The sequence below is a fragment of the Zootoca vivipara genome, chromosome 10, assembly GCF_963506605.1.
Source record: "Zootoca vivipara chromosome 10, rZooViv1.1, whole genome shotgun sequence".
NCBI lineage: Eukaryota > Metazoa > Chordata > Lepidosauria > Squamata > Lacertidae > Zootoca > Zootoca vivipara.
This window is the reverse complement of record NC_083285.1, coordinates 33998556-34070644: the sequence shown is the minus strand read 5'-3', so window position 1 is coordinate 34070644 and position 72089 is coordinate 33998556. Positions and strand designations below refer to the sequence as shown.

Here is a 72089-nt window from a genome sequence, read left to right as displayed (position 1 = left end):
TGCCTTTGTAACATTTCCCTAAAGAAAGAATTAAAGAAGAGGGAGAGGTGACAATCCCCAAACTCTGGAGCTTCAAATGAACGACCTTGCAGCACTAAACATGTGCTTTACTTCTGCACTGAGATGACAAACACAAGTCAGATGAAATGGGCAGCCCATGGCCAACAGATGGCTTTAGGCAAGATTCATTCTGCTACCAAGTGCCTTTCAGAGCAATATGCAGCACAGCACTTCCAGAATTCTTCAGAACCTAGACATGTATTTTAGCCCAGGATCCCATGGAAAGGACACACCCATAACTAATGGACACATTCTTCTTAAAACACATTCAGATCTATCAGCAATTTTGAGATATTGAAAACTCTAGCTACAGGGGAATCCTCTTATATTACTATCAAAAGCATGTACCCTGATATTATGTGATTGATTAAGAGAATGGAAAAATATTTCTGTAAGATAGTGACAAGGACAAAACTGTGATTATTCTGACTGGCCAAAGAACTGATACTACAGAGGCGGCATGTGGATAAAACGGAATGTAATTTTTCAGTAATAGCTTCTCTATGAAGAAAAATGGTGCATGCCATTCCATTGACATCATGCTACCCTAATATCAGCAGGGCAGTCTTCAAAACATCATTCCAGCGGGTAAGGTTTACATGCTTCATTTTTATTCCACCCTTTGTCCAAGGTGTCCATGATGGTGAACACATCTCCACATATGCTGCCACAACCCCTTTACCCCCAGAACAACCTTGGGATGCAGGCTGAGATGTTGTGGCTGCTTCACGTACGGAATACCCTTCCCTCTGCCACACTGAAAGAAGTATCCATCATTTGCTTCAGATGTCTTATTAGGACTAGATATTTGCACAGACTTTCCCTGATCCATAAGACTGTATCCTGTGCCACTGTATCCTGTAATTCTGGGTGGCATTTTAGTATTTGGTGTTGTTGTTTTTTACAGTATTATCATAGTGTCTTGATGTTTATTTAGGACCCTACAGATTTCCTGTTTATTGGATAGTCATCTGGATTTGCTTGCACAAAGTTTATGCAGAGGTTGAAGTATATCTGGTCTTCAGTGATTTCTTGGCAGGGCAAACATTGGACATTCATCTTTCCAGTAGTGTAGAAAGGTGGGGGCGGTGGAAGCGGGCCGCCCCGGGCTCCACTCGCGCCCCTCCCGGCCCCTCGCCTCCACCCGCACGCGCCGTACGCGGTCCGTGCCGGCTGCCCCGCGAGCAGCAGCCCGTTACAGGCCACTGTGTGTGAGCAGTGGCCCATGGGGCTGCCGTGCGCCAGCAGCAGTGCGTACTGACTGCGCATGTGCAGCATCCCAGCATGTATGGAGTGTGCACGTGCCGGGATGCTACACATGCACAGTCAGTACGTGCTGCTGGTGGTGCATGGTGGCCCCACAGGCTGCTGTGTGCGAGCGGCAGCCGGGCTGGCGCTGCTGTTCCCGCGGCAACCTTACATTGTGTTGTGTTGTGTTGCGTTGCGTTGTGACGTCCCGCCCCCAGGGGGCGCCTCCGCCTTTGCTGCCCCGGGCAGCCAAGCGGCAAGGTTCACCACTGCATCTTTCATGAATCCTGATTTGCTTGCCATATGTTTATACATCTTCCCATTGGTAATTCCTTCATCCCACACTTTTCAGTGCAATTCTCCATCGCTTTCCAAACTGCAAAGAAGTCTATTCTTTTTTTAAAAAAAAAGATTATTTGCTGCATTCAGGCAACCAAGTGCTTTAATCCACCTTAATTGCTCAGACTGAATTTTCCCAGTACGCACTTGAGTCACTCCTGCAAAATAGAGACATCCTTACACTGATGTACACCACTTCAACAATTTAAAAATACCAAGCAGGTTAGGAATACTATAAATTGAATAAAATAAATGTCAGCTCACAAGCTTCAAGATTGAATATGCATGCCAACTGAGTCTTCCTGGTCCAATGCTCAACTCAGTGTACAATGCTTAGGAGGCACGCATCCCATGAGTGAAGAATACTGGTCATGTATTCTTTACGCAAAGTTACGCACTACATGGTGCAATACTAATATAAACATATATCAACACTCAGAGATTTTTCTCCTTCTACGCTGGAGTCTGTAAAGCTCCGGGAGTCCCACTGTTCCAGCAAACAATGAAATCATCACCTTAATGATGAACAGGGAGCAGGTTTTCTCCTTGTAAAGCTGGCTACATAGGAGATGGTGGTTTCAAGGCTTCAAATGGCTGGATAGAAGCCCTTGGTGACAAAGAACGCCATGATTAAGTATTTGCAAAACATAAAGCAGACGTATCAAGGAGAGTCATTAAAAGCAAAGACAATTAGTCAGACTAGAAAAACAATATGCAGAGATATATATGTCTAGCCTAGATACACACAGTAGCTACAGTCTGGAATCATTTACTCGTGGATTACTTTTTATCTATTAATAACATTTGAAAAATGACTCCCCGCCCTAAGCCTTGTTTCATGAGACAAGTATAATGTACAATGAGGAATGCAATCTTGACTATTCTTAATCGCCTTCCCGTGATCATAGTTCTTTAAAGCCTCTCTAAGCCTCTCTGTTTCAATGGGCGCTTTGCAGGACGGAGAGTTCCCATCGATCGAGTTTAAAAAAGGAAAATATAAAACGTAGCCCCTTTTTTTGATAGGAAAGTACCTGCAGATTGCTGGGCTTTTGCTTTTGGTCTTTATGCTCTGGGATAAAAGAGCCAGGTTGATCAATCACACTTCAGAAACTTCCTTCATATGCTTTTATAGAAGAAAACGATAGCCACAGTGAATCGATAACAGGTGTGGGAAACATGCAGCACAATGTCTATCTGGTCTGAGGCTTACTTTCTCTGAATGGAGTGGCTTCTGCCTGCCCTGATTACATCTTTTGCTGCCTCCGATAGTGCTGGGTCGGTTCAAGATGTTTTGCTGCCTGAAGCAGATAAGAATCCTCCTTCCCCACAATTCTACATGCAGAAATTGACTGGGCTGGGAGCACTGCTAAAGGTAAGGATGAAGTAGCTAACAGGCTATCCAGTTCCACAAGTCACATGCATTTAAAAAAAAAAAACCAAGACCAAAGGAGAATGCATAAATCAAAGGGCCCTCCCAATTTGTGCCCCAGACATTAACTTGGGTTTTATTGCGACTCTGCTTTGTGGTGTTCCATAAAAACAGCATCTGCTGAACTAGCACCAGCATGTGAGCCATAAGCCATCTCCGAGGGCAGCACACTTTCGGAAAGAAATGTGCTCGCTATCAGGCAGCCTGAACCATTGAACTTGCGTTACCACATTTTAGAAGGGCAGGGGAAAATATGTTCTCTGTAATCCAATCATTCCCCAGCCCCTCTTCTTTAAATCAAAAACAGGGACAATGCATTAGAAAGGGAAGTGAGAGGAAAATATGAGAGCAGAGACAGTAGCCAAAGCCAGGCTCCATAATATTTACATTAATTGGCCAATTATAGCCTACGAGGGCCCGATCCTACCAAGCACTCCTTTCACTGAATAAGCCTTTCTCACAAAATTATTGGCATGGACTTTGCTTGTAGCGAGGTAAGGATACTGGTAGGTGGCCTTTGGAAGATTACATGGCTGGAATATTTGTGTGCTAGGGACCTGGGTAGCTGAGAAGCAAGCTTATATAGGAGACACATTCAAGCCTTGCATAGGAAATAATGTCTAGCCCATGGCAAAGCAGTTGTGATCAGGGTCCAGGAAGGCAAGGGCTCAAATGAGCCCTAATATGATTCTTTCCTGTGCCCACAGCTTGTCCTGGGCACTCAGGGTGTATAGTATGCTTCATTTTTATACGCTGGATTTTTAGCAGGGATGCAGTCTTTAACTGGCTGGTTAGGTTGAACAATAGAGGATGGAAGCATGGAAGAAAGCCTGTGCTTTCTGCCATGCTTCCATCCAGAAGTAATGGGATTTACTTCTGAACAGACATCTACAGGATTGCACTGTACGTTTTTCAGTGATGCCTATATGCGTTTACTCAGAAGTAAGTTGGGCGGGGTATAAATAAAAAATTATTAAATTATTATTATTATTCCACTCAGCGGCGCTTCCAGGTAAGGGTGCATAGGATCCCAGACTTAATTTGACTACAACACTGCTCTGATTATTTGGGTAGAACATTTAATAAACAAGCAGCCTTTTCAAAGAGACATTTTTTTCTCTTCTGTCTTTCTTGTGTGGTTGCTGAGAGGTCTTTTTCAACACCTGTAATCAAATAAGTGCGTTTTTCCAGCTAGTAAAACAATTTTATCCAAACAATTTTATGCAAACATATTCAATTTTATGCAAACTTCCAAAAAAATTAATTGGGTTGCACCCCTGATTTTTAGATGAAGATTACAATTTGATGTTAAATTCATCTCGAATTTTGCATACTTTTACTTGAACTTAAGCCCTGGGTGTTTGTACTTGTTCTTGTTGTTGTTTAGTCGTTTAGTCGTGCCTGACTCTTCGTGACCCCATGGACCAGAGCACGCCAGGCACTCCTGTCTTCCACTGCCTCCCACATTTTGGTCAAACGCATGTTCGTAGCTTCGAGAACACTGTCCAACCATCTCATCCTCTGTCACCCCCTTCTCATTGTGCCCTCCATCTTTCCCAACATCAGGGTCTTTTCCAGGGAGTCTTCTCTTCTCATAAGGTGGCCAAAGTATTGGAGCCTCAGCTTCAGGATCTGTCCTTCCAGTGAGCACTCAGGGCTGATTTCCTTCAGAATGGATAGGTTTGATCTTCTTGCAGTCCATGGGACTCTCAAGAGTCTCCTCCAGCACCATAATTCAAAAGCATCAATTCTTCAGCGATCAGCCTTCTTTGTACTTAGACTTTAACAAAAATGCATGGTTCACGATCAAAATTTATATGGTTCTGTTGTATCTCAATACAATTGTCTTACTAGAGAGATTCTGCTTTTCTCGTCTAATGAGGTGCATTAGTCAAGAGCCAAAGGACCTCTGACCCTAAGATCAAGTGTCTACTCTGGAGGGAGAACACTTAGTATATGAGAGTATGGTTTGACAGCAGGCAGCTGGAAGGAATCACTGGAAATTCACAGAGAGTAATCCTTAAAAATCTGGCTGAGAGTATGTGGAAGTAACAACCCCGTCCTCTAGTGAAAAGTCTTACAGAGTTTGCTGGGGACAGAAAAGAGCTCTGGTTTCACTGCTAAGTCTACTTATGCTGTAAGTACTACGTCAACAGGGAGTGAGTAAAAGGCTTAATCGATGGTCAAGGGACACAATCCACCACCTGGAAATTCTTCTTCACATTCCCTGTTAAAATGAATGGAACAGTGCAAAAGAATTCCTGTGGGTAATAAACCCAGCAGAACTCTACAGAAAATGTCATGTTTTATGCCCTAATACCAGTCAGGGTCGTTGTCTTTGTCCATAGAGTTTTCTTGGCAGGGATACTGGAGTGGCTTGCCAATTCCTTCTCCAGGTGGATCACGTTTGGTCAAAACATAACTTCTCTAAGTTATTTAAGCCCCTTCGCCACGACAAGGCAGTGATTCATGAAGAGGAAGCACAAGACATCAAGAAGAGGTGGCAAGAATACACAGAGGAATTATACCAGAAAGATATGGAGGTCTCGTACACCTCAGGTAGTGTGGTTGCTGACCTTGAGCCAGACGTCTTGGAGAGTGAAGTCAAATGGGCCTTAGAAAGCATTGCTAATAACAAGGCCAGTGGAAGTGATGATATTCCAGCTGAACTATTTAAAATTTTAAAAGATGATGCTGTTAAGGTGCTACACCCAATATGCCAGCAAGTTTGGAAAACTCAGCAATGGCCAGAGGATTGGAGAAGATCAGTCTACATCCCAATTCCAAAGAAGGGCAGTGCCAAAGAATGCTCCAACAACCGCACAATTGCGCTCATTTCACACGCTAGCAAGGTTATGCTTAAAATTCTGCAAGGCAGGCTTAGGCAGTATGTGGACCGAGAACTCCCAGAAGTGCAAGCTGGATTTCGAAGGGGCAGAGGAACCAGAGACCAAATAGCAAACATGCACTGGATTATGGAGAAAGCTAGAGTTCCAGAAAAACGTCTACTTCTGCTTCATTGACTATGCAAAAGCCTTTGACTGTGTCAACCACAGCAAACTATGGCAAGTTCTTAAAGAAATGGGAGTGCCTGATCACCTCATCTGTCTCCTGAGAAATCTCTATGTGGGACAAGAAGCTACAGTTAGAACTGGATATGGAACAACTGATTGGTTCAAAATTGGGAAAGGAGTACGACAAGGTTGTATATTGTCTCCCTGCTTATTTAACTTATATGCAGAATTCATCATGCGAAAGGCTGGACTAGATGAATCCCAAGCCAGAATTAAGATTGCCGGAAGAAATATCAACAACCTCAGATATGCAGATGACACAACCTTGATGGCAGAAAGTGAGGAGGAATTAAAGAACCTTTTAATGAGGGTGAAAGAGGAGAGCGCAAAATATGGTCTGAAGCTCAACATCAAAAAAACCAAGATCATGGCCACTGGTCCCATCACCTCCTGGCAAATAGAAGGGGAAGAAATGGAGGCAGTGAGAGATTTTACTTTCTTGGGCTCCTTGATCACTGCAGATGGTGACAGCAGTCACAAAATTAAAAGACGCCTGCTTCTTGGGAGAAAAGCAATGACAAACCTAGACAGCATCTTAAAAAGCAGAGACATCACCTTGCCTACAAAGGTCCGTATAGTTAAAGCTATGGTTTTCCCAGTAGTGATGTATGGAAGTGAGAGCTGGACCATAAAGAAGGCTGATCGCCGAAGAATTGATGCTTTTGAATTATGGTGCTGGAGGAGACTCTTGAGAGTCCCATGGACTGCAAGAAGATCAAACCTATCCATTCTGAAGGAAATCTTCCCCGAGTGCTCACTGGAAGGACAGATCGTGAAGCTGAGGCTCCAATACTTTGGCCACCTCATGAGAAGAGAAGAATCCTTGGAAAAGACCTTGATGTTGGGAAAGATGGAGGGCACTAGGAGAAGGGGACGACAGAGGACGAGATGGTTGGACAGTGTTCTCGAAGCTATGAACATGAGTTTGACCAAACTGCGGGAGGCAGTGGAAGACAGGAGTGCCTGGCGTGCTATGGTCCATGGGGTCACGAAGAGTCGGACACGACTAAACGACTAAACAACAACAACCAGTCAGGCCAATACAATTTTATGCACGGAAAAGAACACACACCAAGACTTTGCTGGGGATGACAGTACTGTGATTGAGAGATGGATTGCAGGAAGAAACAGCTCTCAAATAAATTATAGTATTTTTTACAGCAACTCATGATAATAAAATGACACAGTGTATGTATAATAATAATAATTCTGTGTTTTTATTTGCAAGGTAACTTAGATTATCTGGAGAAATTGTACTTGTGGTCCCACACTCTACAGAACAGGGTAAAGGTAAAGGTAAAGGGACCCCTGACCATTCGGTCCAGTCGTGACCGACTCTGGGGTTGTGGCGCTCATCTCGTGTTATTGGCCAAGGGAGCCGGCGTACAGCGTCCAGGTCATGTGGCCAGCATGACAAAGCCGCTTCTGGCGAACCAGAGCAGCGCACAGAAACGCCATTTACCTTCCCACTGTAGCGGTACCTATTTATCTACTTGTACTTTGACGTGCTTTCAAACTGCTAGGTTGGCAGGAGCAGAGACTGGGAAACAGGAGCTCACCCCGTCGTGGGATTCAAACCGCCGACCTTCTGATCGGCAAGCCCTAGGCTCTGTGGTTTAACCCACAGCGCCACCTGCGTCACAGGGTAGTGTGACCCAGAACAGGGTAGTGACCCAGAAATGAGGCTTTTCTTCTATTTTTTTCTGCACCCTGGGATGTCCTTCCCTATGCCATACAGGAAGCACCATCCATCATCTTCTTCTGGTGTCTCATGAAGACATAGTTTTTTGTCCAGGCTTTCCCTGACCCATAAAGATTGGGCCCTTCTATAGTAGATTTCTGTTTTTATTACACTGTTTCACTGTTTTTATAGATGCATTTTTGTACATTGATTATCTGTTTTCAATATTAAATGATCTGGAAATGCTTTTAAATAAATAGGACAATGCACACAAATGCATTTCCTATTTATGTAATAGCAGAAATGAATCTATAATAATATACCCTGAAAATGGAATAGATGAACACTTATCTTATTGTACTTAACTTACTTCAGCGGCCAACAATTTATCGGCAAACGTCTGCAGTGCACTCTGCTCACCTTATATCTGAACACAGCAAAGTCAGAAGAAGAAGAATTAAATCAGAATCAAATAATATTATATCAATTGAAGAGAATTATCCAGAAATTATCACTAATAAATTTGAATTAGAGCACAGTCATCAGATCTGCGATTCAATCCAGAACGACCCTATTAAAGTTGGTGAGTCTATCACCCTGTTCATGTGTTTACTCACATGTAAGCAGCAGGAACACAGAGATCTGAGAAGGGAATCCCTCAAAACTATTTGACCTTTGGGAGGGGGTCAGGAGCTGGCTGGAAAGAAGAATGGCTATCGGGGTCTCCTAATTTGAAAACAGAGAGGCTGACATAGAAGGTGCACAAGGTGGATCTCTGAAAGCAGGAGACATAAAGATAGCAGAGAAAAACCTAAATGGACAATCTCTATCATCCAGCAAGAAGTCAGAGAAGGTAAAATGGGAATGGCTGTAACTGAGGGATGTAGAGAGCAAAACTGTTGAACACACCAAGCAATACTTCTCTTCAACATGATCCTTGTGAACTGGCAGGAAATGGCTACTTTCTCATGCACGAGAATTTCATCATCCCAGCTCTCTCATCCAATCCCCAAATTTCAAGTATTTTCAAAACACAATCGGGTTTTTGTCTGGAATGATAAATGGCCATCCAAAGCAAAGCAAACTTGTTTTGTGATAATCCTTAGAGATCAACGGCTGCCTTGTTGTCTAGCTTACATTGGCTGAAGAAACCGAAATGCAAACATTCACTCCCCCCATCATTTATAATTGCGGCAGTGAAACAGATCCTGCCTCCCTTCTGGAGGAATAAAATAAAGCTTTGCCTGGGACCCATATTTTATTTACAAATACAACAATCACATGATCTGCAACGAAATAAATCTTGCATGCAGTGCAATGATTCTGTTTATTATAAACTGGAGATTGCCTTTAAAATGCACTCCAGGGAAAAATTCCTGGACATCTGGCTAGATGAATGATTTTACCCATGAAATTTGGGCTTTTACTTTTGAAGAATGGGCATCAGGCAGCTCACATAGCCAACTCCTGGGGCAGTGATGGTGCAAATGAAATGTGGAGCTTCAAAGCAAATAATTGTAAACAAATGGCTTGCACTGACCATACAAGAGGCTATTGCAGATATTAATACTGTGCAGTTTGAAGTGACTGGGTGCATAAAAAACTAACTGCTTTTGGAAATAAAACATTGCCATGTGAGGTTTTAGGTTTTTATTTCACCTATTTTATTCTGCATTTGGGACAATGGGATCAGGTTGACTTTTAGACAGGTGGTGTTGGCTACTTGGGCTTGTGTTCCATAAGACAAATGTACCTTTACTGTTGTTGTTGATGATGACGACGATGATGATGATGATGATGATGATGATGATGATTACTTATACCCTGCCCATCTGATTGGGTTGCAACAACAGCTACAACAAGAATACCTGAAAGTGAACCTGAGATCATATGCAGACCTATCATATGCTTTCCTACAAAGCAATGAGTCTCCCTATGAGTTGACATCTATTGGCACCCAAATCCCTGGTACGTATTTTTCATTAACATCAAGTTTAGGACATTAGATGAGATTTGCTTATTTGAGTTATTGGGCTTTAGGAGTGGGGAGAAAATGAAGTCTGAATTGTACTATTCTAGCCATCTGATGGGAACATATTGGTTCCCAAGTTGCATCTGGAAACACTGCAAGGAAAAGATCTCCCCAAAAAGACACGTCCAGAGTTGGGGCTGCTACAGAGAAAGCCCTATTCCTGCATACCAGTCATTTTCTCTCTCTCTCTCTCTTGGAAGAATATCCTTCGATCGGAAGAAATTGACCCTTGGCTCCAACCCATTCAGAAACATTTATTAAATAATAATAATAATAATAATAATAATAATAATAATAATAATAATAATTCATGCCCCGCCCATCTGGCTGGGCTTCCCCAGCCACTCTGGGCAGCTTCCAACAAAAGAGTAAAAATACATTAAAATCCAGAAGAGGCTGCTCTTTGCTCAGACATTCAACCTGTGTTTTAAAATATTTTCCTTTCCTAAATTGTTTTGTATATTTCCTCTGCTAAATATAAATTTCTCTCTTGCTTTTATATGTTTTTCCTTTGGTTTAACTTATCGGGCTCTGGTGTCAGGGCAGCTGCCGTTTTCAAAGAGGAGCTCAGGCCACGTCTTGCTCACAGTTCATCCATCATGCTCAGCTGGAACATGATGAGGATTAAAAATGCAACATGATAGTGGACCGATCTTTCGCCTGCCCGGCCATAACTGTGCGGATGCTGGCACACAAATTGAGGCTGACGAGGAATGATATATTTCTGCAAAAACCCTCGAGAAATGTGTGAACTGGCTTTCCTGCTGATTTGGATTATGTCACAGGAGATGAAGTGCCAATTTTTGCATGTCCTGACAAAACCAGAAACCTGCGCACAAACCAGAGGACTCGTGGCTCTGTGGCTCCAACTTGTCATACCAACAAGGCCTGGTAGATTCCTTACACCAATGTTTTAAGAGTGGTATTTATAAGGCACTTTCTCAAATCACCCAAAGTCCTTTCTTTAGCATGAATACGCTCCTGTTGTGGGCTGCATCAATGGTTTTGAAACTGTTTCCTTGGGAATCTTGAAATAAGAAGGGAGCTTTTTATGTGTTCTTGCCTTTGTTTATATTTCCATTCTTATATGGCTCCTACAGTGGTGCACATGTTTAAGTGGGATCAGTACGACTTGTCATTAGATGAACATTTTAGGCATTTTGTATTATACATTGTTAAATCTTGTGGTTTAAATTGCTTTTAACTATGTTTTGTTTTGAGGATAACCAGAATGCAATGGGAATCTTGTATTTGATTTTTTTAAAATCAAATTTATTTTAAAGATTGTTTTATCATACATCATGAGCCATGATTCCACATCCCTTGTCTTCTCCACAACCATTATGCCAAATCATCCCCACTCCATCCTCAGCCCAAATCCATTTCTATGGTATCTGCTGAAGGCAAGACTGGGAAGCCTTCGCCCTCTGGATATTGTTGAGCTACTACCCCAGTCAGCTCCAACTAACATAGGCAATGGCCAGGGTGCTGGAAGTCGTAGTTCAGTGCACCTGGTGGACCAAAGGATCCCCACACCTGGTTTAGGAATTACCACTTAACCAGTTTTTCTGGAGAAAATTAGTAAAACCAGTTTAACTTATTTTAAGGTGGATTTTCCACCACTTTACAGCCATTGCCATGTCATCTTGCATACTGTAGTTGGAACTACATATCTACCATTTTTAGCCTGGTTTGAATGCATTTGCGCTTGGTTTGGTTTTGCCATTTTCAGCCTCTAGCTGTCCTGGCTGGAAGCATACAAATTTTGAGTACGAATTACTGTGTTCTATAAACTTTATAGAAGGGGGCAGCTGCCAAACCCAGTTTTCAAATATGTGCGAGGTTTTCTCCACTCCCACATGGTAAATCCTAACCTCTGGTTTCACTAATGGAAAACATGTCTATAAAGTAGAGATAGGGGGAAATCAACTCGAGAAAGGAGCTAACCTCTTTCTTTTTCTTTAATATCCAAGCCTAACAACAAGTCTCTCTTTGTGTCGGGCCTTTCGAAGTCCTTGTGTCTCCCTGCCTCTGTTAATGACTGCAGCACATTGTGAAGTGTCTAAGAGCTTCATATGAGACACAACCCAGAATCTACGTCCAGAAGGTAACCATTTGCACACATGCTTCCATTCTCAGAGTTCCTTGCTTTCGTGAGCCATATTGCACCCTTTCCAATCACATGTCAGAGATTTGATAAGGTGAGAAATCTTTCTCCTCTGCCTTCTGCAGCAGCAACAGCCAGGAGGAGATGAGGAACCGGGAAGGCAGAGTGCTTGATCATCCTGAGGAACGAGGCAGCCTATCCAAAGATTATCACGGCAATGTGGCGTTAGTTGTTACAGGAGTTAGAGCTCAGGATCAAAGGCTCAGAAGAAAGCAAAATTTGACCAGGGGAGAAAAAAATCAATCCATTGGGAGTGAGGGTCATTGAGCTCAGGATGAACAAAAGAATAAAGAGCCCATTAAAACATCTGCAAACTGCTCTGGAGGGGGGGAAGAAGAAAGGAGGGAAAGGAAGGAAGCCTCCTCCCCCACATGCTAAATGACTTGTATGCAGAAAGCTACATTTATATGTGTGCCATTCCTTCTTTGATTCTTGTCCACTGAAAGAGAGATAACCAGATTCCAGCCAAAATCCCCCCCCCCACGGTAACATTTTCAAAATGATGTGTTTCAAACTATACTTCCTGGATTTGATTGCAGGGGGTTGGAGGTGCCAAAGATCTAACACTCTGCACTCCAAATAATTTCACGCGTCAATATTCGCTGCTTATTTTTTACAGCTTTCTCAACCTTGCTTTACTGTTAGTCCAATGTCTTCCCTGTTCCATCCGACTTGCTCACACGCAAACAAAGTTTATGCACTTGGATACATATAGATATATATATTTGTCTTTATCTGGGGGTTTTATTGGACACATGTTTCATCCAGATGTGCCACCTATTTTTTTGTGCTTGGAACTGAGTCTACACTGGTCCTCTACACCACAGCAGTAGTTGAGAACTTCCAGCCTTCAGGCCTATATTGGCCTACTAAAGGGTCCAAGTTAGTTTTCAAGGCCATTTCTCCAAAACCACAGTCACCTGTCCATCAATTGGCATCATTGGACGATATCAGCTGACGGTCAGGACAGTGGGTTTCAGTCCTGCTGGTGTCTGCTTCCCCAAGGCATTCCATCTTGTTAGGAGAGAGCAGCATAGGCTGTGCAGTCCACACAGTCTAGCTTACCATCTCAGAGCCAGTGTGGTGTAGTGGTTAAGAGCAGTAGACTCGTAATCTGGGGAACCGGGTTCGCGTCTCCGCTCCTCCACATGCAGCTGCTGGGTGACCTTGGGCTAGTCACACTTCTCTGAAGTCTCTCAGCCTCACTCACCTCACAGAGTGTTTGTTGTGGGGGAGGAAGGGAAAGGAGAATGTTAGCCGCTTTGAGACTCCTTCGGGTAGTGATAAAGCAGGATATCAAATCAAAACTCTTCTTCTTCTTCTTCTTCTTCTTCTTCTTCTTCTTCTTCTTCTTCTTCTTCTTCTTCTTCTTCACCACTTTGATCAAGCCTTTATCTTAACCCATTAGTCCTTATTCTCCACTGAAACTAAAACTTATACAACTGCACCTGTGATAAGGGTTTTGAATGCAGACCTCACCTAGAGAGGGTGGGGGGATGTGGATTCCATCAGCGGCAGATTTAAATGCCAATTAACTTAGTTTGCACATTCTGAAACAATGCCTGAACCGAACACAGCATCCAGTTGAAATGTAGATTGTAGTCTCACTGATGCAAAGAGCTTCCTTGCTTCTGTTACCTGTAAAGTACCATTTGCACAGTTGCTGCTGGAAAAATCTATTCATCATTGCCATCCTAGTGGTTCCTTGTGCCATAGCATGCTTATTTTATGAAGGAACTCCTCTAGAATTGCAGAGTGCTCAACGGAGAACAAGAAAAACTTCCACAGAAACCATGTGCTCCTCTCGATAGAAGCGTAAAAGTGCAAACAGGTCCTTGAGAGATCACAAACCGGTAATTGGCAGTTTAGTTTTTCACTTACAAGATTTACTGAGGTGGGGGGGGGGATACATGCTGGTATGTTGATGCTGTGTGGCTTATGTTTTTAAAAATGGGGAAGCACCCAAGGTCTTTGTAGAGCTTGAACAATATTACACCATCTTCATTCATCCTTATTCTCCCACCCCTTTTCTCTCTCACAATCGTAGGGTTGTAGCTACACTTCAGCATTTGAAGCGCTGTGGTTTGTATCTTTCTAAAAGCTTTTTTGCAGACATCAAAGGTGGAGCGGCTCTGTGGTTGGTGTGGAGATAATAATCTGGTCATAAATACTGCCAAGACCAAGGAACTGGTGGTGGACTACAGGAAGAAAAATGCAAACATTCAGCCCCTGTATATTGGCAGGGAGGGTGGCTGTATTTAAGTTTTTGGGCAGGGCAGTCTCGAGCAGGTCGGGCGCCCTGGCACTGAGGCGCGGAGATCGCTCCGGCGCCCCCACCCTCGCAGCACGGCTTCCGTGCGGCTTCATCGCACAGCGCCCCGCCTGCTGGCCCAGCGCCCTGGTGCCCCGCGTCACCAGGACTATACCTAGAGCCGGCCCTGTTTTTGGGTGTTACCATCGAGCAGGGTATGACCTGGAGCACAAATACCACTGCTCTGCTGAAGAAGGTCCAGCAGAGACTATATTTCCTCAGACTTTTAAAAAAAGAACAAGCTGAGTGAGAGACTGCTGGTGTCCTTCTACCGAGGCTCCCTAGAGAGCATTCTTACATACTGCATCTGTGCTTGGTTTTCCAGCAGCACAGTCAGGGATAGGAAAGTGCTCCAGAAGGTGATAACCACAGCCCAAAAGATTATCGGTCATCCTCTCCCATCTCTGGAAGAACTATACAACTCCCGTTGCCTTAAAAAAGCAAATAATATTTTACAGGATTCATCTCATCCTGGATATAGTCTTTTTGCACCGTTGCCCTCGGGCAAGAGATACAGAACAATTAAATCAAGGACGAATGGATTAAAAAAACAGTTTCTATCCAAGAGCTATAACAATCTTAAATGCTGCAACTAAATAATATGATCCGGGGGAGTTGTGATGGGTGTGTATGTATGTGTGTGTGTGGCTGTAATTGTGCTTTTATTTTATTTTATTATGGGATGGCATTCAATTGCGTTGTACTATCTACAATGACAATAGTTTTTAAACCCTGCAAAGTTATTGATATACCAGCAGTCTGGTAGTACGTGCTGCACAGCCTCAGTTAGTTATATTGCATTCAGGCTTCCTACCATGCAATCAACTTCAAGTTTACATTTCTCCAGGGGTCAGGCACACTGCATTGTATACGTCTAACACCTACTCAGAATAAGCCCTTTAAAATTAATATCCCTGAGTTAGCTATGTGTGCTTATAAAGGAACACCAATGCACATGAGTCAGGGTAGCTTTTTCCTCCTACCTTATAAAGCAGAAACAATGCAACAATCAGTGCAGTTGCTTACTTTATTCACAGTTGCTCCAGTCCAGTGAGGGAGATCTGCCCAACGAAGCAGTCTTTCTACTGTTTGCACAGCTGCTGCAGATGCAGATACACATCTAGAGGCAAATCCCCATCCTTATCACAATACTCACCCAGGCCCCACTGGATTAATTACATAAGGGTAGAGATGAGCATCTTTCAAGAGAACGGATCACCTGTAGAGATTTGAAGCATCGCACAGGCACACGGACACAAGGTCTCCAAGCAACATGCAACATATTTAAGAGCATAATCAAAACATATTACGCAGCACCCACTTGCACAAGAGACAAGCAATTCCTAAAAGATACACAGAAACAACTCCCAGCCTTATTATTATTAACATAGAAAGAATGAAACGGTGGCAGGGCAAGGTTGGTGTGGTGCAAACATGCCAGCAGAGTCAATCTAGCTCTCATTGCAGTGCACTCGCACCATGCTGACTTTGCCACCACCTTGTTCCTCCTGCTCTGCATCCGTGTGTAGAGCAGCAACTCCCCCAAGGGGAGGTCAGGTGAGGGGTGCAGCCCCACCATGCCATCCACTACTCAGAGTGTGTTAACTCCCATAAGGCCAATTTGAAGCAGAGTTAAGCCCCAGGGTAAAGTTTACTTCTGGCATCTTTGTAATGTGGTTTGGCTTGTAGGTTTGGTTCATAATAGAGGGTTTACTGTGGTGGGCAGGGGTAATACAAGAATGGAACAAAAATCTATTCCAGCATTTTTGAAGTGGTATAACCACCAAAAACAATTGGAATTTACTAAATTGTTTTCTGGGTCAGTTGCTGGGTACTTAATGGAGTCCAGTTGGCTTATGTTTTTGATAGTTGCACTTTCCCATCCATTTGGGGTAAATTGGGACCCCAATAAATTTGCATATAAGTTGCAAACCTTTTTTCCCCACAAAGGGAGCACTACAGGACAAATGATCCCCTAATTCTTGAGGAATACATAGAATAGTAAATGGCTCAGGTTTGGCTAAAAAAAGAGAGTTCTACAAATATTTCAACAGCAGCTGGGGTCCAAAACAATCCCACTGGTTTAGGAGGGTGAAATTGCTTATCGTGGCTTGAGAGTGCATGATTCATAAGAGCAGGGAAGAGTCACCAGAGATCTTTCACTGCTCTTTTTCCCTTAGCTTGACTGCGCTTGACAATCTGACCCATTAATGAATTGAAACATAAATCTGCTAAAGAGCTATGAACAGTTTCCGTGTGGTCCTGTGTATCTGCTTGGGAAACTTTCTTTTGGTAGTGCTCCAGTCCCAACCGATGATATGGGGAGTAAATAGTGTCATCTTCTGGTCACAGAGCAGAGTTTAGATCCTATCTCTCCTACGCACTTTACAGATGGTCTACCGTATTAAAAAAAATTAAAAAAAATATAGTTGCTCATAACATACCAGTGGCAGAGAATGGAGGTCACCTCTTCTCTCATACCCTCTTTGATGAGTCCTTCTAAGATAACAAGCTGTGCATCTGAAACATTCCCATGGGATAACTGCAGGTCACATCCCTTTATCTATGTAGCAATGAACTCCTTATTAATCACAAAGTAGTCAAAAGTACCATGTTTCCCCTGCTAATACTGTAGTTTAATTGTAGTTTAGGGTCTATATATATATGATTTTCATCTACGGCTCCAGAGTAAGGCTTGTTTATTTATTTTGTTTTTTTGTTCAATTTCAGTAATATTCCTAAGCCACCATTCAGGGATTTGTCCTCCCATGGAGGATCACAACATATTAAAAACAAAAGATTAACATTATACAGAATAACAAGTCATAAAATGCATCCTATAATATGTTGAAGCAGGGGAGGTCAATGGGATACACTTCCAAATGTTGTTACAATTCCCTTCAGCCCTGACCCTCGGCCATGCTGGCTGGAGCTGATGGAAGATGAAGGCTAGCAACATCTGGATGACACCATGTTGACACCATGCACTAAAACACCCATAAAATATGTTATAATAGCAGCAGATGGACAATGTCAGCAGAAAGGCAGTATGAATACAAAAACAAGCAACAGGGCATAAAGCATTTTAAACAGCATCCGTTAAAGGCAGAACTTAAAACATCAAGTAAAAGCACTTTAGAACATCAACAACAAAAGTCTTCAGGGCCCATTTAAAAGTCATCAGTGTAGGACTCATCCATACCTATTTAGGGAGGTGAGTCCATATGGTGAGGCCTCCTTCAGCTTACCTGGACAGGGGTGGAGTGGAGTGGAAGCAAAATGGGGTTGTGCAAGTAAGCCAGTGAACTCAATCCAGCATTTACAAACCATTTAGGACTTTAAAGGCTTTGAATGTAACTACTAGTTTACAGAGAGGAGACCCATGACTCGTTCCCTGCCATACATCCATTGTATAGCCTTGGGCCATTTGTAAAGCAAACTTAACCCACTGTGGCTAAGGGGTTCCCTAATAAAGGTGATCAGTGAACAAGTAAATTAAAAGTGGTGAATCCAAAGGTCTCAACCCCAACTCAGAAGCTCACTGAAATGTCTCGCTGAAAGGCTCCCATCACACCTGTTTTCCAAGTAACTTGTGAACTGTGGTGGCTGGTATCCACTGGGGTTTGTTGGGTGGAAATTAGGGAGCCCAATCATAGGTGGAGCTAGAGCCAATGATAGGCAGAACCAGCTAATTATAGTTCCAACCTACCTCCTACAAGACAATTCTAGGACTAAGGTGGACAAAGGTGACAGGCAGTAACTCTCTTTGGAATGGCTGTACATAAGAAAGTGGGCAAATGAGGGCTGTCTCAGGGCAGAGTGATGTTCATGCCCCATTTGCCCTAATGGACCAGCCTCCACCATACCTGCCAAGTCCCCCGCTGAAAAATGTGGGATCAGCAGCGGTGCGGCACCAGACGTTGCATAGAAGCACCTTCCAGGGCCGCTCTTCCCATGTGTGGGCACCGGAAATCGGGCAGAGCGGCACCGGAAGTTGCTTCTACGCATGCTCGGCCACCACCAAGATGGCCGTCGCCATGCAGCCACCACCAAGATGGCTGTCGGGCATGCGTAGAAGCAACTTCCGGTGCCACTCTGCCCAATTTCCGGTGCACACACATGGGAAGAGTGGCACCCAAAATGGAGGCTGCCTGGCAGGTAGGAAATCCAGGGGATTTCCAGGATTTTCCTGCATTTGGGAGAACAGCGGGAAACGGATTATAATCTGGGGGTTTCCCGTGAAAAAGTGGGTACTTGGCAGCTAAGGCCTCCACTGCCTGTGGATTTTCTAGTACTAAGATGATGATGATGATGATGATGATGATGATGATGATCCCTAAACAGCACCCTGGGAAATATGTCCTAAGTAGGAGGAAGAACAAGCAAGTGGTAGGTCCTCTGCATGGGGAACACAGAGAAATGCTATTGGGTGACAGAGAAAAGGTGTAAAATAAAAAAATTCCTTCAGTAGCACCTTAAAGACCAACTAAGTTTTTATTTTGGTATGAGCTTTCGTGTGCATGCACACTTCTTCAGATACGTATCTGAAGAAGTGTGCATGCACACGAAAGCTCATACCAAAATAAAAACTTAGTTGGTCTTTAAGGTGCTACTGAAGGAATTTTTTTATTTTACTTCGATCCAGACCAACACGGCTACCTACCTGTAACCAGAGAAAAGGTGGAACTACTCAACACCTACTTTGCCTCTGTCTTCACCCAAAAGGAAAGTGATGCCCAGTCTGGTGATAACAGAATAAATAATGTAAGGAGGGAGCTGCAGAAGCCTATGACAGGGAAGCGGATAGTAAGGGAACACCTAGCTACTCCAGGGCCTGATGAGTTGTATCCAAGGGTACTAAAGGAGCTTGCAGATGTAATTTCAGAGCCTTTGTCTATTATCTTTGAGAATTCTTGGAGAACAGGTGAGGTCCCTACAGACTGGAGGCGAGCAAATGTTGTCCCCATCTTCAAAGGGCAGGGGAGAGGAAGACCCAGGTAACTACCAACCGGTGAGGTTGACCTCGATACCAAAGAAGGTCCTAGAACAGATAATTCAACAGTCGGTCTGTGAGCATTTAAAAAAGGATGCTGTGATTACTAAGACCCAGCATGGGTTTCTCAAAAATAAGTCATGCCAGACCAATCTAATTTCTTTTTTTGATAGAATTACAAACTTGGTGGATCAGAGAAATGTTGTGGACATAATGTATCTTGATTTCAATAAGGCTTTTGACAAAGTCCCCCATGATATTCACGTGAGGAAGCTGGTAAAATGTGGGTTGAACGTTAGGTGGATTTGTAGCTGGTTGACTGACTGAACCCAAAGAGTACTCATTAATGGTTCCTCGTTATCCTGGGAAAAAGTGATAAGTGGGGTGCCTCAGGGTTCTGTCCTGGGTCCATTGTTGTTCATTGTCTTTATAAATGACTTGGATGAAGGAATTGAGGAGATGCTCATCAAATTAGCACATTACACCAAATTGGGAGGGGTAGCTAATGCTGCAGAAGACAGGATCAGAATTTAAAATGACCTTAACAGATTGGAGAACTGGGCGCAAGCTAACAAAATGAACTTCAATAGGGACAAATGTAAGGTTCTGCATTTAGGCAGGAAGAATCAGTTGCATAAATATAGGATGGGGGACACCTGACTTGCTAGCAGTACATGTGAAAAGGATCTAGGGGTCTTGGTGGACCACAAGCTTAATATGAGTCAACAGTGTGATGCAGCAGCAAAAAAAGCTAATGCTATTCTAGACTGCATCTGAAGTATAGTGTCCAGATCAAGGGAAGTAATATTCGGCCTTGGTCAGGCCACACTTGTAATACTGTGTCCAGTTCTAGGCACCACAGTTTAAGAAGGATGTTGACAAGCTGGAACGTGTGCAGAGGAGGGCAACCAAGATGATCAAGAGTCTAGAAACTAAGCCTTAAGAGGAGCACTTGAAGGAGCTGAGTGTGTTTAGCCTGGAAAAGAGGAGACTGAGAGGAGATATGATAGCCATCTTCAAATATCTTAAGGGCTGTCACATGGAGGAGGGAGCATGCTTGTTTTCTCCTGCTCTGGAGGGTAGGTCTCAAACCAATGGCTTCAAGTTGCATTAAAGGAGATTCCGACTATACATGCAGAAAAACTTTCTGACAGTAAGAGCTGTTCAGCAGTGGAACAGGCTCCCACAAGAAGTGGTGGACTCTCCTTCCTTGGAGGTTTTTAAGCAGAAGTTGGACGGCCATCTGTCAAGGATGCTTTAGCTGAGATTCCTGAATTGCAGGGGCTGGATGACCCTCGGGGTCCCTTCCAACTCTGAGATTCTATGATTCTATGAAATGAAACGCCTACTTTCAAAGCTCCTTGTGGATTTTCATCCTGAGAGTCTCTCAGCAGCACATATTTTCACAGGCAACTTATTTTTGCTGTTACAGTTATTGTTAAGCTAGCCACGGGCCCAGCTAAAACCCTGCTAGCTCAGGATGCGGCTGAAAGTAGCCTCCTCCAGAGGCGTTGTTTATAAATTACTTTGGTCCACTTGACAAGGTCAAATCCATTCTCTTAATGATGAATCTCATCTGCTCTGGCGCAGAAAGAAATGTTTTCTTTCACTTCGACGTGTTGTAAGAGCTCATTCATCTCTGTATGTCCTATAAGAGAATCCCGCTACATCAGAGGGAAAAGGAGCAAGCAGAGTGCAACCGATGGCCAGAAAGATATATGGGATTCACTTTCCTGGGACAGACAGTCAAGTGGTAACAAGTGATAGAAAACAGCTCTATATTTCAGTGGGATGTGTGTTCACTCCCTGGGGATTTAAACCCCTCTGTGGGCCATCTGCATTGAATGGATCCGAACTACTTTGTAGCTGCAGATTTTTATTTCACTTTTATTTTTCTCTCTCCGTGATTTCTGTTTATTTGAGTGGAGGCGCAATTGCCACCCTTGAAAAGTTCTGCCTGTAAAAACTGTTGCCGAAAGAAATTGAAAAGGGGGAAAGCTAACGCACGAGCCGAGCCACTGTTGTTTTAAACATTTAGCAGTATAAATAGGAAGTGTCGATAAACGTGGGGATTTTAAGTAGCTCTCTGTCTATCTCTGCTCCATTGTTTGCCTAAAGTCCAGGGGAGAATTAAGTCAATTAATGGATTTAATGGTTCAGGTCAGCTTCTCGTCCAAGAACAGAGGGAATATGCTGGAAACGGCAAAGGAAACGGGAGTCAATATTATTTCCTAGAGCTGGCCCTCCTTAAAAGCTTAGGCAAATCCCTTGCCCAAGCCACACTGTAAATCCACGTTGGTGGATCTTACCAGCCACAACTGGGAACAAGAGTGGGACCTGCTGCAATTAATTAGCTTGGAGGAGGGGGAGAGCTAATTAAATAAGCTATTGGATTTATTGTCGAAACTGTATGAGCAGAAAGAAGGGGTATAAATGGTCTTAAATAAATAAATAGTGTGTTTCAGAAACAATGGAGAGAACAATATAGCACAACACCTCTTGTATGTGTGTATGTGTTTGCCAAACTAAAACAGTCTCATTTAGTAAATAAAAAAACCACATTATTTATGTAAAGCAACACAATATTCTGAAGCAGTTGATAGTTATGGAAAGGCTCTGCTCTACTTTTTTTGCACAATCTGAGCTTTGCTTGCTGCAGTCAGTGGGGCAGAAAGAGAGTGAGAGAAGATACTGTGTCCTCACCCTCAGGGTTTTCTGCAGGAATTGAAAGTAAGGGGCCTTTGAGCTGAGGGGATCATGCCCTTTGCCAAGGATAAAAGTGAGCTCAAGGGGTATAGCACCATGGCGGAAGGAACGAGAAATGCTTCACTTCGTGGCGTTGGAAGGGTTAACTTACATGTATTTTTAGCGTTTTATTTTTAACTAAAACAAGTTTTTTTGTTTCTAGTGTTTGGATGATTTGGTATTTTTAGTAACTATTTTAGATTGTGTGCTTTCGAGGTAGGAAAAAACACACAATCTCAATGTGCAGTGAATGTAGTCTGCAGTATTGTGTGTAACACAGCCTAGGTTACAGTCTGATGACTCTTGTTGAAGGAAGGACCTTTAAGAGCAAAGAAAATATGTTCCTAAGCCTGTATAATCAATAGTTTATATGCCAGTGTGTTGTTGGGGGTTGTGTGTGTGTGTGTGTGTGTGTGTGTGTGTGCTTGGTTTGGTCTTTGTAGATTTCTTACATTGGCCCAGATTGTTAAATCTGTTATAACAGGCTCCCCTGCAACTCCTCTCCTCTCCATAATGTTTATACTGTACTGTACCTCATAAAGTGCTGATTTCATTGGTTTATTTAAATTCTTATTAAAAACTAGTGGGGAAATATCTCATTTATTCATTGATACCCTGTTTAGATTGTGAATTGCTCCGTAAATGCCTTGAGTTTCTGAGTTGAAGATAACAGCCATTTCCCATTATATCCATAATTTAACAGGCAGTAATTGTAGCTGCTGGACCTCTGAGCAGGCAGATGCTAAAACATGAGCGTAATTGGTTACAGGACAAAACAATTCTTTCAATGAATTTTACAATGGCAACAACAAAAATAACATGGCTCGTAGAATTAGCCTATGTGTGTCGCTGCACTAGCTGACGGCCAGTCCTCCAATCGAGGAATCCTTGGGAGCGCAGTAATAATAATAATAATATCTTTATTACGGTCATAGACCAGCAAAAAAGAAAAAGAAAACCAATAATACATAAAATACGGTAGATAGTTCTTGAGTATCATCTTTGAACAATACTGTTTCATAATCCTATTTTAAATTAAAATTGGGTTAAAATTTAATGAGGGATAGTTCCCTTTAACTATTATCCACTGAGAATTAATAGGCGGCTTTATCATTGTTATCGATTGATGTCACGGCATGTCTTAGTCTTGACGCGTAGTAACAGAATTTAGCTACATTCTTAGCGCACTCTAGATTAAAATCCGCTAGTAGGTATCTAGTAGGCGTTTCTGTTGAGCGGCCTGGTAAGTTTTTTAACAAGGGATCAATTATCTCCTTCCTCATGTCTCAATACAATGTGCAATGGAGGAGGACATGACTTATAGATTCAATCTACTTGTTATCACAAGGACATAGTCTCTGTTCTACCGGAATCTGCAGATATCTACCAGTTAACAACACCGAGGGTAGAGCATTGAAACGAGCCCTAGTGAAGGCCCACCGATATCTCGGATTTTCTAACATTTTTAAATAATTAGCTAGATAATTTGATCGATGCTCGTACAGTTGTCTATGTATTAAGGAAAGTCGGGTTGAGTTGTTTTGTCGATCAATATCCGAGATTCTTTCCTTAATTAGCTTTTTCGCCCTTTCCCATCCCATGGATAGAGTGGACCCCACCGGCAGTCCATACGAGACTAATTTCTTTTGGATGCGCAGTAAAAATCTGAGCATGTTTCTCACAAGTTGTTTACTATTTGTATACTTTCTGATATGTCTCCTTTAGCACTGTGCAAAAATCTGTCCTCCAATTTCTATGAGGTTTTCTGACACTGAGAGAGGGATTCTCATTTCCCTGTCTCATTCTGATGGTACTTCAGCTTGTTTGATTTTAATAATTTTAGCAGGTGCAGGGTTTAGGGCAGGCATCCCCAAACTTCGGCTCTCCAGATGTTTTGGACTACAATCCCCATCTTCCCCAACCACTGGTTCTGTTAGCTAGGAATCATGGGAGTTGTAGGCCAAAACATCTGGAGGGCCGCAGTTTGGGGGTGCCTCATTTAGGGCTTACTTTCTCATTGTGATGTGGTTGAGGGTGGTGGGTGTGCCTTTCTTTCCTGGAAACATTTGCCCAGCATTCTGCAGCCTCCCCCAGCTGCCTGTGCTTTCTGATCTGGAAAAGAAACCCTTGGAGGAGCTTTCACTTATTGCTTTCTACTAGCCTTTGACTGAATCCTGGGCAGCTGGGAAGGCTGAAGACTGCAGACCACTATAGAGATGAAAGAAAGGACACACATACGAGCTCCTTTGCTGCATCGAAAAGAAGGTAAGTGCAGCAAAAGCCCTGCACCCCATTCATGAAAAGATCTACATGGGCTTCAAGTATGTTTCCGAGTACAATTCAAAGTGTTGCTGTTGACCTTTAAAGCCCTACAGAACTTCGGCCCTGAAGCATCTCCACCAGACATTAAGATCCAGCTCCGAAGGCCTTCTGACAGTTTCCTTACTGTGAGAAGTGAACTTACAGGGCACCAGGCAGAGGACCTTCTCAGTAGTTGTGCCCACCCTGTGGAATGTCCAGCAGATATCAAACGGATAAACAATTATATGGCTTTCCATAGACATCTGAAGGCAGCCCTGTATTGGAAAAGTTTTTAATATTTGAAGATTTGTTGTGTTCTTTTATATTCTGTTGGAACACACCCAAAGTGGCTGGAGCAACCCAGTCAAATGGATGGGGTACAATATTCATTCATTCATTCATTACCCGTGCTCATTGATCAGTCATCTATGGACTGGAGCAACTGAGTATTGCCCTGTGGAAAACGATACTTCCCCAAACAAAAATGTATTTTACATTTTGCTTTAAACATTTATATGGATTCATTTTAGAAGAGAGGGCCCAGTCATGAAATAATTCTTGATGAAACTTTCCAGCAATGTTTCACAGCCTTTTTCAGTAAGATAAGAAAGCACTTGCCTCACTCCCATAAATTTCCTTCTCACTTCAATATTTTCTGATAGCACAGAAAATAGTGAAAGTGTTATGGAGAGAATGTACATGTACTTACTCCCTTCTTTGTAGAGTATACTGTTTAACCTGTCCAGATAAGGAAAGGCTATCATGGTTCTGGGATGTGGGTAACAATTATGTGCTGAAGAATAATCTAAACATGGATGCATCTGTTGTAGACTAAAAGTAACATAAAATGAAAACCTGAATGCATTCCTAGGTAAAACGAGAGAAATTTTGGACCTGTGTTGAATGAGAGATTGAAGGCTTATACCAGGCATCCCCAAACTCGGCCCTCCAGATGTTTTAGGACTACAATTCCCATCATCCCTGACACTGGTCCTGTTAACTAGAGATGATGGGAGTTGTAGTCCCAAAACATCTGGAGGTTCCAAGTTTGGGGATGCCTGGCTTATACTGTATTGAATAAGGAACAGAACCTAGGTCAATTGAGATATTCGGAAGTAAGAACAACCCTGGCCTTACAGTGCAGTCCAATACAGCAGCAAACCCCACAGAGAGTTCATGGGACTTGTTCCCAGGGAGGGATAAATAAATCATTGGTTTCTCAGGACAGGACTGGAAGCAACGAGTTGAAGTCACTGAACTAGAGATTAAGCTTGAGCCATGAGTAAAACTTTGGTTAGGAATGAACTAAGGCAAGGTCAATCGATATTGCAGCAATCTGTTGCCCTGGGGTTGTCTTCCATGAATTAAACTGGGAGCAAAAGGGGCTCTGGGAGGGAGAGGTGTGGAGTGTATGTAACATCATTGCCCAGTGCACTGTGAACCTTAATATTTTCAGTGGAGAGAGAAGGGAAGTTATATCTCTTTCTGTACCTGATGGAAACAGATGTGCATTGTATGAGTGGGCTGTACTATATTCACAGTCATCTTCTAGCATATGGTAGACAAATGGTTAGGGCACTCTGCTTGGGGGAAGGGGGCGGTTTACTACAGCTGAGACCCTTTTCACATTTGCAATCTGTGTCCTGATAGGGAAGCAACCCGAAACACAACCACGGGGTGATGGCTTCACCTGGCAAATTGGGCAGGAGGCATACACCTGATTTCTCTGGAAATGTTCGGCCTTGAGAGAGGGGCGGCAGCAGTTTTCATTAAATTGCTGGAAGCAGACAGTGGTGTTTACATGCCACGCAAATTATGTCCATATGCCGCAAACCTACGTCAGTTGCATTTCAAGTGGCTACCATGCCACTTTGTGCAAGTCAGAATTGACCTCCTTTAAGACTGAAATAAGCTTCAGCATTAAGGACCCTAACTAAGTCGCATTTCACTGCATTGCCATAAGGATGAGTGAATCTATCTGTGTTGCTACCTACTTACGTGGCTACCTACCTGTATCTGTGTTGCTTTATCAATTTTCCAATCTTATATTCAGTTCACCTCTTTCCTCCAGGACTCGGAGATTATTATTATTAATTTTTTAAAAAACCTCACAAAAATGTCAGCATTTTATAGTATATTTCTCTGAAATGCAGCTTTGCCTAATCTGCACATTTTTGCAAGCAATTTCCCTGAATACAACGTGTGCTGTTTTCACTAATAGATAACCTTTTTACACACACGTACCAATATACGCATTTTTGTACTCACAGTTTTGGCTGGAGAACTGTATTGCAGAATTTGGGAGGTTCAAAATTTGGGAGGTGAGCTGCATTTGGTTTGTGCATTCTTTCACAATATATTGAAATAAAATCAAAGTAAATTTGATTTCCCCACCATTCTGTTGGCTATGTTCCCCACCTCCTCCACCCTCCACTGTTGGGGGCAGTTTGTGTTTGGGTACCAGTTTCTGGAAACCCCAGGAAGGAAGAGTGCTGTTGAGCTCAGGATCTCCTTGTGAGCTTCCTCTAGGCATCTGAATCACCACTGTGAGAACAAGATGTGGACTACATGAGCTACTGGCCTGATCCAGCAGGTTCTTCTCATGTTCTTACATGATCCCTAGCTGTGGATTACTTTGTCTGTCACTAGTGACCTGAACCAAAGCTGTGGTTCTAGTTTCATAGTGTCTTTAGACCAGGCATCCCCAAACTTCGGCCCTCCAGATGTTTTGGACTACAATTCCCATCTCCCCTGACCACTGGTCCTGTTAGCTAGGGATCATGGGAGTTGTAGGACAAAACATCTGGAGGGCCACAGTTTGGGGATGCCTGCTTTAGACCATTGAAACTAATAGAGCTAAGCAACAGAGGCAGCGCTTCACATGATAACTCTGCCACTTTGTCCTTACCCACAACCACTTCAAATTTGGTGATGACCTGTTCCTCCAGATCAGCGGCACAGCCATGGGCACCCGCATGGCCCCACAGTATGCCAACATCTTCATGGCAGATTTAGAACAACGTTTCCTTAACTCCTACCCACTCAAACCTCTCCTGTACCTGCGATACATTGATGATATTTTTATTATCTGGACACATGGACAACAGACCCTGGAAACCTTCCACCAGACATTCAATGACTTTCACCCCACCATCAACCTAACAATGAACCAATCTATGCAAGAAATACATTTTTTGGACACTACTATAAAAATACAGGATGGACATATAGACACCACCTTATACAGAAAACCAACTGACCGACAAACATATCTACATGCTTCTAGCTACCATCCCAAACATACCAAACAATCCATCGTATACAGCCAGGCCTTACGTTACAACCGCATCTGTTCCAACTCTACAGACAGAGAATCTCACCTAAGAGATCTACAGCAAACCTTTTTAGAACTAAAATATCCACCTGATGAAGTTAAACAACAGATCAACAGAGCCAGACAGATACCTAGAGAGAACCTGCTGCAAGACAGACCCAAAAAAGAAAATAACAGAACACCACTAGTCATCACATACAGCTCCCAAGCTAAAACAGTACAACGCATCATCAGAGATCTACAGCCTCTCCTGGACAATGACCGCTCCCTTTCTCAAGCTCTGGGAGGAAGACCTTTCATTGCCTACAGACAGCCACCCAATCTTAAACAACTCCTCACCCACAATAATACAACCACCAGACTTAACATGGACACTGGTACCAGAGCCTGCAATAAACCCAGATGCCAACTTTGCTGCCACATACACCCAGACAACACCATTACTGGCCCCAACAACATCCAACATACCATCTCAGGACTATTTAATTGCTCATCCTCTAACATTGTGTATGCCATCAAATGCCAACAGTGCCCTTCAGCTCTCTATATTGGACAAACAGGCCAAACCCTACGCCAAAGGATAAATGGACATAAATCTGACATCAGGAACCAGAAGACAGAAAAACCAGTAGGAGAACACTTCAATCTCCCAGGACATTCTATACAAGATCTCAAAGTAGCTGTCTTACTACAAAAGAATTTCAGAAATAGACTGGAAAGAGAAGTTGCTGAATTGCAACTTATCACCAAGCTCAAAACCATGGAGGGACCTGGTTTGAACAGAGATATCGGGTTCTTATCTCATTATACATGATAAGCGATCTTCAGCCATCTCAACCCTTGCTTTTTCATGCAAAACCATTTGCAGTCATTTGCGGTCATCAACAGCTATCAGTCAGTCAATCACCCATTTCCACCACCCTTCTGAGTGATCCCCCCTCCCCATCCCCACCCCTCCCCACCCCTTCTCTACATAAGTGCCTGGAAACTTCCATTTCACTGTATCTGAAGAAGTGTGCATGCACACGAAAGCTCATACCAAAATAAAAACTTAGTTGGTCTTTAAGGTGCTACTGAAGGAATTTTTTTATTTTACTTCGATCCAGACCAACACGGCTACCTACCTGTAACCATGATGAATGGGGAACCAGATAACCCAAGTCAGTTTGGAGCCATTAGCCCAGGGTAGCTCAGTTATCCTTCATCACACAGAGCACTGCTTCTAAAGACTCTCATTCATTGCAAGTCCAAAGCTGGGCGCAAAGGCATGACAAGTTTAATACGGTGTCTGTATCTCGTCACACCTCTCCTTCAAGAAGGCCATGAATACCTGTTTGTCTAAGTGCATCGAGGGATGCCTGCAGTGTGTAATGGGAATAATTTCCACTGTAAATGCAGGGAGGAAAAGTTTAATTTAAGCACAGCCTTTCCAATTATGTGTAAATGGCAGGAAATCTGCTTCCATGCCCTCTTCGCTCCAGCTGAAATGACTTTATAGCGTGTGTTCTCAACATAAAGCTTTATTGGGCTGCAAAGTGTCCACTGCTGCCGTCCGCTGGCGGGGATTGTGCTGTTCAATTCCAGCATAAAATGCCTCGGTGCTGATGATGAACAACGGCAAAAACAGCACGACGCAGAATTTCATGGGATGACCAGAGGAATTTCTGCTATTGCAATATATGCGAAAATGGAAGCGGAAGCCACATCAAAAGGACTTGAGATTGCCAAGTGAAGCCTGAGCTACTTCCCTACTGATGAATCCCTAATAAAAATTATCTGGAAATTGGCTTGGCGTGTACCACATGCTGCACCTTGAACATGAGTATGGGGAAACTTTTTTCCAAAAGATTAAAAACACATTTTTTCAATAAGAGAGCTTCACTGTCTTAAATTTAAAACTCTAGTCTTTTCCTTTCCTCTTCCATGTCTTATAAGGAAGTCTGGAAAACTGCTGTATTTACACATATGAATACCAGTACTTTATATTATCCTTGCATGTAGGTACAATAACCCTCTTTAATGTGCACATTGATGGCTTTACAGCAATTCTCTCTTAATCATGGTTTCAAAACAACATCTTCCTCATGACTCAGCCCACAAATTTTACAGTTAAAAAAAAAACACTAAAGCATTTTACAAGCTACTATTCTTCAGCCTCCTTTTCCTTTCTCTCCACCCCCTCCCATGTGCAAACATTCCCAGTTTTCCAAAGTAACTGTGGACATGTTTTTGGCAGAAGTGAGGTGCAATTAGTAAATGGTTTGCAAAGGCATATCAGTGCTGAGTTTACGGTTACAAGCAGAGACAAAGACTCTCGCCTTATAAGCGAATGATGCTTTATACAAATCCATTTGCAATAGTTTTGTCGTTGTTGTTTTCTTTAAGCCATTCTCACTTTCAGGGTTGTCTTAAAAAATGGAAAGAGCTCCAAATGGAAAGAGCTCCAAGCTCCAAGTTAGGGAGGCTGGTAAAGGATTGCTAAATCTGTAGCTCCCTGGGTGGATGGCAGACATTTATGGATTGCCAGACTTATAAAGCTAGAGAGTGACCATTTGAAATTCAGCAGGTGCCAGTGCGCAGGTGAGGGCCTCACACCAGATCAACTTGGAAATGATACAAGTTCTTACTGAAAACACAGAGAACTCATGTCTCTCTCTTTTTAGCCAATCTGAGGAGTCGGGGGGGGAATACCCCCCTGGCTCTGTCACATCCCTAAAGCTGTTGCTACTCAACCCAAGCTCTAAAGTATACTCTCTAAAAGAGCACATGGCAAAAGGAAAGGAAGGGTGGGTTTTTTCCGCCTCCATTGCTCTGATAAACTGGGCAACCTGGGCTGGTTCAATACATTTTAGCACCTGAGGCCATAGCTGTCAACTTTCGGATTTGAAAATAAGGGATCAGCAGCCTCACCTGTCTCGGGGACAGTCTATGGCAGGGGTCCCCAAACTAAGGCCTGGGGGCCGGATGTGGCCCAATCGCCTTCTAAATCCAGTCCGAGAATCAGCATGTTTTTACATGAGTAGAATGTGTCCTTTTATTTAAAATGCATCTCTGGGTTATTTGTGGGGCCTGCCTGGTGTTTTTACATGAGTAGAATGTGTCCTTCTATTTAAAATGCATCTCTGGGTTATTTGTGGGGCATAGGAATTCGTTCATATTTTTTTTCAAAATATAGTCCGGCCCCCCACAAGGTCTGAGGGACAGTGGACCGGCCCCCTGCTGAAAAAGTTTGCTGACCACTGGTCTATGGTATATCTAATAATCCAAGATAGCAGTGGGAAACGGCACTGGAATAAGGGAATTTCCAGCAAAAAAAAGGGCGGGTTGACAGCTATGCCTGAGGCAGACTCCAAAATGGTGCCTCCCTCCCAACCATGGAAGAAAGGCTGAGGGAAGACCTACCTCAGGAACAAGGGTAAGAAAGTTCGAAATCAGGATCAGCTGCCCTGTGGATCCAGCCACTTTGCCTCACGGGTGGGCCAGCCCTGTGGGTAACAGTATTCCAGGGACTGTGGGAGATGTACTTCTCCCGAGGTTTCATGGGTTGGCTGAATGCAGAGGAGTGGTGAGAGGCACTAGCTGGGGAGCCCCCAAAGGAAACCCCAGAGGAGGAAGGCATGGGGCCAGTGAATTGGTTGTGGGACTACAATGAGTGGTCAGAGGGAACAGACTGGGAGGAAGAGGTGTTGGAAGCTGAAGAGGTAACCGGGTTTAGTGAGCAGGGAGAAGCTGTGGCAGAGAGCAGTCAGAGTCAGGAATGGAGATTGGAGAGGAGGGGTGCCAAGAGAAAGAGATCAGGCAGGCTGCTGCGGTAGCCAAGGAGTCTTCCCCTCCTGTATGGCCAGCTCCTTACCCTCCTGGTCTCCCAGAACACGAAGGGGGATGAAGAGGGCAGAGCAAAGAGAGACAAGATGAAGGAGCCTCAGATTGCTGGGGAGGAGGAGACAAGGTGGGAAAGCAATGACCTTCAGTCCTTGCAACTGCCTCCATGGGGCAAGATCTACTGGTAAAAGTGGCCATGCTCACTCAGTCTGAGGTGGTTTTTGTTTCTTTGAATAAAGAATTAACCTCCCTGACAGCTCATGAGTTATTACTCACCTGACCCCGACCCCTGTCCTGACCGAAGGGTTTTTAACAAATCTGAACAGGAAAATGATTCTGGGATTTCAAAGCTCAGTTGAGGTGAGCTTTTACCATGCGCAGGGGGCAAACCACGTATACCATCTTGAAGTTATTGGAGAAAGGGCAGGATATAAATGCAATAAAAATAAAATAACAAATCTGTGGTACTTGTTTGTGGAGGTGCTGTGTCCTGGTAGATTCTGAATGCTTGGTGTTATTGTTTTCATTCAGGGCACTTCCAAGAGGGGGCCTAGTTTGCAAATGGATGGAATGCCTTTCATACTGAGGGCCCCCACCTCCAGCCGCCCAGAGTGGTGGGGGAAACCCCGCCAGATGGGTGGGGAATAAATAATAATAATAATAATAATTCTTTTTACTCTACAGTCATACCTCAGAAGTCGAACAGAATCCGTTCCGGAAGTATGTTCGACTTCCAAAACGTTCGACTTCCAAAGCACGGCTTCTGATTGGCTGCAGGAAGCTCTTGCAGCCAATCAGAAGCTGCAGAAGCCGCGCCGGACATTTGGCTTCCAAAAGAACATTTGAAAACCGGAACAATCACTTCCAGTTTTCAATCGTTCGAGAGCTGGAACGTTCGACCCCCAAGGAGTTCAGGAGCCGAGGTACAACTGTACATTTATGGTGATGGGTTCATGGTAGTTTTGGAGCAGTTACACCTGGTCCTGCCTTCAATTCTGTGGGTGCCTGAATAATAATAATAATAATAATAATAATAATAATAATAATAATAATAATAATAATAATTTATTTATACCCTGCCCATCTGGCCGGGTTTTGAGGTGGACATAATGTTTCGTTTCCAATAAGTGCATGTCTCATAACTTCCTGCTGAAATCCTGTAGCTTTTCATACCACAAATGTTCCAAGTTTGGGAAGGAGCATACCCCACTTTTGTTGTGCAAAAGTGCCCTTCCAAATGGCAATAATATGATGGCACTGGGGAAGCATCGCAAAACAACTAATAAAGTGCAAGAATGGATGGATGGCCCAGTATAAATCCACTACCAATTATCCCCTTGACATGTTGCAAAATATACCATATGAAACAAGAGAAAAAATATCAGTCTAAAGGGGTCCTAAACAGTAAGAGAAACACCCATTGGATCCAGGTGGTAGTTTTATTGTGCATATGAACTTCTCTCACTTCCTGTCTCAAGTTTGGGGTTGTGAGAAAAATGCCAGCAGCAGCAGGCCTGACTGAATTTTGTCCGACTCAGTCTCCGTCTCAAGCCTTCCTTTATTTCAATTAAGTTTGAGTTTGCCTTTATGAACTTCGGAGCGTGAGTGCTTCTTTCAAAGAGGCTAACATTTTGTCCATCCAAAGGAGCTTGGAATGTGGCAGGGGAAAGGGAGGAGAAGTAAATCAAAGCAGATAGCAATTTGCCAGATGTAAAGTATTTTTCTTCATTCCTCCTCCCCACCTCCCTTCATCACCAACGCACACATACTCTCTTTTTCTTTTTTCTTACTATCAGAAATTTCAGAATGTTTGCTGACATTTTAATTCTTCCTTCATCTTTCAGAGGCACTGACATGTCATCCAGAAACAGAAGTTTCTCTCTCTCTCTCTCTCTCTCTCTCTCTCTCTCTCTCTCTCTCTCTCTCTCTTGCTCTCCATCTCACTCTCCTGCTGAAAAAAATCAGTGGGAGTTTTCCTTTGAGTCCTTGCAGCGATCACTGAAACTCAAAACACACACACCAATGTGTACTGCTGTCAGTTTCAAATTGTAACTGAGTTTGAACCGCAGCAGATAGGCTTCAGACTTCCCCAAACATTTTCCAGCTCAGCTCAGGCTGAAATTGCCTGAATCATATGAAATTGCCTTTGCCTTGGGGCGCAGATTAAGGTTGCGCAATCCTTTTACCTACTTTTCTGAGACATAAACAGGATTGAATTTAGCGGGACATCATTCTGGATAGACACGTCTGGGTTGCACTCGAAGAAAGATGCCCAATAGTTAAGGACAACTTCATAGAGGTATCTTTTAATACTGGTGAAGGTACAAAACAAATAAGAAAGGTATCATTCCTTAATAAATTATGGGTTGAATTCTGAGATCCCATGGGATTCACAGAACACTCCTGCTCATGGATGAAAGGAAAGGTGATTTTTCTGGAGTCTCTCTATCCCTGGCACATGAGCGTACCCAGCGAGGGGCAGCAAAAAGAAATTACCGTATTTTACAGACCATAACCCGCACTTTTCCCCTCTGAAAACTGAAGGGGAAAAGTCGCTGCGGGTTTTGTAAATCGGGCTGTTTCCGCCCCCTCCGCGGCTGCAGCCAGCAATAGGAATGTGGGAGGGGGGAGGAGCAGCCTGAGCTGGGGGAGGGGTGGACAGGAGCACCATCCTTCCTTCCTTCCATCCTTCCTTCCCCCTCTTTCTTTCTTACTTTTTCTCTCTCCCTCCCTCCCTTCTCTCTCTCTCTCACCCCTTCCTTCCTTCCTTCCTTCTCTCTTCTCTCTCTCTCTCTCTCTCACCCACCCACCCACCCCTTCCTTCCTTCCTTCCTTCTCTCTCTTCCCTCCCTCCCTCCTTCCTTCCCTCTCTCTTCCCCCTCTCTTGCCCCCCCCCAGTTTTGATCCTGGGTACGCCCCTGCCCTGGCACCCCCTATATACCCCAAAAGTGGTCGGACTCGGACTCCCTACACAGCTTGCTAAAATGTTTCCCTTGCAGCACTGTCATAACAAATGCATTTTCCACCAAAGACTTCCTGCTATACTGTGAATAAGGAATTCTGCCTTGACACAGCATTGACACCAAGCAACGTAGAGCAGATGTCCTTCTTTAGTAGGTTTTATTCTTTTTTGCAGGTTTTACAATCATATTTCATCAACCACTCAGTACAACATATTGGGCTATTTTTTAAGAGGGCTTCTGGAGACTGGCCCATGGTGGTTCTATTTTGAGTCCTCCTACATGTTTATGCTTAAAAATGTGATTGTTAAATAGCATATCAGGCATCTGGCTTAAGCGGGCTCCTTTCTATCTCCTGATCGGTAGCAATTCTTCACACAGCAGCTTACGATTGGGTCCTTTAAATATGGGAAATAAGAAACGATGGTGAGCGGGTGTTTTTTTTTCTTCTTCCTTTTACCTGAACTCTGAAAAAGAAGGGCATTCTCTTACATTACATGGCCCAGGAGATGTTAGCGGTATGTTCTTTGGCTTTCATTCGTAGAACTGCAATACTGGAAGACCTCCGTTCAAATTCCGGCTTGGTTTCAAATGCATGTCCATTGGTGGTTCCAGAAAGTAAAGAGTCAGTGAAGAAATTGTTGAGGGGAACATGGCTGAATTGGCTCTGGTGGTTCGAAAAACCCGAGTACCCAGAATCTGTCCGAGGCGAATGAGAGTAAGGGGTCATACAAGAGGAGGTCTCCCGTGGAAGCATGCAGGAAGTCACCACCGAACCGCTCGCTGCATTTCCTGCCCACAAATTGTTCTGAATCTGGAACATATGAAACAAAGAAGATTAAATGTGCACAATCGCCGCCACCCCTCCTTAACATAGCTTTCTGCTTCGTTTGGTCCGTTTTCGGGCAATCAGGTGACACACGTAACTGTAGAACGTTTATTTCTGTGGAAATGACAAACCTGATGCTAACAGGGATCCAAAGGGTTTGCTTGTTTAGCTGCACATTGCATGGCCTCTACAAAAATGTTCAAAATCAAAATGGGATAGGTTCCCAGGGAAAGGGTTTTTGCGGTTTTAATCACAAGACTGTGTGACAACCAACTTTTCACCTGGCTCCAGTGAGAGCAATGTGTCCATGGAAGCTGATTCATGGGCATCAGGTTGTCTTCTAGGAATAAGCCCTGTGTGCTCAAAAGTCAGCTGAATTAGAGGGCCCCTGCATCCAACATCCCAAACTGTTCCTGCAGTTCCCTTGCAGTTCCAAATGTACAGGAAGTTGAAGTTCATTGTGCATCTTTCAGTGTGAAAGAGATGCATAATTCTGCCCTTTGCACCTAAAAAGAACTGGATCAAGAGCCATCTATCTGAGCATCTTGTTTTTCAAATAGTCTCCAACAGATCCCCTGGACTTTTGCATCGGGGCATCAGTCCCAGCACCTGATATTCAGAGGTCTGTGGAGGTACTATAGACAGCAACCAGTAAGAAGTACGCTCCATGAATTTCCTTAATTTTTAAAGCCGCCTAACCTAGTGGCCATCAACACATCTTGTGGTGGTGAGTTCCACAAGCTACTTATGCACAGTGCGAAGAAGTACCTCCTTCTGTCTGTCCTGAACCTGCTGCCAGTCAACTTCTTTGGGTGACTCCGAGTTCTAGAATTATGAGAGAGAGAAAGTTCCGTCTGTGCTCTCCTCCCCATTTGTCATTTTATAAACCTCTATCATGTCAAATTGCCAGCCATCTTTATTGACTAAATTGTGCATGACACAGTAAGCATGCAGAGATGTCACAAGAATTACTCGTGTATCCTTTCTACTGCTGCTGCTGCTGCTTTTTGACATGCAAAACAAAAATAAAACAATTTAGCAATGTTGCTCTCGAACATGATATTGATGCTTCTGATGGCTTTCCTCATCCAATTGAACTAGTGCTGTGATTCTGTTTAGCGTTAATGCTCTGCTTCCTGGAATACCAGTCACTCCTATGGGCACAGCTCCTGGGGAACCAATTCATCCCCTTCCCCTCCATACCAAAATTCCAGTTTCACATTTCCATCCTGTCTTGCACGTGTCCACGTTCCACTCCTATTACTATTCCTTAATGATGTTTCTATCTGACCTTTCCTCAAATGAACAAGAGATGCATGTGTCCCCACTACCCACCCTGCTTTATCTCACAACAACCTTATAAAGTAGGCTAGACTGAGATATAGTAACTGACCCAAGATGACCCCCATGGACTTCAGGGCTGGGTGAGGGTTCAAACTTGTTATTTTCTAAATAAAATTAGGCCGATGAGAACGTGTGTGCATGCATATGCACCAACATTCAAGCACTCCCCAAACTGAAAACACCATGAGCTGTAATTTTGTGGGATTTGCCAGGCCAATGTGGAGGACTTCTGTTTCATCACATGAAGAAAGCAAGTGTAAAGTGAAATACATTCTGAGAGTCCATGGGCATTTTATTTCATCAATCTGATTTGCTTTTAATAGAAAGTAAAAGGAAAAAAAATTAAGAGCCCTTCCTCATATATATACTGTGTGTGTGTGTGTGTGTGTGTGTGTGTGTGTTAAAAGGATATATGAAAGAGAAATAGTGTGTGCTTTACTGCTGCGTCAAATCCTCTCCAAGTTTAATTTTTGCTTTATGAGGAGCTAAATGCCTTCTACCATTTTTTCCCCGGGTGGATGTTTGCAACGGTTCTTACCCGTTATTTTCCTAGTGAGTGTGCCTATGAAAGGGGCCTCATTCCTTAGCTCAAAAAGTTAGGTATGTGTGCAGCTGCAACCTTATATTCTGAACTCTGCATGGAGGTGCAAGCTGTAAAAGTTCAAGAAGAGCTGCGAAGGGAAAGCTTATCACTCTGATCTGGCCTCAGACCCAGCCCTGGACCACAGAGTGAATGGGGACGGAGGGGGTGGGAGGAATGCCAAATCATTTTGTCTAAAAAAGCAAAACGACGCAGATTCATTACAGTTGTGGCAGGACAAATATGCCCTCAGGCCTTTGTTTTTGCAGATTGTCGGGGGGGGGGGGACAAAATTCCAAGCCAGGGTCACCTTAGAAGCACCAAATTCTATCGCCCTCCTAGACTCCCACACAAAGGAGGAGTGCCCCCCCCAACATATTTAGCTAAAGGTGAGGTGGCCTCTGCACACATACCACTGCCCATTCATAGGGGCTTTGGAGGCATTAGGGCAGTATGACCAGCTCCACCACACTGGGCGCTAAACCGAAGGGTCTCTCTAGGGCATTGCAACTATGACATAGTGAATTAAGCAGAACGGAAGGCAAGAGGCACACAGCACTACTGGAATTCGAAAGACCAAAGTCTGAATGTTCTGGCATAATTGGGAATTCCAAAGCACAGGTGTAGAGCTTTACGGATCCTGTTTCGGGAAGCTTTTGACGTTTGATATTTGCAGTCTCATATGAACAGCCCACAGGTCCATCTAGCATTATTTAACCTGGTTTTTTGTTTTTGTTTTATCCTGACCGGCAGTGGCTCTAAGGATTTCACATTGGGGTGGGGGTGGGGACAACGACAACATTCCCAGCCCTGCCTGGAGATGTCAGTCAGTGTAGACAACTCTGAACAAATTGGACCATTGGCCCAACGTGATGTAAAAGCAGCTCTCCTAGGTTCATTATGACGCGATTCCTCCAGCAATGTTGCATGCCAGGTTTTTGTCAAGCGGGATACTTGGAGTGCCAAGGAACAATGGGATGATGTTGGAAGCATACGAGGGGAGGATTAAAAGGAAAGAAAATGGATCAGTGGACCAAATTATTTTCATGCCAAAGTAAAAGGGGACTAAATCCTTAAAGAGCCAGAAGTTCCTGTAGCAACGCATGCTTTAAGTGCAGCCAGGCAAATGCTTTCCCATGTTTCATCATCTGCCTATCCCTTTAATTTGTCTTGAAATGCTAGAATTTAACCACAAAAGTCATGTCAAGCAAATAAAACTGAAAATTTATAAAGCTGGCAAGTAGGTTGTTTAGCTTTTCTTTACTTGAGGGAAACGGAATCATAAATTTGCTTGGTTTGTGAGCATGATGCAACTTTAAAAGTTGTCATCCTGTCTGTTTCACAGCACCACTTAAAAGCCTCATTCTCTGTTCCTCAAACTAGCAATTCTTTATTTTAAGTGGATGGGTAAAGATTTGCAGCAGGTTGACTGTTTAACAAGATATATGCTGTTAAGTTTCTCTAAATAAACTCCTAAGTGTAAAATATATATTGGAATTTTAAAAATAAATACAGCCCTGTTTTACAATACGTAGAAAACATCAGTGCCTCTCCTGGAATGTAGGGCAGAAAGGAGACAGTACTTGAATTTAAAGAAAATATTTTTCCTGTGATCTGTGTAGTATATAAAAGGCAATTCAAGGCGATTCTGAATAAGCCTATACATAGATCTCATCTCTGGTTTCTGTTAACATCACAAACATCTTGAGTTTTGCTCTTGTGGTTACTGTGAAATCACTAAAGAACCCTTCAATATTTTTTCCTTACTATAGTACATGTGTGTGAGTGGCAGTGGGGGTGGGTGGGGGTAGAAGCACTGTAAGATTCAATCAGATTAGCAAACACATTAATCAACTACAATTTTAGTTGATTAATAGACAGAGGTAACTTTAATCTGTGAGGGCACATATTAATTTTTGAAGCTGTTTTGACTCCTGTGTGTTACGATAACAGCAATGAAACAGAAAAATATTAAAGATGGTTTTGTTTTTTCTTTTGACAAGGTGGTCATTTTTCTTATTAGCTAGTAAATTATCACCTCCTTCAGTATCTCAGATGGCCACCTACGTTGTGGTAACTTGCACATTTATTTAGATGCATTTGATCAGAGCAATCTTATGCATGCCAACCCAGAAGCAAGTCCCATTGAATTCAACTGGGCTTTCTCCAGGTAAGTGGATATAAGGATTGCAGCCTTATTCGGTTAAATCAACTACAATTTCTTTAGCGCTAATTGATATATTTGCTAGTGGACAATATAAATAGGCAAACACTAGCAAACTTATACTAGTTAGGCTTCTGAATTTGGCCTGTCGGGTGCAGAGATCTGTTATCTCCAGCCCTTGGAATGAATTAGTTCAGTTGAACAAAGTTGACTTCCAACAGCTTGCAGCAAAAAGCACAAGTACAGGAACAAAGCAAATGAACAGGAACAAAGCTTTTAACAGCTGTCTGAAAGACAGAAATTAAACAGGATAAGTCTTTTCTAGTATGAAAATACAGTTATGGGGAAAGCGTCATCTGTTGCCATTCTGTCGGTCAGACTTCTTTTTTTGGTTTAGATTTGGTTTAGATTTACTTTTGAACCCTGAGCTTCAGCACAGTGCTTTGTAACATTCAGAATGTGTAGGGGGGGAATACTAATTTTTTATGAACTTCAAGAAGTTATAAATTTGGATAAACGTGAACTATTTGTTTTGTAAAAGGATGGGCTTTTTAAAAAACAAAGTTTCCAAGCCCTGGTTATCTCTGATCTAAGCACTAAGGATCTCTTCACTCCAGTCTTAGCACTAAGCACCACAGTACTAAGATCAGTTTATTTTCTCTCTTAGCGCTGTGGTACCTAGCAGGTAGCATTTTCCTTTGCAGGTAGAATTTTCTTTTGCAGGTAACATTTTCCTTATCTCTTACCTTACCACTGTAGGAACATAGGGGGGGGGGACTTCTGCCTATTCTTCAAAAGCCAGCAGGCACAAAAGGCCTTTCTCTGCTCTTTAAAAAGCTTATCTCCAGTCCAATTTAGCTGCTACTCTTTTAACATCAAAGAGGCTTATCTCCATTCTTAACGCTGCAGATTTAACAGTATTGTTCAGCTATGGCCCTTTAAAAATGTCGCTGATACAATAACCGCTTTTTGTTGCTACCACTGCAGACTCTCGACCGGGGCTATGTACACACTACACATTTAAAGCACATTTCCTTCCCCAAAGAAACCTTGAAACTGTAGTTTCCAAAGGGTGTGAGAAACATAGCTCTGTGGTGGGAAGACTACAGTTCCCAGGATTCGGGGAGGGTGGTGTTGTAAAAATTTTGCAGAGCTACACGGCCCTAGAATTAAGTGGATCCTCGACCCAGGAAGAGTCCAGGTATCCTGGCAAGCAGACAAGGTTTAAGCGTCTCCTGCCCACCAAATAACAGAGACCAAACCAGGACGTGCGAAGCAAGGCACTTTTATTTTTGCTGTTGCAACAGGGTCCTTCCTCTCACACAGGAGAACAAGGAAGGAACCCCAAACAAAGATGTCTTGTCCTTAAAAAGAGATTTGAAATTGGTTTCAGCCCACCCCCCAGAAGCATCATCCATATGTCACAGAAGGGGTGTAGCCCAAGACCCCTCTCCCTAGATTCATCATAGGTACATCATGAAAGGGGAGGTCTGGTGGCAGTAATCTGAGCATCCTGGACCCTGCCCCCTGCCCCCAAAACCTAATCAACAAAATTGAGAGATATTTACATTTCCCTGTTTCCCAGCCAAGTTAATCACACCCTTTTGTCTGGCAGTCAGGTATCAGGATGCCAGGGATTATCACTTTAATTCCTGAGACAATGAGAAGGTTCCCCCCACCCCCCTTCTTCCTTGCAGAGGAACACCTGGTCAGAGAGAGTCAAAATGGTGTCAGTCAGGCCTGTTTTCCTGTGCTGCTTCAGACATGTTTCTGTACATTCATGTACATGTTTTATGAACAATTATTATATATATATATATATGACCTCAAAATTCTTATAACAATATCCCCCATTTGGGGCTATAATTTTTCTTAAAAATTGTTGCCCCACAAAAGAATAACCAGATGTGTTGTTTTAGTACTTTGGGAGAAGCATTTCTCAAAAATGGTCTACGTATTTCATTTAACAGGATGGTCCACCAATATTGACTGGAAAGTGCAGTTTGTTTGTTTTTAATTAATTTATTACAGCCATGGCAGACTAAATTCTCTGCCCCCTTATCTATGGGTAATATGGTCATAGAGCCAGAATTCATAAAATCCTTTGCATTCTCATTGATTTTCAGCCTTACCAATTCCAGACAAAATTTTCTGGCCCTTTATTTACAGGGATGGTCAAGGCTCATTCTGCTTGATTATGAATTTGTATGTGCTTGAACTGTTGGCTGGAGTTTTGCAGTTAAAAAAAATAGCTGACAATATGGTGGAAAAAATAACACCAGACATTCATTTTCAATGCATGATATACCATCTCTACCTCTTTCTGAATGGCACCTCAAACTCTTCATGCCAAACTTTAAAAATCTATCTTTCCATCCTTCTCCACCAAAGAGTAATGCTTGACTGAATTCAGGTCATTTCACTAAGCCACCAGAGTTTAAACTCACTTTTCAGTGCTTGAGTAATCTAGTCCACCCCTTCTGAAATATGGGGATCTCAACACTATCACTGCCCTTAGGATACACATACATTTGAGTACAGACGCCTGACTGGGAAGGAAACACAGGCTATGCCCTATCACGGAAGCACACGTGTGTACTAAGGGAAAAATAAGGAAGGGGAAGATTAAAAGTACCAACGTTATATAGAAGTCTTTAGCAAACCTTAAGATTGGATAAACAGTTTAAGAGGGAATTTACTTCCTTACTAAAACCATTCTGTCCATTTGAATCAAGGTTAAAGTGACTCAGATAGACATTTGCTGGCTATGGAGCCTCTACTTTTAATAACATTTCCCTAGAAGGAACACCATATTCCATAGTCACATGGTGAAACATTACATACAGAGCACATGGCTCCCTTGTGACACAGACCTTAAATATTGTGAGTTCACAAACAGATTGGGAAATGTTGAAGACTTTCATATGTGCTTAAACTTTAAACCTTAATAGAGAAAGTGATAAAAACTTATATAATCACTCCATAAAAACAACAATTACACTCTTGTTCCAACTCTGAAAACCAATAATCTTTCCTTGCCAGAAAGCAGAGCTGGGCTGAATTTCAACCCATCACCACATCAGACACATTGCCTTTCACATAGCTCTAAAATGGGGGTTAGAAGGGACCCTGAGGTCATTTAGTCTAACCCTCTAAGATACAGGATTCACAAGATTTGAATGAAAATACCAACTTTATACAGAACCCTTTAGCAGATGAGTTTTTTCCTTAAGAGACTGATATTAGGAGCCCAACAATAACCCTTCTGTCCAACACAATTGAAGTTAAAACTAGACTCAGATAGACAATTCCTGGCTATGGAAGCTCTACCTTTGACACACAAATCACCTTTATTGGAATAGCTGTTCAATTTTCCTTTAGTCAATATTCATCTAGTCACTTGGAGAAAGACTCCCCTTTGGAGCCTCTCTCAATAACAAACATTTGCACACCTCATTCTCATATTTATAATGTTTAAGATTGATCGGTTCAACATTGTTTCTATACTAGAAATTTAAACAAGTTGGCAGTTTTAACTATGCACACTTAAGAAGGCAGTCTATGGATGTTGTAGCCAATTTAAACACACCCCATAACATTCTAAACCTTGAGTACATCTCTTATCCACTTATAGCTGGAGTTTATGAACATTTTCAAGTTTAAAATATTTTCAAAGCATTGAGCAAGCATTTTTAAACTTACAGCTCGTTATTTTCCTTCATCCTGCCCCCTCTTTTTACTTTTGGAGAGGAAACAATGGCCTTCTACAGCCTCTTTAAAACAAACCTTTACACACTACCTCCACTCTTTTAAATATTTGCCATGTTTTTGGGTTGATCAAGCCCTTACATAAGATTATTTAAGCAAGCTTGCCTTAATTTTTATATTATTTTAAACTATGCATGCTTTAAAAAAGGCAGTCTGTGGGTGTCATGGCCAAATTTTAAACACAAACCCCTAATTTCCTAAACCTGGATTATATCTCTCATTTACTTTAAGGGGAACAATGAACTATAGCAGACACAAGGATCAGACGCACATACACTTAACAGACATCACACATACCCAGTAACAGACAACATGTAACGTGTAAACATTCTGAAGGGGGTACTGGTCTTCCAGGGTCAATTTTAAAGTGGAGATTCTCTGTATGTTAAAGGAACCTCCTGGTAGCCATTTCCCCTCATCTGGGTGGTCCATAGTAAATCGGACCCAATGTTTTTTTCTTACAAAGTTTTTGCAATTGGTTCCCTTCAAGCTTGTCCGCCCCGGGGATTTCATGCCAATTTAAGAGAACGAATTGGAGTGGACTTTCATCCTCAAAGTCCTTACCGGAGCAAAGCCTCAGTTGTGCTTTGCCTCGGTTGGGAGTCTGGGAAAGGAATTCCTTAGAGTGGGTTGCACCCATTTTACTTCTGTCTTTTTATACTGCAGTTCTGGGTCCCCGACCCTGTTCCTGGACACTCTTAACTTCCCGAGTCTATGACTCACCCCCACGTCCTAGTGGTGTTCCTGCCTGCCGTTCGCGTGCACTAACTACTAGGCGGCCTGGTGCAGCTAAAACCCTATTGGAACCCTCCCACTGGTCATCAATTGCCTGAGGGTTCCACAGCAACTTCCCTGCCTCTTACACACTAGACTCAGATCCTACTGAACGCTTGCCTACGCAATGTCAGGTCGGAACTGAGGAATACAGAGTAGTAGGAGAGGAACGGGCGCACTTGCAATCTCTGGTCATGGGTCATACCTAACAAAGGTCGCCATGGCAGGGGGGCGTCTTCACCCGAAGATTAAGAGCAGAGGAATAGGAAACAGAGCTGGGATAGCCAGATTCCCAGATTGGTAGAAAAGCGACAGTTTGCTCAGACTTCTGCTCAGTTTGGCAGAAGGGAGCTGGGACAGTCTTTCTAAGCTCTGCGTTTAACGTAAAGACTGTTGCCCGGGACCTCAGTTCTACTCTGTAACTGTGCCTGGCAGCCTTGCTGCAACTAAGGTCCAAAGAGGAGAGTAGAAAAGGATAGTCCAAGTGGAGAAATAGATTTTTAGTTGCTGTGGTTCTTAGCTCACCCAAGGTGTCCCCTTTTAATACTCACGACCGATCCTTTCAGTCGAATCCCGTTGTCTCCAGCTTCCAACTGGTTCCTAAAAAAAACAGCCTTGTCCCTTTAAACGTTGCTTCGTCCTGGGGGTCCCGCTTGGACTCTCAATTACTACCAAGTGCCTCGGGTCCTGAGGTTGGTTTACCCCCCTGCAAAAGAGGCAAGGGCGCGCTGGGCTCCCCTTCCTCAGTGAACCCGGAGCTCAAGGCAAAACTGGGTCCCTTCGTGGTCGCCAAACTGTTGTAAAAATTTTGCAGAGCTACACGGCCCTAGAATTAAGTGGATCCTCGACCCAGGAAGAGTCCAGGTATCCTGGCAAGCAGACAAGGTTTAAGCGTCTCCTGCCCACCAAATAACAGAGACCAAACCAGGACGTGCGAAGCAAGGCACTTTTATTTTTGCTGTTGCAACAGGGTCCTTCCTCTCACACAGGAGAACAAGGAAGGAACCCCAAACAAAGATGTCTTGTCCTTAAAAAGAGATTTGAAATTGGTTTCAGCCCACCCCCCAGAAGCATCATCCATATGTCACAGAAGGGGTGTAGCCCAAGACCCCTCTCCCTAGATTCATCATAGGTACATCATGAAAGGGGAGGTCTGGTGGCAGTAATCTGAGCATCCTGGACCCTGCCCCCTGCCCCCAAAACCTAATCAACAAAATTGAGAGATATTTACATTTCCCTGTTTCCCAGCCAAGTTAATCACACCCTTTTGTCTGGCAGTCAGGTATCAGGATGCCAGGGATTATCACTTTAATTCCTGAGACAATGAGAAGGTTCCCCCCACCCCCCTTCTTCCTTGCAGAGGAACACCTGGTCAGAGAGAGTCAAAATGGTGTCAGTCAGGCCTGTTTTCCTGTGCTGCTTCAGACATGTTTCTGTACATTCATGTACATGTTTTATGAACAATTATTATATATATATATATATGACCTCAAAATTCTTATAACAGTGGGTTAATGTGCTTCAAACGTATGATGTGTATACAGTCCTGATCTGCCCTTGAACGGTGCAGTGTTCTCAGTTTCTCCTCTTTTAAATAGTTAGCATTCTCTGCCTTTTTCTTGAAGTGCCTTAAACATGGACGGATAGCTCTTTCAAAGCATTTGTGCAAAATGCAATGCAAAGCAGACACTTAACCCCCAATGGTATTCTGACTGCCAACTTCTCCTGCTTATTTCGCTTTTGCTGCAGCCTCCTGAAAATGTTGACAGTGATACGACTATGGCGATTTTGAAGATGTTGAAGATCTCTTCTCTCTGCAGAATTTAGCAATGCAGGATAACTGGAGTTGCAAGCAGGGCATCAATCCCAAGGGGAAACTGAAACAGGGTCCCATAACCAATTGAGAGATGATCAGAAAATCTATATAAATGAAGGAATATTTGAATATTCCAAAAAAAAAGGATGAAGAGATATTTCTGTATTCCGTGGCGGCAGCAAGAATTTTAATCGCTAAATTGTGGAAAACCCAGGGAGTCCCTACGATTAGAGATTGGCAAGAGAAATTAATTAGTTATATTGATCTGGCCAAATTGACAAATTCGATAAGGGGTGGTTCAAATAAAAAGTTTAATAACAATTGGGAAAAATTTGGAATATATCTGCAAGAACTTGGGTTTAAAACGAATATTTTGTAGAATTCCCAAGAGGAAAGCAAATGGATGCAGTGGGAAAGTTAAAAACTTTGAAGCCAGGGAGGAAGAGAAGGGGAAGTCAATCGGGATAAGATGATATGAATATGGATATTGAAATGAAGATGTAGAAGCTAGACCGAAAAATATGGCAGAAGATAGGATAAGTTTTATTTGAATGTTTATGATTATTTGTATTTTTTTTGGTTGTTGTGTATTTTTTGTTGGAATTTTAGTTGACTGTTTTGTTTTATAATTATTTTAAATTCAATAAAGGTTATTTTAATTAAAAAAATGAAGGAATATCCACTCCAATTCTTAACATGGTAGGTAAGCTTTGTTGTTCTTCTTGTTGTTCTGGGTTTTTCTTCACAAAGCCTAATTGCTAAATATAAATCAGATCCTAGTTCTCTCTGCGTCTCCCAGGCTGCTCCAACTGGAAGAGGGAGAGACCCCATCAAGAAAGGGGTTGGGGGGAGAGAAGGCAGGAGGAACATAGGGTGAGGCTGCAGTTACTCAGTGGTAAAGAGAAAACATTCTGCATATCTTATTTAAAGAATTCTCTAATGTGGATTCACTAATGGAACTTAGGATGGTTGCATGTTGCTGTACCTCAGTGTTTCCCATCTGTGAAATAGGAGCAACATGGTCAAAGTTGTTTAAATACAATGTATTTTTAATTGGTTTATTCAAATTTTTAAGTACCCTCCACCAAATAACCCAGGGCAGTTATTCTGTGCATCTGTGTGCTACATGTATTTGCTTTGCCAGACTGCTTTTGCCACCTAAGCCATCGGCTGCCACGCCTTTCTACTTCCTCCTTTCTGCTTGCCGAACATCAGAGTCTGGATTCTGTTGGCTCTGCCACTGTTTACAAGGCTGTGCCCCTGAACACCTGGGCTCCATCTCACTCATCCAAAGCAGCCTCTTAAGTTAGTGGTTAAATGTATGACCCCTCCCCATGTATTTATGTTATGCTGTATCTCCTGAAAGGTCCTTTCAGTACGACACAGGCTGAAGATTCTGCCATTCTTCTGACCAGGAATCAGGCCCAGCCAGGCTTGATGTTAAACACACACATTTAATTTACTGAAAAAATGCAAATAGCATCTGCTGTTGGAGGGGTAGGACTAATAATGAGCAGGATCACAGCAGGAATGGGGGGAATTAAACCCTTTCCTCCCCTGAGGCTGTTCTGAAGAAAATCCCTGCCGGGTGCATTAGAAGGGAAATCCCCCATAGGCAGCAATTGGGGGGGGGGTTGGTTGGATCTTAAGAGCTACAACAGGGGTGGGGAAACTTTTCTGGCTGATGGGCCAGATGTTCATCTCCCTACCACCACCTGTCAAATACCTGATGTCACTATGACATCAGATCGCACTGTGATTTGATGCCCAGGTTGTCAGGACTTCAAAACTCAGAACAGGGTTGTATGAAAGCCCTGTTGCAAAGAGCCCTATATTGCTCTTTGAACCTCTGAAACCCATCATGTAGGATGCCGGATGTATAGCAAGTGGCTGTGACTTGCCCAAAATGGCTTCATGGGCCAAATGGAGATGCCTGGGAGGTCATTTCTCTCACACAAACGGGAGGTTCCCAACCCCTGAGCTACAAGACAGACCAATGGCCTGACTGTATAAGGTGCTTCCTATGCTCAGTGTATAGACAAGTCTCCTAACAAAACTTGCAAGGGGGGGTTAATGATGCAAAGGCACATTATACTTGGAAGTTAAAATGACAATAGTAGCCTGTGTGTCTTGCAGAGTCAAGTGTTATGCAATATGAGTAGTCTCGGGGGACGAGTGCTGTGCAAAATATTCACTGTATGACCCTACCCAGACTAAAGGGCTGTGGTCAACATAAATCAGAATGGTTGGTTCCAAGAAGGATGGGGCGCCTCTGTGGTTATTTGTCAGCTTCGTGCAGAACAAAAACATATTTTAGTCAAATGCCATGTGGTGTGTAATATGCACCATATGGAGTATTTAATTTGAGCATGTAACTCTGATTATTGCTAATGGAAGTCCCCCATGTGCGCTCTGGTCATAAAGGGCCCCTATGTAAAATTAAGATGCAAGGTTTAACAAATAGCACATGCAGATTTATATAGTTCCTCACACCCTTGCTTTGTGAATCAGGAGCCCCCAAAGTTGCCCCACTGTTGGGAACTTTGCCATTGGCTGAATACGTCAAAGACAAGAAAATGCCTTCTGCCAAGCTCAATATTGTTGACACTGATGGGCAGCTACTCTCCAGGGCTTCAGTCCAAAGCCTTTTCCTGCCATACCTGGAGACACAAAAAACTGATCCTCAGCCCTTTTACAGTGGAACCTTGGTTTATGAACACCTCAGTTTACGAATTTTCAGTTTACAAACGCCGCAGACCCATCTGGAACAGATTAATTCACTTTTCCATTACTTTCAATGGGAAAGTTACAGGTAGGTAGCCGTGTTGGTCTGAGTCGAAGCAAAATAAAAAAATTCCTTCAGTAGCACCTTAAAGACCAACTAAGTTTTTATTTTGGTATGAGCTTTCATGTGCATGCACACTTCTTCAGATACACACTTCTTCAGATACACACCAACTAAGTTTTTATTTTGGTATGAGCTTTCGTGTGCATGCACACTTCTTGGTCTTTAAGGTACTACTGAAGGAATTTTTTTATTTCAATGGGAAAGTTCGCTTCAGTTTATAAACGCTTCAGTTTATGAACAGACTTCCGGAACCAATTACACCCATGCTTCGGGTTAAGTACGCTTCAGGTTGAGTACTCCGTGGACCGTCTGGAACAGATTAATCCACTTTCCATTACTTTCAATGGGAAAGTTCGCTTCAGTTTATGAACAGACTTCCGGAACCAGTTACACCCATGCTTCGGGTTAAGTACGCTTCAGGTTGAGTACTCCACGGACCCGTCTGGAACGGATTAATCCACTTTCCATTACTTTCAATGGGAAAGTTCACTTCAGTTTATGAACGCTTCAGTTTATGAACAGACTTCCGGAACCAATTGTGTTCATAAACCAAGGTACCACTGTACTTCAAGGCATGTGCTCTTTTGCTGAGCTGCAGCCTTTCCTCCAGTGCACATCAACTACCGGTAGGTGAGCATGTTTCCCAATCTCTGATGACACAAAGCCAGCTATTCCGTTTTGTTTGCCCTTTTCAGGGGAGATGCCATCTTCTTACTTTCGCCACTTTGAACAGGAGTAAGAGCAGCAGCTCAAATTCTACCTTCCTCCAGTCACTTGCTAATGCCCATTTCGTCACAACGCCTTTGCCTCTGGGGTATCTCTCAGTGAGGGAGACTTGGCCCAGGTTCCTCCAGCTGCTGACACCTACCTTTCTCAGTGCGTTTTTCTTTAAGATCTACTTATCATTGTTTTTTCCATCCAGTTTTTCCTCCAAAGAGCTCAAGGTAGTACAAGTAGTTCTCTCGCCACCCCATCACTACTTAGTTCAATACCCTTACCATGAAATCACATCATGCAGCTAAATGCTGGAGAGGTTCCAGCAATTCAACACCTTGTTCCTAATGGGACCCTTTGGACAAGTCAAAATGGAGTTCTTATCAGCATCCACTACGAAGAAAGTCATGCCCTGTGACATCCCTGTGTGTGACACAAGACCTATTCAGGCTTACTGGAAGGAATAGCAAACAGCTGGTGCAACTGGGCTGCAGGATCATGGATCTAGCCTGACATCCCAGGTTGCACATTCCTCCCAGTCTCTTTGGCAGTGGGGAACCTTTAGCATCCATGGAGGCTGCATGTATACTTGAGGACCTGGGAAGATCGGGATACCAGGAAATAGGGAAGGGCCATCACACGGTGGTAAGCATCTTCCTTGCAAGCAGAAGGTCCAGGTTCAATCCCAGGGGTCTCCAAGTAGGGTTGGAAGAAACACTTGCCTGAAATCATGGAGAGCCACTACCAGGCAGTGTAGGCAATATTAGGTAAAAGGTAAAGGACTTCTAGATGGTTAAATCCAGTCGAATTTGACTATGGGATGCAGCATTCACCTCCGCTTTCAAGGTGAGGGAGCTGCTATTTGTCTGCAGAAAGCTTTCCGGGTCATGTGGCAGCATAACCAAACTGCTTCTGGTGCACAGAACATCATGATGAGTGCCAGAGGGCACAGAAACACCATTTACATTCCCATCACAGCGATTCCCATTTATCTACTCATGCTGGTGTGCTTTCGAACTGCTAGGTTGGCAGGAGCTGGGACAAAGCAACAGGAGCTCACCCTATCGCATGGATTCGAACTGCTGACCTTCTGATCGGCAAGCTCAAGAGGCTCAGTGGTTTAGGCCACAGTGCCGCCTGCGTCCCTTCAGACAATATTGAGCTAGACTAATGGCATCAGGCTACCTTGAAGATCACGTTTAGGCCAGGGCACTGCAGGATCTAAATATTTTTTTTAGAAATAGCTAAATACAAAGGCATGTCATGATGAGGATCAGCAAACCACTGACTTTGCTGTGGTGATCTAAGTGAAATATGCTGCTGTTGGCTGTGCTACTCTGAAAAATCTGCCTAGATGGATCTAGAGCTCCCACTGCTGCAACCCCTTGCTAAACTCAGAGATTCTGGACTCAGCTTCTCCTCCCCCACTTTTGATTCTCTGTAACCACCCATGTTTCCTAGACTCAAGCAAAAATTCCTTGAGAACACCGGAAACTGCCTCTGACCACTGGTCCATCCAGCTCTGTACTGTCTACATTGCCTGGCAGTTGCTCTCCAGGGCTTCAGACAGGAGTCTCTCCCAGCCCTACCTGGAGATGCTGGAGATTGAAGCTGGCACCTTCTACATGCAAAGCAGATGCTCTACCATAGAGCTATGGCTCCCTTCCAGTTCCTTCAGCCATTCCTGAGAGGAACTCTGGATTCCACTCTCTCCTATGCCACAACATTTACCAGGTAGCCATTGGCATGCCTTTTTCTCCATCTGACTTATTGCTTGGCTACTTGGAGGAAGGATGGACACACAGGCATAAACAGATAAAATAACAGAAATTGTGCCTGAATGTCTTCACTTAAGAGCACATTCTCACAGGGCCCTTAATTATATGTTTTTAGTGTACTTAGATCTGGCTACAAATTGCTTTGCATTTGCTATTACTGTATCTACCGTTATTCACTCATGCTGGTTTTGGTGTTCTTTAATGCTGCACTCTGTGATATTTGTGCTGAGATTGTTTTTGCACATCTTTTTGGTTTTGTAAGCCACCCAAAGGAAATGAGATAACAATAACTGGAATTCAACTAAGATTTATTCCGAGTAGACTCACTGAAATGAATTAATATGAAGTTAGGCCCATTAATTTAGTAGATCTGCTGTGATCACAAGTGTTTAAATGCTTGACAGCAATCACAGCATCAACTCTGAATTCTGTGGCCCCATTCAATGTCTATTAGTGTGTGTGTGTGTGTGTGTGTCTTGAGATGGACACCAACAACACAGAGAGAGGGAAACACACAGAGACAGAGTGCAACTGAGAGACTGAGAGACTTTAAGCAGCTCATGTTTTGACATCTATAAGCTGGTTTTATTTTTTGTACAGCTCCTAAGAATGTTAAGCATGTTATTATATTTTTTAAAAAACTAGATGATCATACGTACTAGAGATCATGGGACATGTAATTTTTGAGTGTCCAAGTATTCAGTAGGAAGATAAAGTGTTATGGAAATGATTTGTCCCACAACTCCTTGCACCTGGGACACCTCTGAGCAGGTTGATGGCAATATCCCAGGTGCCCAGAATCTTGGGACCTAGTTTACAGGGCACCTGCTCTTCCTACTGAGTAGTCAACAGATGATGAATGAATGAATGAATGAATGAATGAATGAATGAATGAATGAATGAATGAACTGGATCCCAGTGACTGCCTAGACGCCTGGAGAAGAATGGGGAACCTGTGACCCTCCAGATATTGTGACATTCCCAAGTCCCAGCTCCTATCAGCCTCAGCCAGCAAGGGCTGATCAGCGATTATGGGAGTTGTAGTCCAACAACATCTCTGAAGGACCACAGGTTCTTTGTCCCTATTCTTGGACTTGGAGCCTGTTAAATAGCCCCACACCAGTCACTAAAATAATCACTTTGCATTTAAATACATGGAGAGCTATTCCGTGCAATGCCCAGTTGCAGAAATGTACTGTAACCTAAAGGTTACTTGGGTTCCTTAAAGGTGGCGCATTTAGAGTGGCTCACCCTGACAATCTGCTATGTTGGCTGCTGCTAGTTCAGGCTGTGATTTATATAACATATAAAATGGACGCATATGCATTCTCCCTCTGCCACATGTTCACTGATGGCAGAGGGAGTGATATTGCAGATGCGGTTTTCTATCCCAGTGTTCAGCATTAGTGTGCATACAGCAGGGATCCTGATTACGTACACACAGTTGTAGACATGTAGGACTCTTTCACACTAACACTGAGCATCCAGATATTAGGGACAGTGGAGCCAGTAGGAATTTTCCTACTCTCCCCCTGCATATCTAGTTACACATGTGGCAGGGGGAATATCCATCCACCTAGAAATTTCAGGAAATCAGGCTAACTGTGCAATTCTATACATGCCTACTCAGAAGTAAGGTATACATATGTTAGGGGCCATAGGATTGCAGGCTAAATTTCAAAGCTCACATTGAGATCACAAAGTTGGCACATGCCTCCCAGTTGCCACCAACTGTGCTGCCATTTACCCCACTGGTGTTCCCAGACTACGTCTACTTGGAAGTAAATCTCATGTATTTGAGACTTTAAAAAATATTAATAAAGGCGCAATTTTAGCTTTAAGATTACAGCAAAGTTAGATTCTGTTTTAGTGTGAACTAACTAACTTTTGGTTAGTTTTATGACATGTGAGAGGGCCTAAATCACCTTGAAGAATTGGCCAAATTAGCCAAAGAGAAAAATGGTCGATATGCCAGACAAATAGCAAGTGCCTGACATTTTACTAGCTATCCAACTTTGCGACTTTGGAAAGAGTTTATTGAATTTCCTCCAAACTGTCTTTTTAAAATAGGAATACATTCCCACAATATTCCAACAGCTAATTGTTTATCTTTGCGAACACTTCAGCTGCTCTGATTACAATGCCTTGTGACATTTACAAAGAGGGGGGAATAAAAAATGTGTGTTAAGGAAAATAAAATTATACAATTAACGGTCGGGCACAGAAAGGAATAAAAAGAAAACAGATGGTTGGCTGCAACTGCTGTTTTTATAGAATTCTTAGTCAAGCAGAGTATAAGTTGCCAAAAAAAGAAAAAACACAGCTAGGAATATTGTCTTATCATACTACAGGAGGTTAGATTTCTTCTAATAGTTAACAAATGCACTGAATCTAAAGAGCAAAACTGTACAATGGTTTGATCATAAGTGTAACACATTTACCATCTGGTTGCCTTTCAAGAATTTGTACTCATTTAGAAATTCTATTAAAACGCTTAATATATATTATAATCAAATCATACCTACAAATTAGGAAGCAATCATCCTAGCCACTGAAACTCCTTACAGCTAGAGAAACTCCAATGAACACATGGAGCTCAGCTCCTCTGACATGCAGGGGCTCTCCTGTTCATTTTAAGGCATGTTTCTTGGCCTCAGATCAGGAGGGAAGATTAGAGTTCCTCTCAAACTAAAAAGTACATCTTGAGCTTACTCTCTCTCCCCAGCGGATGTGACAGATTTCCATGCAAGAACCCCATGTTACACGCCAAAGTGTCCCGTGTGGCTCTGGCTTGGGTGTCAATGATGGCCAAAATGGGAGTGGATTTCAGAAGCGTCAACACAGAGAGCTTGTAGTTAAATACCTGCGGGTAGCTATCAGTCCTCGGTAGAACAGATATGTCATAGGTGGCAGCAAAATGACTTTTGGCTTGTTGGATTTGCCCGTACCGTTCTCTCTTTCTCCACTTTGCCCTTCGGTTTTGGAACCAGACCTACATCAGAGAAGACAACAAGGGTTAGACTACTCATGGGGAGGACCTGAGGCAAAGGGCAAGATAACATACACCTCCGCAACCGGACTGGCAACTGAATCTCACTTCAAGACTTACTTTTTAAGTTAGGAGAAAAGGTGAGTAAGAGGCAACATGATATAAGTTTTTTAAAATATGCATGGAATGGAGAATGTGGCTAGAAAAAAAGTTTTTTCCTTTCATAGAATCCTAGAATTGTAGAGTTAAAAGAGACCCAGAGGGACTTCTAGTAAGGAAAAAGGTAAAGGACCCCTGGACAGTTAAGTCCAGTTGAAGGTGACTATGGGGTTGTGGTGCTCATCTCACTTTCAGGCCAAGGGAGCCAGCATTTGTCCACAGGCAGCTCTCCAGGTCATGTGTCCAGCATGACTAAACTGCTCCTGGCGCAACAAAACATTGTGACGGAAACCAGAGCGCATGGAAACACTGTTTATCTTCCCGTTGCAGTGGTGTCTATTTATCTACTTGCTCTGGTGTGCTTTCAGACTGCTAGGTTGGCAAGAGCTGAGACAGATTAACCAGTGGCGGAGCTTCATACTCCAGCACCAGGGGGTGGAGAGCAGGTGGGGGCAGGGCTGGTGCACTGCCCACAGGGGCGTGGCACGCGTCCTGGGGGCAGGGCACGCCGCCTGCAGGGGTGTGACAAGCGTCCTGGGGGCGTGGTGTGCTGCCCACAGGGGGAGTGGCATGCATCCTGGGGACGGGGCACGGCACCTGCAGGATCACACCACTGGGGACAGTGCGCTCCCCCTGCACTCCTCTTTCTCCGCCAGTAAGAGTAACGGGAGTCGTGGGGATTTGAACCGCCGACCTTCTGATTGGCAAGCCCAAGAGGCTCAGTGGTTTAGACCACAGCACCACCCGTGTCCAACCCCCTGCAATGCAGGAATCTAAACTAAATCATACATGACAGAGGGCCATCCAACCTCTGCTCATAACACTAGAATTTGCGGGCATCCAATGGAGCTGAAGATTGGAAGATTTAGGACAGATAAACAAAAGGATTTCTTCGCTTAGCACATAGTCAAACTATGGGACACACTCCCCCAGGAGGCAGTGATGGCCACCAATTTGGAGGTCTTTAAAACAGGATTAGACAAACTCATGGAGGAGAGGGCTATCAATGGCTACAGGCCATGGTGATTATGCTCTACTTCCACAGTTAGAGTGGCGATGCTTCTGAATGCCTGTTGTTGAAAACCATGGGAGGGGACTGTGGTCTTGTACTCATGTTATGCTCACTGGTTTCCCCGCAGGCATTTGGATGGCCACTGCGATAACAGACTCCTGGACTAGATGGGCCATTGGCCCAATCCAGCAGGCTATTCTTATAGTCTTATGACCAGTGACAGTGCCATGTCCCTCTATGGTACACAAAATGGATAAAGTTACAGATTAAAATATCATCATAGCAGTAACATTTACAAAATGTGAATATAGGCCTACCCCTCAGCATGATGTCATTTTATATATAACACATTCAGGGGGGTAGCATACTGGAATAAACGTTATTTCATAGTCCACCAAAGACAAAGATGGAGCCAGGTGGGTCTCTTTTAAAAAATTAGATACAACCTTAATTTTGCTACCATAATGGTAAATGCTGGGAGAGCTCCTGCCCCTCATATCTCCAAAGGTAGAAGAACAGTCTCCAGTCTTCAGCATTCAGACCAGGCGGTGGTTCTTAAGCTATTTAGGGCTTTACACTTTTTAAAAACTGAGAATGGAAACATAGTTGTAACCAATGACAATTGCATAAAGTAGGAGTGGAATTAGGAACCTGTAATGTTGTTGGAATAGGAACCCAGATGTTGTTGGATTCCAGCTCCAGCCAGCATGGACAACAATCAAGGATATTGGGTGTTGGAGTTCAGCAATGGGCCACAGGATCCCCATCTCTGAAGCATACAGAGGATGCCTTCACTCCGTCAAATAGTGAACTCAGCTAGTTGAGTTCAGGGAAGTCCCTAGGTACTTAAAGAACTTGGGGCACAGGTCCATGGCACAATATCTGCATATGCTAATTTAGATGTAAATATGTGTATGGGGAATTAAGGTAAAGGTAAAGGGACCCCTGACCATTAGGTCCAGTCGTGACCGACTCTGGGGTTGCGCGCTCATCTCGCATTATTGGCCGAGGGAGCCGGCGTATAGCTTCCAGGTCATGTGGCCAGCATGACAAAGCCGCTTCTGGTGAACCAGAGCAGCACATGGAAACGCCGTTTACCTTCCCGCTGTAGCGGTTCCTATTTATCCACTTGCATTTTGACGTGCTTTCGAACTGCTGGGTTGGCAGGAGCTGGGACCAAGCAACGGGAGCTCACCCCGTCACAGGGATTCGAACCGCCGACCTTCTGATCAGCAAGCCCTAGGCTCAGTGGTTTAACCACAGCGTCACATGGGGAATTAAAGTGGTGGAAATCTAGAGTCTCCTCTGCAAGGCACTTTGCAGTGTTCTGAGTTTTTTAAAAAGATTGAGTGGGGGCAACCTAAAAGGGAGGACTAAGCATGCTGAGTACAGTGACCACTGAAAACGAAAAACAGAAGAGTGGAATGCTTTCTTAAAAGGAATGACAAGTTTCCAAACTATCTTCAAAGGCTGCACCATGCCTAATATGTTACAATAGTCTACAGTAATGATGTGGAGCTCCTGTACTTGTGCTTTGCCCTTGTTCACTTCTGGGGAGAGGAAGCCCCACGCATATGAAAGAATACTCACACTCCGTTGAAGTGAAAGGGGAAGCATTTGTGATCAGAGGAGCTCCAGACAGACAGACAGACAGACGGACACACAAACAAACAAACACACACACACACACACAGCTCCTGCACCCAGAGAAAGTCATTACAGTGTGACAAATGTGTTTGAAACTTTAAATCATATCACTAGTCACATATTTATATAAATCATTGCCAAAAGGTTGTTCATGTGAGTTACACGTTATTACCATAGCATTTGTTGCCAACGCTACTCCCTCCTCTCACTCACCCTATTTCAAAGCCTCTGAATAAAAAAATGGATCCTGTTTCTTTCAACAACAACAAAACGCAACTTGAAACAAATATCAAAATAGCATTGTGGTGTCAAGTGGCAGGGAGGTTGTTCTCCTCTGTGCCACAACATTTCTGGTCAAATTACACAGTGTTAAACTCAGCTCAAAAATAGTGCTGTTCCCTCTGGCTCATGTTTAAAGATCAGCAAACGAGAACTAAAGCCCTTAATGCATTTCAAATCTAATATCGGAGCAGGAACTTTAAGCAGAAATGTTTCTGAAACTGATTTGAGTGTTAATCATTTGTGGAGGTTATTTATTGCTTTTAGCCCTTCAGGATACCCAAACACACATGTACCCGCCCCTTCCTAATATTGCCCAAAGCAGCAGGGACGGCCTTTTAATTTCCATAGACCCGTTGCGAATTTAATGCGTCAGTTTTGAAAAATGCCCCCCAAACAATCAAAGCACAAACCCGGCTCAAACCTGTTAAGCATTTCTTTTCTTTTTATGAACCTAGGCTGCTGGTGCAATCCTGCCCTTAGCGATTTGTGCAGAAATTCCACTGAAGTCAATGGGGCTATTCCAGTCCTTAACCAATTGCAGGATTGCACCTCTTGTGGGCAAATTTGTATTATCTATTGTGCCGAAGGCTACAAGAAACCATTCCCTCCCCCCCCCCTTGCTGTCTCCGCAGGAGGCAGAGAGAACATATTATGGGAATTTAGTAATGAGGCCCTTTCATTGAAAAAGTCCTTGACAATCTCCTTAAGCTAGGTGCCAATTAATCCACTGACATGCGGCAGGAAAGAGAACAACTCCGATAAATTAGGTTCAGGCTGACTCTCTCGGCATGGATGCAGGACGAAACTTAAATTGGATCTTGATGAAATGCCGCAGAAGGGAGACGTGCGGAGCATATCCAGCCAGTCATTTGGCTAAACTAAATAAAACAATTTGCTTGAATTTAAAGGAACTGACGGGGAAGAAACCCACATTTTTTAATGCTGACACTCCCCCAAAATGTTTCTGTTTACATCGATTTACTCAAAGCCGGCTCTTGGCAAAGATAAAGTAACCATTTGCCTATACAAAACAAGGCAGCAATCTGCTGCTTGTTATCCCTGCCTAGCCAGATGCGGGTCTCTAATGATGTCAGGCCTTTGAAAATTGCTTAATATTGTGATGGAAGACTCGGAGGAAGAAAGATCCCCAGTTTCTTGCATTGGCCTTTTTCAGTAGGCTGATCAGAAATGCAAAAATCCAGGGCATTTAGTTCAATAAGCACGGAAATCTCTGTGTACACAAAACATAAAATAAACATTCTCAAGGGGGGAAACTGAAACCAGCAATTTTGTTCCAAGGAGAGCACATAATATATACAGACTGTAAATCCACACTCTCTTTATCGTGCTCCACACAAAACTAGACGGATCTGATTCTGGCACCTTTACCCATCTTGGACAACAATGTGGCATGAGAGAGCCCAAACTTATTGCAACCCAGAAGATAAAACTGAACTCATCCCACTTACAGCCAGATCTCTTGATTCTACTCAAAGAGTGTAAAATGATGTTAAACATGGGCAGAAATTGCAATTATGTCAACATCAAGGTACAAATGAAGGGGGGGAATAACCTGAAAACATGATATCTGGATTCTGTGAACTTACTCTCAGAAACACACTTAAAAATAACCTCCAATTTGTTTATCTTTTGGCACCAAGACTTTCAAAGAGAATCCAGGGTCTAAAGAGTTGCTGAACATTCTATTTAAGGGGAAGGAATGCAATTGAAGGGATGTCATTTCAGAGTTCTTAGAATAGCCATATCGTTTGTTTGTTTGTTTGTTTGTTTGTTTGTTTGTTGTATGCAGATCTGCTAGTGAAGGAGCACATCTTGTCAAACTGACTTTTATAAGAAGTGCCAGTGCCCTGGAAAGTTCATAAACAGACACCTTTGTTCAGTTCCTCATGCCTGGATATCTGTTTCCTTTATTTCTTAGCAGAGCCTTTTCAGATTACAAAATTGTATTCAGTCTGAAGAGTAAACCTCACATTGACAATTATTCTGTTCAGAAAAAAAAATTAAATCCCGCTTCTATAGCTGAGGAGGCTGTAAAAATCTATCGCCTCCTAATGAAAAGCCATTTCACTGAATTTGACAGTTCATTGGTTTGCAAATTAGCACGCTCTACCGCATTTTCTGCATGTGCAAACTGTTTTCCCATTTTTATCTTGTGTTCAATGGGACTTGATTTGGATCAATGGGCAGGATCCAAAGAACGGAGAGGCTGTTGTGAAAGCTTTGCAGTGCAATCCTACACCCATGTCAACTTGGAAGCTCCCTTTAGACATTGGTTGCCTCCACGTTGCTAAACACGGGTGCAAAAAGTTTTAGGGCTGTGCCTCTGCAGCTGCCGCCCTGACCAGAGGTGCTCCCCATCCCACCTGCCCATCATACCTGAGCAGCATGCCAAGCAGGAGCTGGGAGAGGATGACTGGCAAGACTCATGGAGCCTGAGCTCCATGTCCCACCACTGCTCCGCAGCTCCACCCAGCAGCAGCAGCAGCAGCGCTGCATGAAGGTGCTGGGTAGGGAGTGCAATGTTTGCCTTAGAGAACACAATACTTGCTCTGGGTGCTGGCAACCCATGCTATGCCACTGGATGGCATTTACTTTACAAAGGTCTGCAATGAAGAGAGTTTTGTGCATAGCTGTGCACCCAAAGCTTTCAATGGAATCTGGAAGCATTCAGGTTCCATGGCACCCTCTCTACAAATGTTGGTGCTGTTAGTGTAGACATCAGAAGAAGGGCAGGCTGAACAGCACGGTGTTGGGGGTGAGACTGCTCAGCACAACTCCCACTCCTTGCCCCTGTTAACAGCAATGTGGGAGCTTGTCATGCCTGAAAGGAACATGATAAGAAACATTGGGAGTTGGCTTATGCCAAGTCAGAGACCATTCGCCCATCTAGCTCAGCACTGCTTGCTCTGACTGGCAGCTGCTCGACAAGATTTCAAGCAGGACCTTTTCCTCGCCCTTCCTGGAGACAGCAGGGATTGAAACTGGGACCTTCTAGGTCAAAGGCAGGTGCTCCATATCTGAACTACAGCCCTTGCCCAGGTACATGCCCAAAAGGGCTTATTCCCAGGTACATTGGTATAGGACTGTAGCCTCAAACTTGCTGTATTCTCCCCTGGCACATGGCAAACTAAGAAAAGTTTCAAGAGTGGGAAACACTGGGAAACAAGCAAATCCCTTTCCTGAGTCTAAGCAGCTCTTTGGACCCAGGCCAATAGGTACTAGGCAGTGATCCAGACAGCCAAGCCTAGAGGAAGGGTGGTGCTTCCCCCACCAAAAAATGAAAAGAAAGACCCACATACATACATATGCAACAGTAAAAAGACATAATCCAGATTGCCATCCTTCATGTTTTTGCATGAATCTTTTACACCCACACAGTCCCCGGGACTGAAGACTGAACTGAGACAAAGGGTTATGCATGTTAATTGGCTTACCAATGCCAGGATCTCTGTGTAATCAACAATTGTTTTGTCAATTACTATTTCTAATTAGGTCTGTACTGACCTCATGGCTAACACACACACACACACACACACACACAACCCCATGGTATTTATACATACCTGCAACTCAGGATAGCACTCCATACATCGGATGAAGTGACATGACCTATAGTCCACGAAAGCTTATGCCATAATAAATCTGTTAGTCTTTAATGTGCCACAAGACTCTTTGTGGTCTTAGCTATGGTATTCAGGGTGTTTTTCTAGATGCAAATGCTTTTAAAATGACCTTCCCCAACCCAGTGTCTGCTAGGTCCAACTTTTTAGAAATGATATTTGAGGGTTGGAATCCAAAACATATAGAAGATGCCAGTTCAACGAAGACTGCTTTAAATGGGGACAGCAGTTATTTCTAAAAACTTCCATGGATTAATCTTTGGGGGGGGGGAGGGTAGGAAACTAATACTTTTCTTTTTAAGTTACAAAAGTTATCCAAAGTATGCATGTTTAGTAAGTTCCACTGCAATCAATGTAATGTATTGCAGCACAAGTTTTGGTCTCTGAATTTTCAGTTTCTTAATTTACTTCTTCTCATTCTTTGATTCAAATAATATTCTCCCATCTTGTCTCCACCAATACACCCACAGTTGGTGCAAGAGTTTATTGGATGGCATGTATTTTTTTTAAAAAAAACTTCTATTATGTTTTCAAGCTTCTGAATATGCCTCCACTGACTTCTGAATATGCCTCCACTATGGGATTTGCTTCCGAGAACGTACACTGAAGAGCACATCTATAACTAATGTGAAGCCTTTTCATACATTACATAATGGTTTGGCCACAGAGTATATGCTTCACAGGCCACAGGCTGCCAGTCTTAGCTGTGTGGATGGTTGCATGTACAGGGCTCATAATTTGCATTTTTAAGTGTACAATTAAAATAGCTTAGATGTGTGCTTAAAATGGGGGGTGAGGGTGGGAATGTATTAAACAGTCCTAATTAGTCACCAATATTCACATTCAATGATGTATAAGGATATTTAAGCCAACAATTAGCATGGCATTGTTCATTAACAACAAAACCTAGAAGCCACTCAGGTTAATGCAATTAGATTAGACCATAGGCTACAAGATTCCATCCTTTAAAAAAACCACCTCGTTGATACTGATATGATGAAAGGGAGAAACGTGCTAAGTGGAAGGCACGTTTGGCAAACCCTCACCATGATCAACTCCCACCCGGAAACCTATTTCACTGCTGTGGAAGGATGTGTGGATTCAGAATTGGCCTCCACAGTCACTTACAGACTCACTGTTAAAACCATGTTTATGGAAGACAATCTTACTCGGCTATGAATGGTTGCCAAAGAAGAAGAAGTAAATTAGCAGTTAAAAAGGTAAAGGGACCCCTGACCATTAGGTCCAGTCGTGACCGACTCTGGGGTTGCGGCGCTCATCTTGCTCTATTGGCCGAGGGAGCCGGCATACAGCTTCCAGGTCATGTGGCCAGCATGACAGAGCCACTTCTGGTGAACCAGAGCAGCACACGGAAATGCTGTTTATCTTCCCGCTGTAGCGGTACCTATTTATCTACTTGCACTTTGACGTTCTTTCGAACTGCTAGGTTGGCAGGAGCAGGGACCAAGCAATGGGAGCTCACCCAGTCGCAGGGATTCGAACCTCCGGCCTTCTGATCAGCAAGCCCTAGCCTCTGTGGTTTAACCCACAGCACCACCTGCATCCCAAATTAGCAGTAAAATGCTACTAATGCCACACAGCAACCAGTGTCAGCTCACTGATTAGAATGGTTCGGAGATGTAGAAATTGTAATTATAACCCTTTAGAGACTGTGGATTGTTATTGTGCAACACTGTATAACCATTCTGCAGATGCAAATCCTTGTCATGTGTGATTGCTTACATTGGCTTTTGCATTTCCAGAGCCCATAATGTTAATGTATTGCGTGAACCATGTGTTCCTCTCCTCCACTCTCTAGCCCTCATTAACATCATCCACATCCAGAACGCAAATAGTGCAGCAAAGGCACAAAGGCGCTTTCGGCATCATACAAAAATAAAGCCCTGAATATGTGAAATAGGGCTAGTCTGGCTCAGTCCAAAACCCACAAATTTGGTAGATGTCCCTAAGCAAGCCGTTGTGCTTTAGTCTCAGCCCGTTGACCCTGGTCCACCTTACAGGACGGTTGTGAGAGTTGCTGAAACAACAGCTGCTAGCGGTGATGACTATTACTTATCAAATTTATTTGTCACCTAATACCTCGGCCTCTAGGTGACACACAACAAAATATTAAGAACAAGCCGAGGTAACAGTTACAAATATTACTCAATAAACAATGGCTATTACGCAACATATGGCAATGCACTGAGTTGCTAACCCTCTTTCCCCAATTCCAGAAGAGGAACTGACATTTAATATTCTGTAAGATTGCCAAAATGAGATTTAAAAAAAACTACTTTAAAGTGATGGGTTGTTGTTTTAAATAGGCCTGGGAGAATATGAAAACCTTCATCTCATACCACAATGACATAAATATTGCTGCAAGGTTAGCCTCTTTGCGGAGAGCATTCCACAGAAATGGGGAGCCACCATTGAGAAGGCCCCTCACCATCTGTTTCATGCCTCAAAAGGAGACCATACTCAGAGGAGAAAAACCACTTTGGAAGATCTTAAGACCCAGATAGGCACCTATAGGAAGAGGCATCCAGTCAGGTACCTAAAGCTGTGCGGGACTTGAAATGATGTGAAGCCCTTGAAACAATCTGTTCAGTATTACGACTGCTGACATGCCTTACTGGTTGAGTAGCAGAGCTACCAAAATAGACGCACAGTCAGCTGGCCCAGCCTCAGATCGAAACACAACATCCTCCTCTGTCTGAGGGATAATTCAGACAAGGCTCCTGCTCAACCTAATGAGCTTTTTTAGCCTCCAGAATGAGCGGCTTTGTTTTTGGATGGAACCGCGGCTCCTACCTGAACTCTGGCCTCGGTGAGTTCTGTTCTCAGAGCCAGCTGCTCCCGTACATAAACATCGGGGTAGTGTGTCTTCTGGAACACTTTCTCCAGCTCTTCCAGCTGCAAACTGGTAAAAGTGGTCCGGTGCCTCCTCTTCTTGCTGCTGGAAACGTTGCTGTCGCACTTATCTCCCAGTTCGTCCAGCTCGCCTTTCTCTTGCATCCCTTTGGCGGGGGACATGCGAAGGCTGCTGCAGTTATCCAGAGGTCTCCCCAGCTCGGTGTGAAGCGGCTGGCCTTCCACTTTGGTAATTCCATAGTTCACTGTACAGCAAAGGGGAAACAAGCTTGGTTTGGGGTTCCTTTCGTTTTAAACTTGGAAGCATTTTGTGGGGAGGTGGGGGTGGAATTATTATTGAAATGGCTATAGCTGAAGAGGAAGCTTCCATGCCAGAATCACAGACTGCTTATATTAACAACTGCCTTTAGCCATGCCTTTCTTGTCCCCTCAGCATGCCTACTGGAGTTCAATGTGACTTACTCCCAGGGAAAGTGCTCACCAAGTGTGGTGCCCTCCAGATCTTGTTGGACTACAACTCCCATCACCGCCAGCCAGCTTGGGGAATGGGCAGGGATGGTGGCACCTGTACTCCACCACATTGGCTAGCCCTGATCTATAGGTTTGCTGCTTAAGTCATGCTATTGGAATACAGTCTCACAAAGTGCCGGGTACCACATTTACCTGGAAGTAAGTCCCATGGAGATTCAAAGAGAATTTGCTTTGAGACGCCAACCGGTATATTTCATATCACAACTATGCATTTTGCAGTGCAAGCAAACCAAATAATAGACACTATAAACCTGAAGGAGCGTCTCCACCCCCATCGTTCAGCCTAGACACTGACGTCCAGCTCCGAGGGCCTTCTGGCGGTTCCCTCACTGAGAGAAGCGAAGTTACAGGGAACCAAGCAGAGGGCCTTCTCAGTAGTCGTGCCTGCCCTGTGAAATGCCCTCCCATCAGAAGTCAAGGAAATAAACAACTATCTGACGTTTAGAAAACATCTGAAGGCAGCCCTGTTTTTAAGAAAGTTTCTAATGTTTGATGTTTTACTGTGCTTAATGTTTAAATTTGTTGGAAGCTGGGGAAACCCAATCACATGGGCAGCATATACATTATTATTATTATTATTATATTTATTTTTTATTATTAGAAGTATTAAACATCAGATCAAAATAGACTTGCAAAGGCACATTGCAGTCCTATGCATCTGTTCTTAGAAGTGTGCTTAGGTTCATTCCTGTCCCTACCAAACCTATTTCAGCTTTCACACTCAAGTACTTCAGCAATAGCCCTTTGCATGCTTACCTGGGAGTAAGAGAATTCCATCTGAGTAAATATGCAGAGACCGAGAGAATATGGCAATGAAACTTTTAATGAAACTTTTTATAAAGTGCTTTGCTTTGGATGAAGTTCCAAATTATTTCATTTTTAAGCCAGTATAGTAGCTTTAAATTGTTGGGGGGGGGAGGAGTGTATAAGAAAGGTATGTGGAAATGAAGCGCACTCGTGCATCAAGAATAATGAAGGGAGTGAAAGGAAATAAAAACGCCCTACTTTTTTTTAAATGCTCTTGGTTTTGTATAGTGGCTTTGCTTTTAATTAAGGTGTATATTTACAAAGTGGTGGGGATTCTCTTCAAAATCGTAACTCAGTCAAAGAGATTATTTCCTATATTTTTGCACTCATCCTACAAGAACCATTTATCTTTGAAAAAACACTTGCTGTCCAAGATAAGGATTAAAGTATTTTCCCCCCTTTAGCTTCTGAACTAATTCCCAGCTTTTTTTGCTAAATATTTCTGAGATAACTGATGCAGCCTGTTACAAGATTTGAATGATCTCCAACTCCCCCCCCCCTTTTTTTTTTGACAGGTGGGGAGTAGAGAAATTCCAGTCCTTCAGGGCAGTAAAACATTACAAAGGATGGCACCCAAGCTGCCCTTTCAAGATTGTTTTAATGCTCTCTGCCACTCCCTGTAATTTCTTTACACCCTCCTGTTCATTTGCTGTAATTTTAACCAGGCACAGGCTGCAACCCAGAACTGCACACTTACTTAGAAGTAAGCACCTTTGAAATCAGTGAAGCTAGCACCCAAGTAAGGCTGCAAACACATTTCCTTTTGACTTTAATAGGGATCTACTTCTGAGTAAATGTAGTTTGGGGCTATAAAATAGAACAGGAGTTCACAGTTGGTCAAGTCTTCTCAGCAATAAGTTCTTAAAAATATACAGTTAAGGTACCCAATTTAAGGAAGCTAACAGGCAACAATTTACACTCTACCAATAATATTACTTTCTGTTAAATGCTCCAGTACTGTCCACCAGCACTGACCCAAATTGAAATAAGAACCAAACCTATACAAATGATGGCAAACCTATCACAAACATGCAATGTTAGATTCCCATGGGATTATTTCACTTTTTCTGTACCTAAGGATCTTGTGGGTCTTTCCCCCCCCCTTTTGTCCTACACACTTAAAATGATTGCCTTTGGAAGTTGTGTGAACTTGCTGTCAAACAATATTAAAATAGGAGTATTTTTAAAAAATAAAATAAAAAAACAGATTCCATTATTATAAGCACCAAGGGAAATATTGCATTTTGATATCAAAAAACCTGATTCTTAAGACTGTGATCTAAAAACTTACCTAGAAGAATATTCTACCACATAGGTTTGTGCTGTGCTCGTGCTTCCTACTGAAGTATTAATTCTCTTTTTTATTTTAGGTTTACTATTCCAACTGTCCTATGCAGCATTCCAATAATTCAGAATAAGAATCGTATTTACAGACTTCTTGCAGCAGGATAATAAATGTGTTGCTATTTAGACATTTTAAGGCAGATTTACGCATGGAATTACAAAAATTTCCTTATACTTCCCTCATTTTTATATTCTTCATTACTGTTCCAAATATTGAACTATAAACAGAGCTGATCGTTTTTAGATTTCATAGTCAAGGCAACGGGCAGGCAAATGTTGAGTCTAACGTTAAAGCAAACAGAATCAAAATTCTGCTGTGAAATCTTTGGCCCGGGGAACATTTGCTGGCAATGAAAATCCATCCCACTTTACAAGACATAAAAAAGTTTCAGGCTGGCTTCTTTTATCGTTTGGCTTAATTTCCTTTTTTAATCGCCTTGCTTTAACATACGCTATATATAATGGGTAAGATCTCCAACCTCGTTAAACTCAACGAGGTTGCAATAAACATTTCACATCGCATTGGTTTGTCGGCTTGAAAGCACACACGGCAGCGAGCAGGTTAAGGAGGAAAGAGGAAGAGAATGTCGCGCTGTATTCTGAGATGAAAAACTGGGTGTTTAAAAGCAGGTTTTTGTTGCTGTGCCTTTTGCGACAGTTTTTATAGATTTTGCTACATAATGTAGCACGCGCAGCACAGTCTTCTCTCCACCCACCCCCCCATGGAACATTTAACGAGCCCCATTCCAACCAATGCTAATGGAAATCTGTGGGGTTTATTTGCAAGTCACGATTGCCTCGAGGATCAGGAAGGTGTAAGAAAGCATACAGATGATGCCCAAAGGCAAGTGAATTCATCAAGAGCCGGAAGTATAAATGGCACCTATAAATAAGGGGCGGAAGTATAATTGCCACTGACATGACCCGCGGCAACAACTAAACGGGCACACTTACCGACGAGTAAGCCCCATTGAAGTCCACGAGATTTACTTCCGAGCAGACACGAGATTTTTTCTTTCTACTCGATGTGTCCCTTAGTTAACACCAAGTGGTATAGCTCAGCCGGCGGAGCATGAGACTCTTAATCTCAGGGTCGTGGGTTCGACCCCCAAGTTGGGTAAAATATTTCTGCATTGGAGGGGGTTGGACTATGATTCTATATTTCTATGTTATTACCAAATGTAATGGCTTGCAATTTTGTAGGACTGTTATATCATCATCATCATCATTTCGGAAGAGGAGGAAACTGACCAAGAACGATCTGAAAATTTGTGTGCTTTTTAAGACGGTATGGATTGGCATTTTGGTTTGTGATCTCACATTTTTCTGGAGCGTTGGCAGACTGGAGGGTTTCTACAGACACGACCAGATGTTTCAGCAAACTTAGCCAGCGCTTCCGGTGAGCAGAAAATTAAGCTAAAGGGCCGACGGGATTTGGGGAGAAAGCAGTCCCCTACTTGGTCCTTCCGTAGTAGTTTTTGTTCGTTTATTTATTTCTTTTGTTTTCAGTCAAGAAAAGTCTAAAGTAAAGAAAGTAGCAGCGGACAAAGATGGGGAGGGCGGGCGACTGATCTCCAAAAAGCAGATAAAATATTTGAATTTAAAACCATTGGCGTCAGATTCGAGCACAATGGTTTAACCGGATTATGGATCGGATGTGAAAGAATATTGTCGCTATAATGTATGGTGAGAGAAGATCAAAAAAATGGTGCTGCATTCAAATACACTCCGGCCGAATGCAGCCGATCAGAGGAAAATATGTATATTAATATTTGGTTGAGGGGGGGGAGAGAAGCAAGTCGGGCAGTTAAACATTTCGGCTTCCAATTTCCTCAATAATAGCATAAAGATATAAAATGCTCTGATATACCTAATAGCATTCATAATGGACATGCACACTCATTAGAGCTCTCTCGTTGCTTTGGGACATTTTAGCCGCTCCCGAAGGATCATTTTGGCTTATTCGCGACTCCCTGCGATACTTGGCTGTTACTTTGTCTGTTGCTGACAGTTAAATGCCTTCCTTGATTCCTTCTGTTGTGTAATTCGACTGCGCGCCGCCGTTTTGCCTGTCGTTATAATTTAGTCTATATGATGATATTATTAATTTATCCGTTTATGTTTGTGTTGCCACCTTTTATTATTACATATGTTTAAAACCGATAGGTGACAGACGGATTTAGAAGATGATCGAGATGATGACACATGGGTAAACGCACTCGCACACTAGATAGATAAAGGCATTATTGTAGTGTAATGTTTTATTGTGTTTTAAATATCTTGGAAGCCGTCCAGAGTGTCTGGGGCAACCCAGATAGATGGGCGGGGTACTATTAATAGTAGTAGGAGTAATAACAGTAGTAGCCAAAAGCCTTTGCAACCTCTCTCTCTTTCTACATATATGAACACATACACGCGCAAAGTTAAAGGCCCATTTTAATCTATAGCAGGGCAAGACCGAAATGTGCGTCCTTCCGCGGTTCCTCTCTCTGTTTTGCGTTATTGTCCCTCTTTCGCCTCCAAGACTCCGGCTGTAAATCCTTCCACAGATTTGGCTTTCAGGGAAGAGACGGAGAAGGAAAGGAGTCTGTCTGGGGAGTGTTTTCTTTTTGAAATGCTGACTTTGGGGGCTACCTTCTTCCTCATATCCCTAAAGACAGGGGTGAGCGGGGAAGCGAATCTGAGGTCCTGCGGGACGCAACTTCAGAGCTCACCAGTAAAAAGCCCTTGGCAAAAAAATAAAAATAATAATCTAAAAAAGCAAGGGCAGCTGAACGCCTCCAAGCTGCGTGACACCCGAAGAAGGACTTTAAAAGGGGAAGAAAAGGAAGAAGAAAAGCCCGAGGCCGTCGGAAGGTAAAATCCTCTTTGCAAACCAGCCGGCTGCTGGTGGGATGAACTGACGTTCGAGGGTGATCTTGGCGACTGCCGCAACTTCCGACCGAGGAATTACAGGCACGGGCGTCAGGTAAAGTCAAATCGGAATGCAACAGAAGAGGAGCATCACCTTCGCAATGTCAACTTTTTTCTCGTTTTCATCATTTAACGAGCGGCCCGTCTAAAAACACTCTCCCCGCCCCCCGGAAAGAAACCGGTTTTAGCTATCCGGTTTTTGCGGGCTTGCAAGTCCTCCGATCGGGATGTTTCTACCGGTAGCTGCCCAGGGCTGTTGGGATTGCGGAGAAGCTAATCTAAATTCTATAAAGTGGCGACCGTATTTGGCGAAGCTTCTCCACAAAGGGAGATGCGTCCCAGCTCGAGGTGCCTCCAAGGCGCCATCACATTTTAGGAAACCGCGTTTGCGCCCCAGATTCCTCTGAGATAAAAGAAAGAGCGAGGTGTTCTCCGGAGAAAAACACTCCAAATCTGCGGTGGATTGGGCCCCAATCTTGTCCGGCCTGCTGTGCGTGCGTGTGTATATGTGGGGAGCTTTGCTGGAGAGGAGAGAACTGCCCACCCACCCACCCCAAAAAAATTCAGTTTTCCCAAAAACATTCTGCATGCAGACGCCCAAAAGAACCCGCTTCGTTTCGCCGACCCGGATCCCGTTTACACAGAAGGCCAAGCCACCCCTTTCCGGAGGAGAGCCGCTCCAAGCAACGTATCCTGGACGGCTTTTCGGACACCCTCTCCCCACCCCGCACCCCACACACTACCCCCAGATCCTGGGCCGCCGTCCGGGCGGACTGCCTGCCGCGGTGCCGGCCAGCCCTTCACTCACCGGAGCCGTCCCTGCCCGGGGACGCCCTGTCCAGCCTGGCGTGCGGATTATAGGCGGCCTGGGCCACGCATTTGCCTCCGCCTTTGCCGTAGAAGGCCTCTCCGCCGTCCAGCGCTTCCATTACGTGCTCGAGGGGCCCCCCGGAGGCCAGGTAGAAGTCGCCTCCTTTGCCCGTCGCCGCCGGGGGGCTCTTGAGGCCGAATTTGTCGCTCAGGAACTCCATAATCCTCGACGGAGCCGCGGTCGCGCCTGGCCAGTCGTCGCTGCTGCTGCTGCTGCTGCTCTTGCAGTCGCTGGTGCTGCGGCGGAGGCGCCTCGACGGCGCTTTTATATCTTGAAGCGCAGCGGGGGCTTCTTGCGCAACCTTCCCAAACTGCGGCCTCCGCTGGCTCCACCCCGTCTCTGGCCCCCTCGCTCTCCACTCCCCACCGCAACCTCGGCGGCCCACAGCGGATGGGTAGACAAGCGAATGATGGAGGGAGGGGGCTCGGAGAAGAGTCCCTGGCCAACCGCAGCCAACTCACATTTCGCCCTGACTTCTGCAAGTCGAGAGGAGCCTTCCCCACCCCCTGCCTTCTCCCCCTCCCTCGCCCACGACGCCGCCGCAATCCGGAGGGACTCTGCTTTGCTTTCGGCCCGTATGAACGGGCAGCAGGAAACGGGCCGGCGATCTGGAGCACAAGGGAGGTCGAGGAGCGTGGCGGAGGAGGCGGGAAGGGAGGGTGTCCCGCGGTCTCTGGACTTCGCGGCAAACGAAAAACGGAAGGAAAGGGGGGGGTCCCGCGACGCGTTGCCAAACTGCAGCGGCAGCTCCGTGGAGTTACACTTGCGGGGGGGGGGGTCCTGGCTGGGTGCGAGAAAGGTGAAGAAGGGTAATAATTGCAAACAGCGTCTGGAAAGCCGTTTCAAGGACGCGGAGAAATAAAGTCGGGTGGTCACCATCCCCGGCCGAAGGAGCGATGCGCCTTTAACTCGGAAGTAAGTCGCCCTTGGTCTCATTACATCCGGATTTCCAACTCCGGGTCCGATATGCGTTTGCTTGTGGAGCAGCGATTCCCCTCAACAGATCTGATTTCCGTACAAGGCTGCAATATATTCTCTACTTCCGAGGAAACGTTATTAGGACTTGGCCTACAGCTGGATGCAGATGTGTGAGCCTGCAGGAGAAGAAACCTTGGCGTTTGCTTCCTCGCGAGGAAACACGATGAGGACTGCGATGGGCTACTACGCGTTCTCAAGTCACTGACTCCAGAGGAGCCCCGTTGGCTTCAAAGAGAATATTTCAAAGTAAGCAATGGAAAGCAACAATTTGATCCGGATGGTTTGAGGAGGAGGGGAAGGAGTACCCCCAAAGTTTAAATACTGTTCTTTATTAATAGCCTAATATAGCAGGGTTCCGCCAACCAAAAGGCGGGGGCATTTTTGTTATATTAAATATATATTTTTAAATCGGCTCACATGTGTGTTTTAAGTTGAGATATGATATATTTCAAGCATGCGTGCGCATCAGGGTTTTCAGCAGAAACTGCAGATAAGGGAGCTACAAATTGTTAACCATGTTGTATACCGATTTTTAAAATTACTATTAATTCTTATTAGCTGTTTTAGTGCGTTGCAACTAGGACATTGAAGAGTCCTGTGGTACCTTAAAGGTTAACCAATTGATTTAAGATATGGGCAGGTAGGAAAGCTCATTCCCCCCCCCCCCATAACACACACAAAATGCCTCCAAAGTGTTTTATTATTTATTGCTAGGAAATGCACATAATTCTGACAATCGTTCATCTATAAAACCACATTGTCCGATTTTAACCCTTGTTCTTTCTTTTCAGAAGTGTTTGCTAGGAGGGGGCTGACATTCCAATGCTGCCCCCTTCCTTTTTCTCCATTCCTTCCCTACCCAACCCGCCCCCCCCCCGTCAATAATTAATCTGCCAGCGTGTCAAATGATCGTCGGAATCGTGTGACGCT

At 43.6% G+C, this 72089-nt stretch overlaps 1 protein-coding gene across 1 annotated transcript; it reads right to left on the bottom strand.

Moving 5' to 3' along the window:
• Nucleotides 1-34980: 34980 nt before the first annotated feature.
• On the bottom strand, nucleotides 34981-70350 carry ALX1 (ALX homeobox 1). The gene is made up of 4 exons (XM_035128564.2): nucleotides 70119-70350; nucleotides 63656-63960; nucleotides 53975-54103; nucleotides 34981-35310 (listed from the first exon to the last, which is right to left on the bottom strand). Exons 1-4 carry the CDS (start codon nucleotides 70339-70341, stop codon nucleotides 34990-34992), a joined length of 978 nt encoding a protein of 325 aa, XP_034984455.1. The 5' UTR covers nucleotides 70342-70350; the 3' UTR covers nucleotides 34981-34989.
• Nucleotides 70351-72089: the final 1739 nt, after the last annotated feature.

Bases quoted from the DNA above. Each gene is read 5' to 3' on its own strand.
- ALX1 (XM_035128564.2), bottom strand. From the start codon at position 70,341: ATGGAGTTCCTGAGCGACAAATTCGGCCTCAAGAGCCCCCCGGCGGCG. The intron at 54,104-63,655 runs GTAGGAGCCGCG...TCTCTGATGTAG, and splicing joins TCACCGAGGCCAGAGTTCAG to GTCTGGTTCCAAAACCGAAG. The intron at 35,311-53,974 runs GTATTTAACTAC...CATATGTTCCAG, and splicing joins GGACTGATAGCTACCCGCAG to ATTCAGAACAATTTGTGGGC.